At 44.4% G+C, this 72,089-nt stretch overlaps 1 protein-coding gene across 1 annotated transcript; it reads left to right on the forward strand.

Annotated features, from left to right (window-relative positions):
- Nucleotides 1–8,974: 8,974 nt before the first annotated feature.
- On the forward strand, nucleotides 8,975–49,340 carry LOC146798576 (uncharacterized). The gene is made up of 9 exons (XM_085627764.1): nucleotides 8,975–9,529; nucleotides 13,708–13,760; nucleotides 22,521–22,649; nucleotides 23,080–23,125; nucleotides 27,415–27,480; nucleotides 27,659–27,704; nucleotides 43,900–43,962; nucleotides 46,200–46,379; nucleotides 48,867–49,340. The coding sequence occupies exons 1-9, from the start codon at nucleotides 8,975–8,977 to the stop codon at nucleotides 49,085–49,087; spliced, it is 1,359 nt and encodes a 452-aa protein (XP_085483890.1). The 3' UTR covers nucleotides 49,088–49,340.
- The last annotated feature ends 22,749 nt before the right edge of the window (nucleotides 49,341–72,089 follow it).

Raw genomic sequence — 72,089 nt, forward strand, 5'->3', positions numbered from 1 at the left:
TTTTAAACGTGATAATGTATTTTTTGTATTTACTGTTAGTATTGCAAAGACTTTATATAATACATTGTGATGGGAATTGGGACTGACTGAGATTTGATAGCCTTTCTAGTGTTTTGTCGTTGACTCTGAATCAGAGCCTTTCTGCCGAGTCACTCTATTAAAATGAAGCTGTCACCCGCGTGAGTGAAACTGCAGTCCATGATGTCACTGGCACGAAGCGTGCACGTTCCACTGTGCAGTCTTGAGTCATGCTGTTACGTTTTTCTGGCTGATAACCAGAAGGGATGTTATTAGGACTACCAAGAGAATGTGAGAGCATCCGATAAGGAAACAGAAATGGGAGTGATATCTAAGCCTGCGAAACCAATTCCATTCACAAGGGTAGTATTCTGACTCAGCAGAAGAATATTCCAGACATGTTAGTATTTCTTTCTACATTTATAAGCAGTTTTTCATAGCGCTGACTAACCCCAGAGTGTGACAAAGCGCTTTGTACAAAGCCATATTACATTTACCGTTTACCAGAGTAATAACATACAATTTGATAGAGTAAATAAAGGCATAATGTTGGGAATTACAAAAGTTTAAAAAGGAGTGACATCAGGGCGCAGACACCATGCAAAACAGTTACGGTATAACCACTAAACAAAGCCATATGAAACAGTTAAAATAGGGTGGCATGTACACACAAGGGCAGAACTGAAAATGATGTAACTGTATGTCAGTTTTAGGGCCTGATATAGAGTTTGTCGTGCAGGATAATCCACCACAAACTGAGGGATTACTGTGTCTTCCAACCCCTCAATCCGCCTGCTCTGTTCTAAATCATGTGGGCCACTGGCTCTGCCATTGGAAAACATGAGCTTCATCAGCTTAAAGGCTGGTGCAGTTCCAGACTGAGGGAGGAGGGCAGCCCTTTCACATTCAGATTCAAGAGTTTGCGTCCGGGATAAAACCTTGCCAAATTCTTCGAAGGCTGGTGTTCTGTGTGTTTAGAAAGAGATTTGACAATGTTACCTTTTTCACATGTTTTCTCAATGTATGACAAGAACCATTTTCTGAGTGTAAATTTGTTTTCTGGAATGTGAGGAATATCTTTGGGTGCCAAAGGAGCGTGAGTATATCCAAAGAAGCCGTAGTTCTACTAAAGGATATCCAAAAATGAAAGAATTGTTTTACTTGAAGCATTTGTAAGCCGCATCTTTATGCCAAAGGGATTTAGCTGAGCTTATTCAGATAGTAAATGTACTTATATAGCGCGCGAATCACCCCTAGGGGTATCTCAGCGCTGTACTCATACCGCTGTAGGAACCCTTCCTGGCTATCCGTGTGAAGTGTCCACTCCTGGGCACCTCCATGGTGAGGCCAGGCATCCCAGTGCTGTTGGGGCCTTTGTGGAGATTAAGCAAGCTATTGCCCAGAGTTGCAGCGTGGGACCCATGATTAGAATAGGCACTGAGGCAAGAATATCAGGTCCAAGGAATTTATAGCCCGAGACCCTGCCGCGTCGGGAATCAAACCCTGGTCCCAGACCAGTGCTCTGCATCGAGGTCTGCCGCTCTAACCATTGAACCACACTTCTCCACTGGTCTAGGAATATAATTTATGCCTGAGGTAATGGTTTGTAAAAAAACTACATGGCATCCTAATATCCTCTGCGGAACATGGGTACATACAACAAACCATAAAGTGCAGTATTTATGTGCATTATATCAACAGGAAGCAAGGGCAGATAAACAAAACATATGGGGCTATTCACAAGGGTAAATTACACACGATTATGTCTACACCTGCAAGTTTACTCTTACTCTTTTGGAGTAATTTTACTACTTTTGGCTAACCACTATTTCCAAGTCTAAAGTTACTCAAAAGTGTAGATAGTCAACACTCCCTGAAACAATGGGTGGAGTCAATAAAAACGTCATCTATGACCCAAAGCTTTCTACGATTGATGAGTTTACAACCATTTTTTAAGTTCCACACACTTGGTGGATACCTCTGCAACTGGAGCAGAGATCTCAGTATGGTAAAGCCTATGGGAAAATAATGAAAGTTTTAAAAGTTTAAAACAAATATAGTTAAAATATTTTATGTTAAATATTAATGTTAATTAATGTTATATATTTCTTTTAAATTTAGTACAAATTAGAATTAACTCTGCAGCACTTTAAACTTAATTTTGAATGAATATTTAATTAGTCTAGGTATATTAAATACAATTAATATTATTTTTTCAAGATTGATTCAAAAACCCACACGAATAAAAATGTTTATATTTATCTATTAAGTTAATAAATGTTATGTATAAATGAATGTAATTATTGTCTAAAAAATAAATTAGCAATACAATAATCCAGTCAGAAAGGGACCAAAGCTTTCACTGTTCAATAGCAGTGAACCTCAGGGATGACATTTGGTATGCCCTTCAGCAGTCTAAGCAGGTGTAGAGAATCACTGGTTATGTTTTTCCCATGCACTTGAAGTTGAAACCTCTCGTACACCAATTTCAAATGTCTAATCAAGTAAAGAGGAAATAACAGTTTGCTTCCCCCATCTTGCATCTCGAAATATTACCGAGAACAGGAATTCTAGAATGTTCCGTCTGTTGGGGTGTTGAGTCATATTGTGTCTTCATTCACTGGATTACCCATTGGATTATTTTTAAATGATTTTCATTAAATATAAAATAAAACGCATTTTGAAAACATCTTTTTCAAAGAATGCACATTCCAGATAAATCGTAAACCTGTACAACTGAAAAAAGGGCACAACTCAACCCATTTCAGCGAACAATTTTTTACATGTGAGAAATGTCACCACAGTTATTCTCTTGAACTGCCTACTTTGATAGGGGAAGAAGAAGGGAACATGAATAACACTTGATCTTTTACGATCCAAAATTAAACACGTATGTCAGTTGTGAATAGTCTCTGTATCCAATAAAAAAGACAAACATTATCAGGCTGACGTGACACTTAAGGTGAGTGAAGCAAGCTTGTACCAATATAGTGTCATTAATATATCCCTATAAGCTGTTGAGACGCCCCCCTCCGTTCCACTCAAAATGTGGGATTTCAAAAACTCTCAGGATGCTGTCTGATGAGTGAACTAGAAGATCTCCTCCTCATCCTTTATCCGCAGATGTGATGGAACCACAGCGGTACCTTGTTGTCTTTAGAGATTATCTCTTTTTTGAGCACCTACAGGTCTTCTCTCCTCAATAAAATTATTATAAGTGATGAAGTACCCCCCCCCCCCCCGCTGTACCATATAAGGATATTGCAAGTCACCAAGGACTTCTATAACCATATAGAGGAATGAGGCCAATGGCTGAGATCCTTTATAAGGTTAAGGAAAAACAATATCCTTATCAGGTACACCGGGGGATACTTTATCCGTATAATAATACAGGGTCACACTATTACCTTTCACACAAACAACTTAAATTCTTGGTGCGTAACACTTTCATATGAAAGAGTGAGCGCATTTACAAAAATGAAGAATAAGAATTAACCTCTAGGTCAAAATTAAACAAATCAATAACGTGTTAGTTATTTATTGCAAAGATATATTAGAAATCTAGTTTAAAAATAAAAAGCAGCACTAGTTTGTAATGCGTAGAAACATGAAGAAAGATTCTAGTTTTTCTCTAATTATCTAAGGAGGGTAAAAAATAAACATGTTCTCTCTGCTTGTCATTGTAAGCTAAAGAGTAGAGAAGAAGGAAGAAAAGTAGTGTTCCGTTTTTGCTGCTTTGAACAGCTGCTTCAGTTATGCTCTGTGAACTGACCTACCTTTCACCTCGGCTGCTGACTTTAGTAGTAGGAATTGTGACCTCAGAACTCAACTGTAATTACCTCATAATAGTAATAACCTCGTAATAGTTGAGTTATGGCCTCTCTTTTTTATAATGGTGCATCACAAGTCACCAATTATAAAGAAATTACATCACGTTGATACAGGGATTACAGAATGCCATGTATTAAAAAGTTAATACATGCAATTTACTGACATTAAAATGGAGGCTGAGCTTCCTGAGTGCTGCTATCTTCGCCGTTTATCTCTGACTGGAGTTAGACAACCACAGTGAGCCCAACCTCACCATACTGCCTACCGGGCCCAGCTCAGGAAGCTTTGAGACCCTAAGTATTTCAATCCTGAATGCAGAGTCGGTCCCTAGCACCTCATTGTCGAAGAACTGTTATGTCTTGGAAGTCTTTGCCCTCTGTAGATTGAAGGGGAGCCAGTGTCCTCAAAATGAACCTTTCACCGTATTCTCCAGCATTTCGACTTTAGTCTGCCAATGAGTGATGGAGGGAATGGCACATCATTCAAAATGGCCCCTGTGATGTGATAGTGTTCTTCACCCTGCTCCTCTCTCTACTCCAAGATAAAAATGTATTTGTTGATGCACTTATTATCTTCCCTTATCCATAAGTAGATCTTCTATTCGGAAAGTTCTCCTTCATGGTGTCATTTTCTCCTCATTCTGCTTGCAGGACTTTCGGAGACACTGCAGCACTGGCCTCTTCCTGGAAAAGGTTGATCACATCAGCAGGCCTCCAATGGCCAGCGAGAGAAAACCATTTTGGCGCTCCAGAGAATCTAAGCCTTGCTCTGCCTCCACTAATCGTTAAATGTTTCAACAACATGAGAGGTTGAGAGGTGTATAAAATACATAGGGTGTGGCCTGTTATGGTCATGGACAAACTATCGTTTCACATGGTGTACATATGGTCAGCCATATATAACAATGGTTTAAACTTGTTTTTGACCTCACGTTTCACAGGCATGATGCTTGGCATACAGACATGTCAGTGGTCTGCACAAGTTAGGTAACGCATAGACTTGTTTACTAACAGGAGTGGTGTGTGACTTGCTGTTTAACCCAATCCAGACAAATTTTAGACTCAGACTTAGGGAGAAGTAGCTGGTTCTTTTCAAATGTTAATCTCTTTTCTAATTTACAGTATCAAAAGTATTTTATTTTATGAATAAAAACGCAGTTTGCAGCTTGGTGTACCTTGTACATTTTGAGAAACATCAGCCTATAAGCCTGATCGCTCAAAATAACAGTGTAAGAGTAGAAGCTACAAGGTAAAATTCAAAGTATGATGAAGTGTGAGATATTTTGAGGAAATGGATCCTCCAGAAAATGCTGATGTGACTCTGGTGCACCAGACTTCCCGTGGATGTGGGTCCTAAGCCCCTTAAGTGCCATACAAGAATGTGTGAGTGTTCACTCATTGCCGCATGTTAAATTAGACCCCAAATTAAGAGTAAAATATACTAATATTTGAGATAACATGTCTCCTGTCTGTCATCATTAAAAAATGTATCCAAGGAAGTGACCCAAATCAGTGAAATGCCCAAAGGCTATATTTCTTCATAAGGTCAGGAGACTATTTTGTGACTTTCCTTATCCTGAGTTTGTGGTGGACTTGACTTGTGGTGCACTTTACGAACATACTTGCATATCATGCCTGAAGTTCTTTCTCACAAGTTGGCAGGGTATGCCCAAGCATGGGTCCTTTGCTCACTTTGACACTGTATTCAAGCTAGCCTGGCTGATGGGGGGTGTTACCTTGAAATCGGTCTCAGGATCCTTGTTTCTGGTCTAGGGAAGACCGGGCATGACAGTTTGGGCTGGACTGTTCTCATGAGGCACAGGGTCAAGACTGATTTGCATATGGCTGGGTCTGAACTGGTGTGGCGAAGTGAGCTAAAGAATGATGATGGATTCAACCCAGATCTGTGCCTGGGGGTGAGTGTCTGAAAAGTTTAAGGGCTCCGTCCATCGTCTCCTTGTGTTTGCTTTGTTCCTCCTAGACGGCCACACACTATAGAGAGCTTAGAGGCGGCTGGATGGGCCATCACTGACAGGATGGGGGAGCGGAACAGGGTACAGCCCTACTTACACTTGAACAGGCTGTGACCTACCCCCACACAAAGGGCTGCATACCCCCTGCAGTTAGGCTGGCGCCAGGACAGGGAAGGCATGATGACTGGGAATTTCAAATGAAAACCTCTAGAAGCATCCCCCAATTCAAAGTAAGGCCAAGGTAAAAATAATGGACCTTAGATACCAACCCTTCAGTATATTTCTGGTGCTGTCAATACTTTGCTAGAAAGAAGGACTGCTGTGTTGCTGATAGTACTGCCACTCTGCTGGACCGCTGCTGTGAAGGACTGCTGCCCCGCTGTGCTGCCCTGTTGCCTTTGTGAGAAGGACTGGACCTGCATCTGTTGAAGCCAGGACTCCAAAGTGAATCCAAGGGCTATTTGGCTGGCCTCCTGACTAGAGCTTCAGGGACAAATGCTTCAACAACCTTGAACCCACTTGTGGACCCTTCAAAGTGGGCCTGAAGGTGCTCCCCCAGCACTACCTATGGAGTCAGCAGAACCGATGGATCTCCTCCGCGGCATGGCACAACACAAGCACACCCGGAGCATTGCCTTTGCTGTTTGACGCATCACTTTCGGAACTGATGCATCGCCTGTGCTTTGAGGGCTTTCCTGATACAAGGACTCCGTATCGATCCTGCAGCCTGCATCGGAACTGTCACTAGTTCGAACCTTTCCTAACACCTGCCCTTGCATCACAAACCCCTCGTCGACAGCAGCCTCGATGGCGACACAGGTTCTTGCATCTCAGCCTCATAGCTCTTCGGAACCCATACATCGCCTTCAATATTGTATCTTCCACACCGGACTTCTCCATTGCAAGCTCTTGCCAAGAGGATCCTCAACAATGATGCAGGACCTCACATCGCAGCTTCGCTTCTTGGAACCAATGCATCATCTTGCCTGAGCGATTCATCTTCTGAGCGGGACCTCGCTACACTCCGTAAAGCAGGATTTAAAATACTCTTTTTCAGTGGGCTTACCTGGGTCCTTGTAGCCGGTCCATCACGGTCAGCCTGAACATGTGGCTTTGTTCCAGTCTGGCGCGACCAGATATCCATAGTTGCCTCTTTGGGCTTTTTGGTGCTATTTTTACTGAAATATTTAAACTTGCATATCTCTAGTTCTACTGATTGGATTTTTGCCGGTTTGATCTTGATTTCTTAATTTCCCCATTTTTTTTATCTGTTGTGGCATCTTTTTTGTGTGGTGTTTTCCACTGTATTACTCTTTGAAGTGCTGCACAAATACTTTGCACATTGCCTTTAAGTCGGACTGCTCAATGCCAAGCTACTAGAGGGCTGAGCACAGATTATGTTGGGGTTTGGTTGTAACTTCACCTTGACAAGGATTGTGGTTTCAGCTTGAGGAGAGTTTCACTCCCCTCAATTAATCCCCCAATTTCTTACAGGCTGTTTTTAGATTAGTGAAAAAGGTAGTGTCAAATTTGCGGCCAATAGTTGTCATGCCGTTTTCTATTGTGCTAAAAAAAAGTCTCTGCTCATGCCAATTTGACGTCTGAAAATATGTATTAAATAAATGAAATAGTCTGTGAATCATAGAGCTGGGTTACAAGGGCATCCCCGGGAAACTGTAGCATAAAGCTAAAGCACACTAGTACAGAATGGAAATGTATATGTTTTCATACACAGGGATCTAATAGACATTGATTTGATTTGAAATATTACTTATTAAGCGCACGAATGCCGTGGTGTCTTGGCGCTGACTGTTACACATGGATAACTAGCGTGAGACTCTGAAGCTTTAAGTTTGAGAGAACAACCATCTTTTCAGCTCCTTCCTGAACATCATCTGGTTAGGTTGAAGTCGTAATGTGGATGGCATCTGATTCCAGAGTTTGGCCACACAGAATGACAACATACGACCCCTCCATCTTGCCTTGCGTATTTTTGGAATACAACCAAACGCCCTTCGTAGAGGATCTAAGAGATCTAGCTGGAGAGTACATTGTAAAAAGTTTCCGCACCTCCCCAGATATTCCTCCATAGAGGGTCTTGTGTACTATACAAAGAGCCTTAAAATTGGCTCTTTGCTGGACGGGAAGCCAATGTAAAGCTCTAATAGCCTCTGATGTGGGGCGTCCCTTGGGGATGTTCATGAGCAGTCTGGCAGCAGCGTTTTGCAGTGATTGCAACTTCCTCTCCTGTGCCTTATCAATTCCCACAAAGAGCGCGTTGCAGTAGTCAAGTTTGGATAGAAAAAGTGCCACTACAACGGTTTTTTGAAGTTTGTATGCAATAAACGGGAACATTTTCCCCAATATTTTTAGGAGAAAGAAACAAGAGGAAGTTAGCTGGTTAACTTGAGCTGACAGATTAAGCTGCTCATCCAGAATCACCCCCAAGTTCTTAACCTTGGTACCTGGACTAGGACAGACTTCCGCCTCCATAGGCCACCAGTTGTTATTCCATAGCAGAGGACATCATCTCATGCAACTGAAACAAAACCTGTGCAGATGCAGAAACTGAAAAATGAAAACCTTCAGAGCTGACCAAAGAATTCAAGGATTGTGTGGCTAATTCAAGCTGCTCTGCAGAAGGTGACGATTTGTTATTTTGAAGAAAATGAGGGATCAGTAGAATCGGCCTGGGTCTTATGGGAGGCCTTCAAGACTGTGGTTAGAAGCCAGGGGGTTTCTTTGATCACCAGACTCAAAAAAGAAAACCAGAAACTGTTGGAAGACAAAGAAGGAGAAATCCAAAAATTAGAGTCTGAACCGCTACTGCAGATCAAACGGATATACAACATAGGCTATGAATTAAAAAAAAGAATATAGAGATATTGCTGATATGCGGCAAAAGCCAAACACCTAGCGACCCTACATTGCTTGTACGAGGTGGGGGACAGAGCGGGCAAGATCCTGGCACATTTGAACAAGAGAGAAGAAGCTTTCCTATGGGTATTTGAGATCACTCTAGATGGGGGGGGGGGAGAAAGTGAGGGATTAGCAGGGAATAGCAGACGCCTTCGCAACTTACTATAGGCAACTATATACACCATCTGCTCGCTCACTCAAAATGAAGCGATTGAACTATTAGCAACTCTGGATATGCCCTCACTGGAGGCAGCGGTCAAGGATCATTTAGAATCAGACCTTACAGACTGTGAAGTAGTGCAGGCTAGCCGATCATTAAAAGCCAGGAAAGCAATGGGCCTGAGCAGCTTACCGATTGAACTATACAAATTGACAGAGTCCAAAACTGCCACATACTTAGTGAAGATGTACCAGGAAAGTCTTAAAATCTGGAAATTACCCGAAAACCAAAAGCTTGCAAATATAGTAGTGATACACAAGACCGGGAAACGACCGGTGAGTTGTGCGTCTTACAGACCAATATCCATGCTAAACGCAGAGGTCAATATTTTAGCGAAAGTGTTGGCAACCCAATTGGTTCCAATGCTACGCAAGTTAATCCACCCTGACCAATCAGGCTTTATGCCTGGTAGGAATTCCGCACTTAACTTGCAGCGTCTTCAGGAAGTACTGGGGAGAGCTGACAGCATTCGAGAAGAGGCGGTTGTGGTGTCCTTGGGTGCCAAGATGGTGTTTGATACGATAGAATGGCTCTTCCTGTTCACTGTCCTCGAGAGACTAGGGTTTGGGGTAAGTTCTGAGCATGGGTCCGACTGCTATATGCGGAACCTTTAGCACAAGTGATGGTAAATGGGAGGGCGTAAGGCTGTTGTTAAATTACAAAGAATGATGAGACATGGATGTCCCCTTTCTCCTTGATATTTGAGCTGGTCCTGGAGCCACTAGCGGTGTTGATACGGGGTGACCCGCTTATTAGGGGACTTAGATTGACTGCAGATTAGGAGAATCGGATCTCCCTTTATGCAGACGACATCCTTCTCTACTTGGCGAAACCCTACTCTACCCTACACAGGGTGCTCCATATCTTTATCCTGTATCAAAATTACTCTGGTTACACCATAAACTGGGATAAATTGATAATACGTCCTCTGTGGCCCAAGAATGAAACTTCCCAGAACGTGCACAGCAAGAGTTGCAACAGAAGGATTCCAATATCTGGGAATTTATGTCACCAGAGACCCCGTGGTCTTTTATGAACGCAACTCAGTCCTCCCATTAAGTCGGCTTTGGGAAGATGTACAAGATTGGACGTCTTTGTCCTTGTCGGTGATAGGCAGGGCCTCCTCATACAAAATGATTGCGCTTCCCCGCTTCTTATACATTTTGCAAAATACGCCCTACTTGGCCTCTCCGACATACTTTTGAGCAGCTGAAGTGGACTATGGACACTCCTGTGGGATGGAGGGACTCTACGAATAGCGTTAAAAAAATTGACTAAGCGATGGTACAATGGAGGGATTGCTCTGCCGGTGCTTCAATATTATTACTGGGCAGCGCAGCTTATAGTGATCAATCAGTGGGTACATACAGCACATGACGACCCAGCCTATAGGATGGATAAACACAATATGTGATCCGGGGGGGCAAAGGAGGAACATGAGTAGCAAACACCAACATTAAGCTCAATCATGATATGGCATATAGCGTCAGCGGCTCTAGGGTGGAGGGAGAAAATTACCCAAGCCACTCCCCTATCAGAGACGGCACAGTTGGGATTTCTAGCAAACCACCCTGGTTTTGATAAATGGGACCTTATTGGCCTCTCAAGGGTAGGTGATATGTGGGTGAACCTCCAAAGGGACTACGAGCTGGTGTCGTAAAAAACCTTCCAATATAGTCACATAAGGAATGATCTACAACTTGCCAATCCAAAGGGTACCGATCTCCCAGTCTCCTCCCCTCTAGAGGATAGGTTGCTAGATGACTATATGAAAAAAAAGCAATATCTTTAACCTATTGAAAAATACTAAACAATTCCCCTGACATCTTGGAGAAAGTGTGGGTCAAATGTGTGGAAGATCTGGGGGACCTGAGTGATGAGGAGTGGCTAGAGGCGCTTGCGTCCCCTTGGGAGGTGGCCATACGGTCACAATTCAGATTGGTCGGACTAAAGATCCCATACAGGACAAATTATACATGCACAACACTAGTAAAAATGGGCAAACTAGAGTCAACACAATGTCCTAGGAACTGCAGCCAGGAGGGCACATTTTTACACCTGTGGTTGAATTGCCCAATGATTCAGACGTGCTGGAAGGCGATTGTTACACGTTTGATGATATTGTGTGGGGAATAGGCAGAGGCTTCTCCTCAATGGTGTTTATTAAATATTTGGGAGACAACAAATCTAAGAGCCGGGCAACGACTGTGGGTCACATTAGGCCTCATGGTGGCCAAACGTAACATAGCTAGAAAATGACGATGGAGATGGGGCCCACATCCCGGGATTTGGAAACCAACATGGATTAGTGCATGCAGGTAGAGAAGGTGGTTTACGAAGGGAGAGGTTGCCCACACAAATGGACAAAAATTCGGGGGTGGGGGCCGCGGGAATGAAAGTAAAGGGATGTTCTGACAGCCCGTTGGAAGACCTCCCAGTTTGGAAGGGACTGAGGATTACGAACAATAGCAATATTGTTGAGATCTGAAAAGGGGGAAATGGGTGAGCAACGCATCAAAACTTGGAGATAAATGTCTTGATATTTATAAGACACGTAATTCTGATCTGACGCTGGGTGTGATAAACACTGCTGTCAAGTGTCCTTTTGTCCTTTTTATTTTTCCTCTTACAATAAAAAGATGCTAAGAAAAAGAATTGTGTGGCTAAGGTGCTAGACATGAGAGACAGGTTTACATGTCAGAGATGGGCAGAACTTAGAATCAGTTAGCAATGAATGAAACAATTAAAGCAGTTGTGCTAGGCAATATTTTCAGTTCTAAAATCGCAAAATCTAACCTTTGAACTTTAGGCATCCAAATGATGACACCTAAGCAGTAATGTTATATTCTGCTTGCATGTTGCATAAAATGTGCAGAGTAAAACCCCTGATTGCACACCCTCTGACAACAGATATTACTGAAGTGGAGACAAGAATTTGCACAGTAATACTGATCACGAGAGAGTCTAAAAGGTAGCCCCCATTCATGCCTTGGAAATAAGAGTGCTCTCCCATTTACGGAGCCGTACCCCATGAAAATGAGAGAATTCACTTTGCGCATGCTCATACTCCTAGTAAGGCAGCATTCAAATGTGAAAGGACGGCCGGAGGAGGAAATCTAGACACCAATTACCCATGGAGAATGACCTTCACAACGCGGTCGTTACACCGCGGTATGTTTACATTGCGGGCATCACAACGCAAGTCGTTACAACGACTTGCACTGGATGGCGCTCTAAGCTAAGGAATAGTATGAGTTACTATTCCAACACCTTCCCTACTGTAACGTAGGCTGGAGTTGGAATAGTAAATCATACTATTCCTAAGTCCAGCACCCTCCAGCGCAAGTCGTTGTAACAAATGCAATGTAAAATACCGCGTTGTGAATGTATGCGTTGTAACATCATACATTCATCACCCATACATCACCAACATCCTAGTGTGACTGTGGGCTGCCCTTCAAGACCCTCCCTTCACATGGGTGCAGTCGCATCCAATGGCTGACCACTCAGAGACGTTTTAAGGAATGGGCAAAGTGGGCAATTTCCCAGAGCCCTCACCTTCCATGGGGCCCACAGGGGAAGGAAATTTGATCTCTCTTTCTAGCTCACCTCTGTCTTTTTCTATATCTGAACCTCTCTTCTTCTCTCTGCCTACCTCTACCTCGGTCTCTTTGCTCAGTGTCATCTTAAGAATTTTTTGGGTCCCCAAAAAAGGAATACTTCAACTGTTTTTGTGCGAAACCCATTTCCAAAGGTTTGTTTGGCATCAAACAGGCTACAATTAGCACAAACGTAGGTAATAAAATTCAAAGTTTTTACAAACAGGGGCACCAAAATATATTTTTGACTCGGGCCCCAAAAATTCTTTAAGACAACACTGCTGGCCACAGGGGCACTGAGTCTGTGAGTACTTTTTAGACTGTGCACACAGTACATAGGCACCCACAGCTCAGTCTCTGAGGGAGCATGAGGGCCTCCAGAGAGTGAGGATCCGTCTAGGCCAGCACCCTCCCTAACCCTAAGTTACTCCTAAAACATAAGGACTTGGGTAAACATGGCGCTCTCCTGTATGATCATCTCCCATATCCCCCCTTTCAAAGGAGGCGATGCATTGGGAAGCACTCTGTCTATGGTTTTATTGACGACCACCATAACTGAGTAGGCACTCCATGACAATATCAGCATTAGTGGCGATACCACCTCTTGTCTGAACCAAGGACATTGTTTGTAGGTTTTAAATGGGAATTACAGTCTCCAGTGCACTACAGTGTAATAAATGGCATTACATGGGCACCTCAGAAGGAAGAAAATAGACCCCCAAGATCGACACGTCTATAGAACCCCTGATCACCCTGCTTCTTTGCTAAAAGCCTTCATGTCACAGCTGGTTCTATGTCACTCTCAAAGTGTCGACCAGAAAGTACAGAAATCGAATTTAGCCCTTGCTTGAGAGGTACGAATGTGCTGTTCATGCTTCACGTGTCGGTGGGTGATGTATTTAAGCATCCATTGTTTCTAGGATTTTTTTGTACCTAATCAATTTGCGGAATTTGTCCTGTTCGGGCTGATAGTATAAACGTGACTTTCCTCTTCAACATTCCTAATTCAGTAGCCAACATGTTTCATTGTTTCCTTGCAGGTGATGAATATTCATGAGCTTTCGTGTCGGGTGTGTGCCTTTAATTACATACTAGACAATGTGGCAGCGGTGCTATAAAACCTCTTTCGAGGCACACACATTTACCAGCACTTGGACAGCCCGGCACCTTCTCTGCCAACAATCCTCAGACTCACAGGAAGGTAAGTGCTTGAATGCGCGCTCTTTATTTGCGGAGGGTAGGGTGGCTGCCATGTTGGGATTTGAAGCTGCTGTAAAATAGCGACTGCTTTTAATTTTCAACAAACTACATTTGGAATGAGTACTATTGAATTTTCCTTAGAGTGTTAGTAAAGCGCCCTTTCTCTTATTGATCTGTAATATTTATAGATGCACGTGCTATTTAAGTGTTTGGGGGATATTCATATGAATTTTTATTCCAAGGTTTTTGAAACCCGGCGAAAGCAGTTCATATCAATCTCTCGGGTAGGATTAGTTCAGAGCTAGGAGTGTGTCTAGAAAAGTGACCAGTGAACTATATACTCAGTGTCCGTAAAGACATGCAGGGGAATCTAAGAAAGTCGTCAGGTTCTCAGTGTACCCTAGTGTCTCAACCCTGAAGCAGGAGTATACAGGCAATTATTTCCCACGGTTGGAGGTGGTTTGTATTCTAACTGAGTCAGTCATTTCATTTCATTTTAGTACTTTATTTCGGTCATAGACCATAAAAGTAACAATTCTTCAGTGGAAGTGCAAATACATCATACCATAAAAAGATAAAAACAATTCAGGATGTGTTACATACTCAGTAATAGCACTAGATTGATAAAAACAGTAAAACCAAACAGTACAATGTTATACTTTGATATCTAGAGTCAAAAAACAATTTATTTAAGATGGATGAATTATGAACTCAAAAACAGCACCAGTTAAGTAAAAGCAATAAAACCGCACCATACATTAAAGTACATTTGTGACTGACCAGTCAGAGGCCTAGGTACTGCCTACCAAGGGTCCGGCAGGTTGTCTGAAGTGGGACAGAGAGGATTTTGCTCCGAATGGGCCATATACTCTCGAGATACTTGCCTACAGTGAAACTTTAACAGAGGACGTATCTGCTCTACATATCCTCGAGGCTATCTTATGGTGGCGGGCTCCTAGATAACGACGTAGGGGAGCTATCCAGCTTTTCCTCTGTTTTTAGGTAGGGCAAAAGAACAGGAGATGGTCGGACGTTTCTTCACCCTAGCCACATAAGGGACACATTTTGGATCCACCTTGGTCAGGTTTCCATTTGAATGTGAGTGTAGCAAGACGGAGCGAACCTAGCCTGAACCTTAAATAAAGTGCTTTAGTTAATAGAGCATCTATCTCAGTCATGTAATTCTCAAACAGTGGTACTGGTTTGAACTCAAGGAAGCTTTCAGTCGGGTGCCCCAGGCCTATCTGGTTACATAGTTTAACCTCCTTGTTCTCCCAGTGGGCAAACATCAGCTTTTTATAGCGAGGGGAGTAATAGAACTTGGATCTAGTCAATGCTCATGCAAACCCCTGGAGCTGAAAAACTGCATCACAGAAGCCAACCACCGGATTTTTCGTCACGCCCTGTGATCTGTTCAAGACATAACTCAAACCGTCCCTGTAATGTTCAGATTCAGGAGTGGATCATACACAACACCTACAAAGGATTGGCTTTAGGCGGGTTACAGAAACTATAGGCCATAACCCTAAGTCTTGCTTAAAGGCTAATGGAGTACTTAGCGGTAATTTGAGTGCTGCTCTCAGGAAATTATTCTCGTCTTTTTTCATTCCATTTCGATTTCTTTGGCCCCAGAGCTCTGCCCCATATGTAGCAGCAGCTGCGGCTTGGGCCCTCCAGACAACAAGAAGAGTGGAGACTGGGTGCGAGTTGGTCTTAATTGCAAAATTTGTGCTTTTTACAAAGTAGTTGACCCAGGTGTTGCAGCTGGATAAGTGTATGCCAAGGTAGTCAAAGTCTGTCACTCACTCTAGTTCCACCCCCTCAAGGGATATATTCCCTATAAAGCCTCTATAGGGGTGGATGGCCATAAACTTAGCTTTGCTTTCATTGATTGCTAGGCCATCGTCTGAGTAAACTAAATTGAAGTTATTCAGGAGAGTCTCCAGGGTTTTGAGAGTCTTTAATGCCAACAACGTATCGTCTGAGAACAACAAAGCAGGTTTCTTGGTTTCTCCTTGTACCGGGGAATCATTGTCGCAGGCCAGTAGATAGTCAATACCCCATTAACAAACAGCAAAAGCAGCATGGGAGCAAGTATACAGCCTTGCCTTACCCCCTTATCTATCCCAAAAGCATCAGTGGCTTCCCCATTGGCTCCTCAACGGATTTGGGCAGAATTAACTTCAGTGGAGCTAAATAATTATATTAAGAAGGGGGCCAGGGAGTTCCAGGTCTCTGAGAATACACCATAGTTTATCTCTAGGGACCATATCGAATTCCGTCTTAAGGTCTACAAAAGCGATGTAAAGACTAGCCCCATTTAAGTCGACCTCCTTCTAACTTATTGGTTGGTACCTAAAAATCAGGTCGACCATACTAGTTTTGGTGTGGAATCTGGCTTGAAAGGATGTCAAAATCTTGGTTTCATTGATCCAGAGTAACAATCGGTGTAGTAATAGCTTATTTGTTTGAGTCAATGAGTCTAATTGGGAGATACTTTGCCGGATCTGTCTTTGGGCCTTTTTTAAGGTTAGAGATTCTTTCCGCACCTTTCCAAGATGTTGGGAGGTCTGCTCCTGCCATGATGGTATTATCGAGACGGGTAAGGTATGGTGAACAAATAGTGGATTCGGAGATGAACAGGCCCACTGGAATTCAAAGCTGTCAAGGGCTTTCCCCAAACTTCTGTGATTTGCGACACAGTGAAAAATTCTTCATTTCTGGAGGTGTGAGAGTTGTAGATAATGACACCGAGTGTTGTGGCTGGTAAGGGACCATAGTGATCTTGGGTCTCCGGATTGGGGTGGGAGGGGAAGAGGAGTATAGGGTTTTAAAGTGGGTTACCAGTTCTGGGGAGCAATGTTAGATTCAGGTTTCGCCCACACTGTCTTGGAGCCTTGTGAGATGACATGCCAGAAGGCTGCCTGATTCCCCGGGTACACAGCGTTCAACATTTCGGTCCAAATGGCCATATCCCAGTTTGATTTTGCACATTTTTTGACAGCTTAGCCGTCTGGATGTTGTTTGGCAGCCCACCCTAGATGGCACGGAGGAGGTGGCTCTTTGCTATTCTCCAATTTCTGTTAAACCGCGAGTGTGATGCAATCATAGTAGAGTTCTTATTTGAGTAGGGTTTGGTGAAAAAGCCTGATTCTTAACTCCGCGAACCAGTTAGCATGGACGTCCATTACCCTATCGGAAGGCAGCTCAGGATGAACTAATAGGAGCAAGATGTGGGGCAGGCCCTGGTGTATGTGGGCGTATGTATTCTCGTTATTCAATAAAGTCTCCCATCCTACCTTCCTTCAATCATTGCTAACTTATATATCACCACAGGGTAATCAAGGGTCCTTATTTGACCTGTCCATTTTGTCATGCAGTGTAAGAAACAGAGGAAAATGATCACTCTCCGTCCTATATAAACCTCCATATCTATAATGAGTTCCCAGAATCGGAGGTCCACAAGAAAATAATCAATACAACTCTGGCTGAAATGTTTTTTAAAGTTGGGCGCCTCTCTACATAGGATTTTACCCTGCCATTGCAGGCCCTCAGATGACAACATATACAGAGGTCCAGCAACTGCAGGTCTACCTTTGATGTGAACTTTAGACAAGGACCCGCAATCTGGGTAATACCCCAGTATTGATCTTCGTCACCGATTATTTCCCTTTGGAGGGTGGTAGGTTTGAAACGTGTTAAAACTCCCGGCTACAATTACTACTACCTCCCACTTGGATTTTGAGTTAGTAATATCACGCAGTTGGTCTAGAATGGAAGACTCTGCTTACTTGGGAATGCTCCTGCTATAATCATTAAAATAACAGTAGTGTTACATTTACCTAAAGGGCAACCTCGAGGCCAAGTAGATCCAGTGAATTGATTGGCGGTTGCTTAACGTGGTATCCCGGAGGGATCTTAATCCATGTGGATAAACCACCTGAAGTCTGACGGGTTTGGGTTTGCGAGCAGGTACATGAAATTTCTTATACCCTTTCCTATGGGTTGGGACAACCTCCCAGGACTCTTTAAACATAATAATATTGGCTGTGTATACAAAGGGCCCTGAGCCCCCCTGGGCAAACTTACTCCCCAGTCCCGCAAAGTTCCAAGAGATGATACAAAAATCACTGGACCTGCACGTCTAGAGAGTGGAAAAATTGTCCACTGTGCAAGATGCAAGAACTAGTTGGAGGAACCTACACTCGGGGCCGCTCTCGGTCATGACTGCCAATTGATGAAGGATTCACGGAACAATCCAGTCAATCCATACAAGAAAGAGAAGATGTGGTCTGAGGGTGCTCCTGTCTCTAAAGTCGGGGGACCCTTGTTTTGAACGGTATCTGGGAGTTATTGGGGGTAGAGGTTTGTGCCTGTAAAGACAATAGAACATTCACAAAAGCTTAATGTGAGAACTGTAAACTAATGTAGTCAAAGGAGTCAGAGTGTGAAATACGACTCGCTCTAATTATGTCAGAATGTATTACAGTGTAGCATTTAATCACGTCTCTAATCCAGTGCGTCACTTTATTTATCAGGGAAGCGTCATCTTCGACACACAAGGGCACCTTGGGATACCAGTCATATATAACATACAGCTGTGGGAAAAAGCGTTAGGGTTAGTATTAGACAATAGACAATTGGAAACTAGGGTGAGGCAGTATAGGTTTAGGAGTAAAATCAGGGTAAAGTAATGGAACCTGGTCATGTGAATCCTTGCAACCATCAACCTGGCTTGTCGATGAGTTTTCAAGGTGCTGGTATTTCGGCGAGGACTGTAACTCATCACATAGGTCCTTAATCTCAGCCCATGAAGAATTAGTAACTACCCATAGTTCTTTGATTGGGGCACAGGTATCATCCGCTACATCTGACCGTTGTGGGGGGACTAGCAAGCGCTCCGGAGTCATTTGGGGGTGTATTATTAGAGGCCAAAACAGAAAAATTATTAGATCATGTAACCACAGGTTCTAGTGGAATGTGGGATTTAGATGAATTAGAAGAAATACACAACGGAGAACTGCCGATAGTGGACTCCCCCGGGGCATTTCTTATTGAGCTAATTGTCATGAAAGAAGACCATTTGCCCTTCCCAACTTTTTTAAACAACTGGGCAACTTGTGTCTTTTTTGGCTTAGCACCAGAAGCATCAGGTTGAAGGATTTGATCTACCTCCTCTACAAGATGGTCTGTATCTTGTAGGGTACTGCTGTGGGATGGACAGACTACTGCCTTTTTCCCGGTTGGTTCACCAGTGAGTTTTTCGGTGCTTTTCCTTTTCCCCGACAGTCGACAGGTTAAATATCACTCTGCAATTATTTCAACTAAATAGTCATACTACAAATAACAGCCTTCCCTCCAAAAAACACAAACAATTGGCCAGGCTACAAGCTTATGTAGGAAAACCATGAGGGGTTACTATTATTTTAAATGCCTAATACCGCTTGCCTCAGTGGGGGAGACTGTTTGATGATGAGTCCTGGATCCGGTCTTTGACATATTTGGTCTCAGTCTGAAAGGACAGCCAAACAGGCACCACAAAAGTCAGTAGATATATGTTCGTAAGAGTTGACCTTATTTAGCATGGGGATTTGCAACTTGCCCACAAGGCCAAGGGGGGTGTCCTGCCCTCCATCTTCCTGTCGCTGACGGGCACAGGGCGGGGCTGCCATTGGCCCAGGCATGGCCCATGTGGCGCGACTGCTCACCACGCTTAATACCGCTTGGTAAATCAGGTGAGGGGGAAGACCAGGGACTGCCTCCTGGGGTCCTGGTGATGCTGGACTGTGTAGTGCCCTCTGAAATGCTGCCAATTTCACCCGTGGAGCCAGACTCCTCACCGTGCTTTATGGCGCTTGGTAGATCAGGTGAGGGGAAGACAAGGGACCTCCTCCTGTTGCCCTGGTGGTGTTGGACCATGTAGTCTCCTCTAAAATGCCACCAACTTCATCCGTGGAGTGGGACTCCTCGTCGCGCTTTATTGCATTTGGTAGATCACGTGAGGGGGAAGACCAGGGACTGCCTCCTGTGGCTCTGGTGATGCTGGACCATGTAGCCCTCTCTACAATGCCCCCAACTTCTGTCCTTTATTGTATGAATTCACCTACTTAGGCAAACTCCCACTCTCTGAAGTATCACGGATTTTCATGAATGAACGAGATGATGTGATTAAAGTACTAATTACGTTTAGACGGAACTGAGGGATTTGGTTCAGATAAGAACATGTACTCAGTAGTTATCAGCAAGCCTGGTCAACATTTCTAATACACCGGTGCAACATGCGTATTTTTATGAATTTTGCTTCACAATTGTTGTGTGAAATTCCCAAAACTAATCCCAGAGAGTACGGGAATAACACAAACGACCTGAATATAAGTAGCTTTTGTTCATGCCTCTTGCGTTTTCGCTCTATGTTTAAGCGCAAAATGCATCCTCACACCTAAAACGGACAGTTTCCACATTATTAAATCTGGCATATTATAATGGGTATGCGTGGAGTGGAAAAAACACATAAGAGAAAACAAGTGGGAGGCTTATAAATAATGAAAAATAGAGAAATGATCCCGAGAGAAAGGCTAGGAATAGACACAGTTAAATTACTTTTGGGCCAGATGTACGACCCTTTTTTGCGTCCGCAAACGGGAGATCCTCCCGTTTGTGGCCGCAAAAAAGTGTAATAGCATGTACAAATGCTATCTTGCGAGTCACTGACTCGCAAAATAGCATTTGCCACTCTCGCTGTTAGGAAGGGGCGTCCCTTCCTAATAGCGAATCAACATGCTATGTGCTAATGTTTTGCAGCCACATTTGCGGCAGCAAACCACTTGCCGTTTACCACCTACTTCAAGTAGGTGGTAAACCACTCGCAAAGGGGAAGGGGTCCCCCCCTTTGTGAGTATGTGGGGAAATATTTTTTAAGAGCAGGCAGTGGTCCCAGAGACCACTGCCTGCCCTTAAAAAAATTAAACTGAAAAGTTTCATTTTTCTTTTTTAAATGCATCCTGTTTTCCTTTAAGGAAAACGGACTGCATTAAAGAAAAAGAAAACTGCTTTATTAAAAAAGCAGTGACAGACATGGTGGCCTGCTGACCCCAGCAGGCCATCATCCCTGTGAATGCTAGCCATTCCTAAAGGGGTCGCAAATTGCGCCTGCCTCATTCATATTAAGGAGGCATGCAATTTGCGACCCCATTAGGAATCGCAAACAGTGTCTGAGACATTGTTGTGCATTCCAATGACCGAGTCACAAATGCGACGCAATTTGCGACTCGCTAATTGGCGGGTCGTACATCTGGCCCTTTGTCTAATATCAGATAGTGTTTTGGAAATTGAAACTGAAAGTCATGACGTCATTGGGCTTCTTAACCGTCATTGGTACACTCTTAACTGCCTAATAGAAATGGGGGAGGAGGATGGTGATGAAATATCAAGTGTAACTGTCACACTACAAAAATATCATATCAACAATACTGACAACCAAAATATCAGCTAGGTCAGTAATTGTTTGCTGTACTTATCACTACATATGTGTCTCTTGTCCAAAAATTGATTTTTAAAGTATGTAGATGTCAAGTTAAAATAGTAAATCTATACTTACCAATATACACGTAACCAGTGATGCAGTGAACCACCCCCTTAAGCAGCATATGCGGGGGTTGCTCATTGGGTGAACGAGCGGGGTAACTGGGTCCCCCAAAAACGTTAATTCGATGTGTATGGTGCTTTCCTGTCTGCAAACAAAATGCTAATAAATACGATTAGTTAAAAAATGGACATAGAGGTTTGGTAGGTGGGTTGACATTCATTGCAAAATAAACAGAGACATGATGAAATGTTTAAAATAGGGGAAATGCACAGAGAGGGTGAAATAAAAAAGTGAGCATGAGAAAGAATAGTAGGAAAGACCAAAATAAGGATGAGAGACATAAACATGGGTAGATGGAAAGAGAGAGGAAAGAGCTGGTGGTCAAAGGAAGGTTGCAAGAAATGAAGTACATGTCGAAAGATATAATGAAGAAAATGTGAAAAGTAGGATGGAAGGGTGAAAGAATGAATGGATAGAAGCATGAAAGATTGAGTAGGTGGAAGGACACAAGGATAGATGGAAGAGTGAAATGATCAACAGATAAAAGGGTGAATGGCAGGAAGAATGAAGAATGAGCAGATTGGTAAGATTGTAAGGAACGATGGTGAAAGGAAGAAAGGAAGGAAGGATGGATGGATGGATGGATGGATGGATGGATGGATGGATGGATGGATGGATGGATGGATGAATATATAAATGGGGAAAGCATAAATGTATGAATTGATGGAAGGAGGGTGAGAAGGTAAACAAAATTCTCCTAGGCGCAGGTTTGCTCACTTGGCATGCTGGGTGTGATCAGAGTTATGGTTAAAGTGAAGGTATTTTTATTTTCTTACTTCTCCCTGGAACCTACCTCCACAATATTTTGGCAGTAGATGTTTTTAGTTGCAACATTCTTGCAGCATGATAGTTCTTTGGTCGATATTCTGACATACAAGTGAAAAGATCAGTGAGCAAGAAAGGTAAGGCAAGCTAATGAGTGAAAGAAAGAGTCAGATTGCAGCATAAAACAGGGAAAGAAGCATTGACAACAAAGAAAAAGAGTTCAAGACAGTCAGGAGTGAAATGGCAAGGGAGACCAATAGAAAGAAAGAGTGGAGTTGAGAGGAACAAAATATATCAAACAAAGTTGTGCATTTGGGATTATCGAACTAACTAATCCTAAATTTTATGCAGGTCGGCCAACAAGAAAAACGCCCATCATTGGCTCATAAGAACATCCTTGGTGAGCCGTGGGACTGAATCCGAAGAAAACCGACAAGCAACAGAGTCATGGCCCAAGACAGAGTGCATCAGGACTGCCAGGTAAATAGACAGATGTAAAGAAACGTAGAAACATCAACAAATATCAGTATGGAATCAATAAGGGCTTCTACTATACTTGAAAGAGAAGATTGGAAGTGTGGTTCTCTTTCACTTCTAGAACATTCTTTGTTGGCTGTGGAAGGACAGATGTGATGCTCACAAATGCCACTATGAAACACAAAGAGGACCTATTGTACAGCATGGGCACACACACATATCTCAATGGAAAATTAATCTCGTTCTTTACTGACATTTTTAATTAGCATTTGTATAGCGCACCCTTATTGAGGCTTCGTAGCACATTTCATGGTTAAAGGCGGCATCAAGGCACGCCTGTCACAGCTCCCTGCTGGTACAAAGTAGACCCAAAGCTGCTCAATGCCCAACTTGATCTCAGTTCTAAAGCAATCACTGTCTTATGTCTCCACAGGACACATCAGTCAAGAGTTGCTGTTGCTGTGCCACTCAGTGTTTCAGTGAGTATTTGGTTATTTTACTTCATTTAAATTAACTAAGATTATCATTTTATTCAGGGACTTTCTTGGTGTTGGAGAGCTCTTGGTGTTTGATGGTTGAGTTTCCCTGGAAATGGAAATCATTTTATTCGGAAAAATAAGTTTCCAGTCACTGCTTTTCTCACAAATGCACATGAATTAGTTCCACCTTTGTGCCTAGTCACTGCTGAGCTTTTCCATGAATGGCTCACTGATGGAGTCTTCACCCTCATCTCCATTCATGCCTTGACATACCATCCGGCACAAACATCTGCACAGATGACAGGTCATTGCAGTCTCCAGGTCCCTGTGGTTTTGGGGACCTGGAGCCGTACTACACAGAAAACCTCAGGGGTGCAAAGGGCATGTGCGCCCGCTCTGTGCACCCCCGGGACACATTGGTATTACAGAATGGGCCTCAGAGGCTTCTACGGCCCACTCTGTGTTACAGATAGCTCTGGCGCACGTGGAACACCAGCGCTATCATCAGAGGGTATTTCCTCATTTGCACAGAGGCGTCAGCCCATGCACTTTGCCTCTGCGCCTGTGCCCTATTTTGGACGCAGACATGACTAAAGGCAGCCTTCTAGAGGGGAGAAAGGGGGTCCCATGGACCTCACAGACATCCCCTTGTGGGCGGGTGCAGTCACTCACTGCATCCACCTGCAAGGGGATTTCTCACCCCTCTTGAAAGTGCAAGTGGGTGCCACCTGCACAGTGAAACACGGAGCAGCTTTAAAGCAGCTGCGCCGTATTTATCTGGAATGCGCTGCCCCCAGGGCAGCACTGGTTCGCGGCTGCCCTAGGGGCAGAGCATTCATGTAATATTGCGCTCTTTCCCTGTTTGCGCACTGCACACCTATTTAATGGTGCACCATTGCACAAAGAGGGAAAGCCACCATATTTGTTACACGGCTCCAGATGTACTATGGGCTGAATCGCAATTCAGTTGGTGTTTGTACACACCGAACACCTTGTTACCATACCTTCCTTTTCGACTGTGATAGAGATATTACTCTTGAGCACAAAATGAACATTCAGTAGGATTTGCAGAATCCTGTCCTATTAACATCAATGATGCAGGTTTCTGTCTGCGAATGGTGCAGAATGGTAGGGACGGAGGACTGCAAGGGGCAGCGGACCTCATCCCTGCCTTTGCATTCTTAAACAACATTTTATTTTATCATTCCACTTCCTGTGCTTTATAGGAACAGGAACTCCAATAAAAAATAGAATACGCATTTGGCAAATGCCTCGCTGGGTGCATGCAGCAGTACCTTGGGACACTGGCGGGTCCCCATTCCCAATAGCCCACATTTGCAAAGTGGAAGCTGTCCCTCAGACGCTACTTTTTCTTATGAGAATGGATACCACAGCGTTGGGTGTTAGTATTCAATCAATGATTTACAGCAGTTATTTGTTGAGGCTGGGGCCTGGAAAGAAGGTTGTTTTCAGCTGGCTAGCTAGATTTGCTTGAATAGATCACCTACTAAATGATACAAAACGTTTTGAACTTAATGCATAATGGGGTTGGGAGCTCCAGAGGAGCCCTGAAGATAGAGATGATGTGGTCTTACTGAGGCTGGTGGTTGTATGGAGAATGCCCTTCTTTTGGGGTGATGGTGGAGTCAACTATGGGCCAGATGTACAAACATTGGGAAGAGTGATTTCCTAATTGCGATTTCCTGCAAATCGCAATTATTAAATCACTATTCCTAAGGTATGAAACTTGTTGAGTTTCAATTAGTGATTCCTAATGGGTCGTAAATTGACCTACCTCATAAATATTCATGAAATAGGTCGCAGTTTGCGACCCATTAGAAATCATAGCCATCACAGGGATGGTGGCCTGCTAGGGTCCACAGACCACCTTGTCTGTGATTGCTTTGGATTAAAGCAACGCTTTTTACTTTAAAATGCAGCCGTTTAACTTTCATGAAAAACTGAATGTTTAAAAAGAAAAAAATGAAATGCTTAAAAGTAAATTTTTAAGAGTAGGCAGTGATCTTTGGGACCACTGCCCGCACGTAAAAAATATTTGTGTTACATTCTCAAAGGGAAAGTGGTCCCATGGTATTCATTCCTATTTTGAATGGGTTACCACCAACTTTGAATTGGTGGTACAATATTTATGTTTTGTGAATGAAATTCGGTCCCAAAACATTAATACATACCACTGCGAATCGCTGTTTGGAAGGGATGCCCTAAACACTCCCCTTCCAAATACCGAATCGCAAACCAATCTTGCGATTCAGTAACAACTTAGAAGAGGGATCTGAGGTTTCCTTCAATATATTCTTAGAACGAAAGGCACATATTGAGTCGGATGCCAATACTTGCCTTCAGAGAGCACACAGGTAATGAAACCTAGAGTGAAACACGTGCTGGCAAAAAAGATTTTACATGAGTTCTTAACTTACAAAGTAGAGTAACAGTATGGCATGAACTTATTTTGCAATTGGAAATTATAATTCACTGCTTAAAATAGGTAAGAACAATAAATATGCAAAAAATATGTTTGAAATGAACTAAAAAAAAAAATCACTTGCTGTGTGCCTTGAAATATGTTTTGTTGAGAATTACAAGATGTAAAGGGCTGAGAATTATACAACAGGACGAGAAGAGAATTATAGAAATAAGTGGGGTCCGGATGGCCTTTAACCCCTTGGATGCTCATGACGGAGCGGTTCCGTCATGAGCATCAGTTGGGCTGTGCTCATGACGGAACCGCTCCGTCATGAGGACAGCCCCTGGGGGAAGCGCTGGCGCTCCCCCCCTGGGGCACCGATCGTGCCCCCACAGACGGGGATGGCAGCGGAAGAGTTTCCGCTGCCACCCCCGAGCCCCCCCACGCTTCCTGGTGACGTCAGCGCGCACAGCGCGCGCTGGCGTCATCAGGAAGTGCTCGGACGCCTGGAAGCCATTTGCTTCCAGGCGTCCATAGAGGAAGGTGAGTGGTGTTTGCTCCGGTGGGGTGGCGGGGGCCTTGTAGAGTGTATTGAGGCGTCGGGGGAGAGGAAAGAGTATTTCCTCTCCCCTGATGTCTCAATACAGGGCATTCCTGCTCCACGATCGCGCACAGCGTCGCGATCGTGGAGCAGGGATGCCCCACTAGACACCAGGGATGTGTTTTTTTTTATTTTGGAAGCGACCCCTTGGGTAAGGGTCGCTTCCTGGGGCCAATTATTATCTGTAGACTTTTCTGCCCCCTCTGGGGGCAGATCGGTGTTTTTTTTTCACCGTTTCTGCTCCCAGGGGGGGCAGAAAAGCCCACTAGACACCAGGGATATTAGTATTTATGTTGGAAGCGACCCCTTGGGTAAGGGTCGCTTCCTGGGGCCAATTATTATTCTGTAGACTTTTCTGCCCCCTCTGGGGGCAGATCGGTGTTTTTTTTTCGCCGTTTCTGCTCCCAGGGGGGGCAGAAAAGCCCACTAGACACCAGGGATATTAGTATTTATGTTGGAAGCGACCCCTTGGGTAAGGGTCGCTTCCTTGGGGCCAATTTATATCTGAAGACTTTTCTGCCCCCTCTGGGGGCAGATCGGTGTTTTTTTTTCGCCGTTTCTGCTCCCAGGGGGGGGCAGAAAAGCCCACTAGACACCAGGGATATTAGTATTTATGTAGGAAGCGACCCCTTGGGTAAGGGTCGCTTCCTTGGGGCCATTTATTATTTGAAGACTTTTCTGCCCCCTCTGGGGGCAGATCGGTGTTTTTTTTTCGCCGTTTCTGCTCCCAGGGGGGGGCAGAAAAGCCCACTAGACACTAGGGATATCAGTATTTATGAAGGAAGCGACCCCTTGGGCAAGGGTCGCTTCCTAGGGCCCCTAAATATTTGGAAGACTTTTCTGCCCCCTCTGGGGGCAGATCGGTGTTATTTTTTTGCCATTTCTGCTCCTGGGGGGGGGGGCAGAAAAGCCCACTAGACACCAGGGATATAAATATTATTGTAGGAAGCGACCCCTTGGGCAAGGGTCGCTTCCTTGGGCCCCTAAATTTTTTGAAGACTTTTCTGCCCGGGGGATCGATTTTATTTTTTCGCCGTTTCTGCTCCCACGGGGGGCAGAAAAGCCCACTAGACCCCAGGGAATTAGTTCAAATAAAAATAGAAGTGACCCCTCGCTTCCAGGGTGCAATTTGTTTTCTGCCCCACCTGGCACACAACCCGATTGACCATTTGGGTAGTGACATAGCATGTTAGAATGTTTATTGTTATATTTTTTGTGATTTCCAATTGTAATGTTTTTTTTTTGTTTACTTTTTTGTTCTAGGTGAAGGCTTTTCTTCTTTTCACGTTGCCGTTTTGTGGCTGGTGGTTCTGCTGTTTGTGTAGTTTGGTAAGAGACTTATTTTTGTACAATGTAAATGTGTTTGATTTCTCTGCCTGTTTTTTTTTTGCAAATGGTGTAATAATAGCAGTATGTTTGGTTTTTGAGTGTCAAAAACTTTTTGCATTGGTGCTCGATGTGTATTTTGTTGTCTTGTGAGTAATTTGTTTTTTTTTCTTCTTTCTAGTTTGATATCGTTGGTCTTTGCTGTGTCACTGCAGAGTTTATTTCTGGTGAGTGCAGCTGTCTCTTGTAATTGGATTGTATAGTTTTTGAGTACATTGATCTTTGTGATAAAGGTACACAATTCTTTACTTACTTGGTGTGCACATTGTTGGTTGTTGTTGACTTGTTTGTGCAGTCTTCCATCTTAGTAGGTATAATGGCTAGCCGCAGGATGACTGCTCAGCAGGTTGTTGGTTTGCTGTTTGAGTCTTCCTCTGATATTGGGTCAGAGACTGACTCTGCTTCTGAGGGAGAGGGGGCAGGGGAAGATTCTGGCAGTGAGTTTTCTCTCCGTATGGGGTCATCGGATGATGAAGATACTCTTAGTGCGGATGAAGTGCCTGTGTTAGAGGAGGAGACTGATGTGCCGATAGTGCGGCAAGAGGCATCTGGGCTGCAGCCTGCGGCTGCAAGGCTTCCCGTTGGTGTAGTGCGGCAAGAGACATCTGGGCTGCAGGCTGGGACTGCAAGGCTTCCCGTTGGTGTAGTGCGGCAAGAGACATCTGGGCTGCAGGCTGGGGCTGCAAGCCTTTCCGTTGGTGTAGTGCGGCAAGAGACATCTGGGCTGCAGGCTGGGGCTGCAAGTCTTCCCGTTGAAAGTGATGACCTCTGGGTTGCCCCTGGCATGGTGCAGCCGGAATTTCCTGAGTTTACTGGTGTTCCAGGGTCTAGAGTGAATACCGAGAACTTTTTGCCTGTAAATTTTTTTCAGTTGTTTATGGACGATGTGTTTTTGGCAGAGATTGTTGAGCAGACTAATTTGTATGCCGAACAGTTTTTGAGGGACAACAGTGCCAGTCTTAAGCCACACTCTAGAGCTACCCGGTGGACTCCCACAAATGTTGAAGAGATGAAGAAGTTCTTGGGTTTAACTTTTTTGATGGGCTTGCTAAGGAAGCCATCATTGGCTTCATATTGGTCTAGCAGTCCCTTGATGGCAACGTCTATTTTTCCGGCAGTCATGAGTCGTGACAGGTATTTGCTTCTGCTTCGGATGATGCACTTTGTAGATAATGGTTTAGCGTTGCCACGAGATCACCCTGATTGTGACCGTCTTTTTAAGATTAGGCCTGTCCTTGATCACTTTGTTGATCGATTTTCTGAGATTTATGCCCCTGGTAGAGAAATTGCAGTGGATGAGTCTTTGGTGTTGTTCAAGGGCCGCTTGGTTTTTAGGCAATACATTCCTAGTAAGAGGGCACGCTATGGAATAAAGCTGTATATGCTGTGTGACAGTAGGACTGGATATGTCTCCAATTTCAGGGTGTACACCGGTAAGGAATCTAGGTTTAACCTCCCTGGTTGTCCGTCCACTTTTGGAGTGACTGAGAAAATTGTTTGGGAACTTGGAAGAGGATTTTTTAACAAAGGCCACCATTTATATGTAGATAACTTCTACACTGGTGTACGGTTGTTCAGGGAATTGGCCAAAGTGGACACTTTTGCTTGTGGCACAGTCCGCTGTAACCGTAAAGGTTTTCCGAAAGAACTTGTTTGTCAAAAGCTTGTGCGGGGACAGTGCAGTGCGTTGCGTTGCCAGGAGCTTCTTGCTGTGAAGTTTACAGACAGGAGAGATGTCTACATGCTGACTTCCATCCATGATGAAAGCACTGCACCTGTGACTGTTTGGGGTCAGGTCGCTGAAGCGCGCAAACCTGTATGTGTTTTAGACTATAATAGGTACATGGGTGGTGTTGACAGAGTAGATCAGAGGTTGGAACCTTACACTGCTCTTCGTAAGGCTTACATTTGGTACAAGAAGTTGGCTATCCATCTTTTCCACTTGGCAATGTTTAATGCTTTTGTTGTGTTCCAGGATTCTTGCCCTGAGTCAACGATGACTTTTGTTAAGTTTCAGGAGTCTGTAATAGGCAGCCTTGTTGTAGTGGAACAGGCAAGTGTTCCTAGAGTTGGACTGGTGGAGGATGTTGCTAGATTGAAAGAACGCCACTTTCCAGATCACATTCCTCCCACACCCGCAAAAGATTTTCCCAGTAGGAGATGTAGAGTCTGTTGGCGAAGAGGTACGCGGAAGGAGTGTCGTATGTACTGCCCCGATTGTCCCTCTCATCCTGCACTGTGTCTCTCTGCTTGTTTTAGAGCGTACCACACGCGAAAAAATTTTTGGGAGGATTCTTGAGTGGTAAAGTGAACTGGCTGGTCTGTATTCTTTGGATAATTTGATTCTGTTTCAAGGTTGGTGTTAGTGCAATGTATTTAGTTGCTGATTTTCTGTTAGAAAATTTGTATCTATTTGCGATTTGTTTGTGTTTTTATTTTTTTCTAAAAAAATCCAAAATGTGATGGCGGTGTGTGTAGGCTTGCGCTTGGCTGTTGGTGTGTGTGGACTGGCACTTGGTTGGTGGTGTGCGTGGAATGGTGCTTGGCTGACGGTGTGCGTGGACTGGCGGTGTGCATGGACTGGCGGTGTGCGTGGACTGGTGCGTGGCTGGTGGTGTGCGTGGCTGGTGGTGTGCGTGGAATGGTGCTTGGCTGGCGGTGTGCGTGGAATGGTGCTTGGCTGGTGGTGTGCGTGGAATGGTGCTTGGCTGGCGCTGTGCGTGGACTGGTTCTTGGCTGGCAGTGTGTGTGGACTGGTGGTGTGTGCGGACTGGTGTTTGGCTGGTGGTGTCCGTGGACTGGAGCTTGGCTGGTGGTGTCCGTGGACTGGAGCTTGTCTGGTGGTGTGTGTGGACTGGAGCTTGGCTGGCGGTGTGTGTGGAATGGTGCTTGTCTGGTGGTGTCCGTGGACTGGAGCTTGGCTGGCGGTGTAGGTGGATTGGCGATTGGCTGCCGGTGTGCCTGGACTGGCGATTGGATGGTGGTGTGCCTGGACTGGCGCTTGGCTAGCGGTGTGCGTGGACTGGCGTTTGGCTAGCGGTGTGTGTCGACCGGTGCTTGGCTGGCTGTGTGTGAGTAGTGACTTTCTGCTGGTCACTACACACACTGCTAGCTGAGTGCCACTCCACGCAATCCTTCTGCCTGTGTAGTTGCTGTGTCTGGATTGTGGGCGTGTGAAAGTGATGGGCCCTTGAATGGCGCTGTGTGCCGGTGTGAGTTTTGTTATGTGATGGGCCCGCGGCTGGCGGTGTGAATGGTTTTGTATGTCTCACACGTATGAAAGGTGTATGAATGGCCTGTAAAGAGGTTGGTGCCTTGTCGTGGCTTTACAGCTCACGAGCTGTGAGTCAATGGTTCAGTTTCTTGCCCTTTCAATTATTACCAGTGCATTTCATTTTTTGTGAAATCACTTGGTAATACAATTTTATCTACTGAACCATCACTCACCCTCGTGCCAAATCCAACCAGTATGTGCGTGTGCTTGCGGGTTAGATGACTGTGCAGTAATATTTGTTTTTTTGAAGCAGGGTGTACCTTGTCCCTTTTTGGTGATTTTTGTACTGTGTTGCTTTTGTACCTGGTGGTGCGAATGGTCTTGTTTGTATCACGTATGAAAGGTGTGTGAATGGCCTGTAAAGCGGTTGGTGCCTTGACGTGGCTTTACAGCTCACGAGCTGCAAGTCATTGGTTTGGATTTTTGTAAATTTAATTATTGACAGTGCATTTCATATTTGTGAAATCTCTTGTTAATAAAATTTAATACACTGAACCATGACTTGCCCTCGTGCCAAATCCAACCAGTATGTGTGTGTGTTTGAGGAATAGATGGTTGTGCAGGAATCTTTTTTTTTTGTTTCTCTGCCAAGGTACACTTTCCATGTAAGAATAACCCACCAACTGTAGATATTGTCGAAAACCTTTGGGAGTTCATGGTGATGTCTCTCTAGTGATTTGAAAAATATTTTTTATCCCCATTGTCCTGTAAACCTCAAATTGTCTGCCACATTTTCTTTGCAGTATTATTCCTAAATTCTCACGCTGTAGTAACAATAGGTAATCTGGTTATGCAAGGGGGGTTACTTTTGTTTTTTGCCCAGGGCTCGGCGGCCATCTAGGGAAACCTACCAAACCCAGGCATTTTTGAAAACTAGACACCCGGCGGCTTCCAGGGAGGTATGGCTTGCGTGGATCCCCCAACGTTTCCTTACCCAGAATCCCCTGCAAACCTCAATTTTTGCCCAAAAAATCACTTTTTTCACACATTTTGGGGTGGGAAAGTAGTGGCATCACCGGGCTCACACAAATTTACCACCACCCAGCGTTCCCCCAGGTCTCCCGGTAAAAATGGTGCCTCACTTGTGTGGGAGGCCCAAGTACCCGCGGCAGGCAAGGGCCCCAAAGGTAGTGAGGCCACCTCAAGATGGCCTATCGCCAAACCACCTGGTTTTGCAAGGGGGGTCACTTTGGTTTTTGGCCCGGTGCGCGGCGGCCATCTAGGGAAACCTACCAAACCCAGGCATTTTTGAAAACTAGACACCCGGCGGCTTCCAGGGAGGTATGGCTTGCGTGGATCCCCCAACGTTTCCTTACCCAGAATCCCCTGCAAACCTCAATTTTTGCTCAAAAAATCACTTTTTTCACACATTTTGGGGTGGGAAAGTAGTGGCATCACCGGGCTCACACAAATTTACCACCACCCAGCGTTCCCCCAGGTCTCCCGGTAAAAATGGTGCCTCACTTGTGTGGGAGGCCCAAGTACCCGCGGCAGGCAAGGGCCCCAAACGTAGTGAGGCCACCTCAAGATGGCCTATCGCCAAACCACCTGGTTTTGCAAGGGGGGTCACTTTGGTTTTTGGCCCGGTGCGCGGCGGCCATCTAGGGAAACCTACCAAACCCAGGCATTTTTGAAAACTAGACACCCGGCGGCTTCCAGGGAGGTATGGCTTGCGTGGATCCCCCAACGTTTCCTTACCCAGAATCCCCTGCAAACCTCAATTTTTGCTCAAAAAATCACATTTTTAACACATTTGGGGGTGGGAAAGTAGTGGCATCACCGGGCTCACACAAATTTACCACCACCCAGCGTTCCCCCAGGTCTCCCGGTAAAAATGGTGCCTCACTTGTGTGGGAGGCCCAAGTACCCGCGGCAGGCAAGGGCCCCAAAGGTAGTGAGGCCACCTCAAGATGGCCTATCGCCAAACCACCTGGTTTTGCAAGGGGGGTCACTTTGGTTTTTGGCCCGGTGCGCGGCGGCCATCTAGGGAAACCTACCAAACCCAGGCATTTTTGAAAACTAGACACCCGGCGGCTTCCAGGGAGGTATGGCTTGCGTGGATCCCCCAACGTTTCCTTACCCAGAATCCCCTGCAAACCTCAATTTTTGCTCAAAAAATCACTTTTTTCACACATTTTGGGGTGGGAAAGTAGTGGCATCACCGGGCTCACACAAATTTACCACCACCCAGCGTTCCCCCAGGTCTCCCGGTAAAAATGGTGCCTCACTTGTGTGGGAGGCCCAAGTACCCGCGGCAGGCAAGGGCCCCAAAGGTAGTGAGGCCACCTCAAGATGGCCTATCGCCAAACCACCTGGTTTTGCAAGGGGGGTCACTTTGGTTTTTGGCCCGGTGCGCGGCGGCCATCTAGGGAAACCTACCAAACCCAGGCATTTTTGAAAACTAGACACCCGGCGGCTTCCAGGGAGGTATGGCTTGCGTGGATCCCCCAACGTTTCCTTACCCAGAATCCCCTGCAAACCTCAATTTTTGCTCAAAAAATCACTTTTTTCACACATTTTGGGGTGGGAAAGTAGTGGCATCACCGGGCTCACACAAATTTACCACCACCCAGCGTTCCCCCAGGTCTCCCGGTAAAAATGGTGCCTCACTTGTGTGGGAGGCCCAAGTACCCGCGGCAGGCAAGGGCCCCAAACGTAGTGAGGCCACCTCAAGATGGCCTATCGCCAAACCACCTGGTTTTGCAAGGGGGGTCACTTTGGTTTTTGGCCCGGTGCGCGGCGGCCATCTAGGGAAACCTACCAAACCCAGGCATTTTTGAAAACTAGACACCCGGCGGCTTCCAGGGAGGTATGGCTTGCGTGGATCCCCCAACGTTTCCTTACCCAGAATCCCCTGCAAACCTCAATTTTTGCTCAAAAAATCACTTTTTTCACACATTTTGGGGTGGGAAAGTAGTGGCATCACCGGGCTCACACAAATTTACCACCACCCAGCGTTCCCCCAGGTCTCCCGGTAAAAATGGTGCCTCACTTGTGTGGGAGGCCCAAGTACCCGCGGCAGGCAAGGGCCCCAAACGTAGTGAGGCCACCTCAAGATGGCCTATCGCCAAACCACCTGGTTTTGCAAGGGGGGTCACTTTGGTTTTTGGCCCGGTGCGCGGCGGCCATCTAGGGAAACCTACCAAACCCAGGCATTTTTGAAAACTAGACACCCGGCGGCTTCCAGGGAGGTATGGCTTGCGTGGATCCCCCAACGTTTCCTTACCCAGAATCCCCTGCAAACCTCAATTTTTGCTCAAAAAATCACTTTTTTCACACATTTTGGGGTGGGAAAGTAGTGGCATCACCGGGCTCACACAAATTTACCACCACCCAGCGTTCCCCCAGGTCTCCCGGTAAAAATGGTGCCTCACTTGTGTGGGAGGCCCAAGTACCCGCGGCAGGCAAGGGCCCCAAACGTAGTGAGGCCACCTCAAGATGGCCTATCGCCAAACCACCTGGTTTTGCAAGGGGGGTCACTTTGGTTTTTGGCCCGGTGCGCGGCGGCCATCTAGGGAAACCTACCAAACCCAGGCATTTTTGAAAACTAGACACCCGGCGGCTTCCAGGGAGGTATGGCTTGCGTGGATCCCCCAACGTTTCCTTACCCAGAATCCCCTGCAAACCTCAATTTTTGCTCAAAAAATCACTTTTTTCACACATTTTGGGGTGGGAAAGTAGTGGCATCACCGGGCTCACACAAATTTACCACCACCCAGCGTTCCCCCAGGTCTCCCGGTAAAAATGGTGCCTCACTTGTGTGGGAGGCCCAAGTACCCGCGGCAGGCAAGGGCCCCAAACGTAGTGAGGCGACCTTTGGGATAGGCAATGTTGATGTTGCCTCACTACGTTTGGGGCCCTTGCCTGCCGCGGGTACTTGGGCCTCCCACACAAGTGAGGCACCATTTTTACCGGGAGACCTGGGGGAACGCTGGGTGGTGGTAAATTTGTGTGAGCCCGGTGATGCCACTACTTTCCCACCCCCAAATGTGTTAAAAATGTGATTTTTTGAGCAAAAATTGAGGTTTGCAGGGGATTCTGGGTAAGGAAACGTTGGGGGATCCACGCAAGCCATACCTCCCTGGAAGCCGCCGGGTGTCTAGTTTTCAAAAATGCCTGGGTTTGGTAGGTTTCCCTAGATGGCCGCCGCGCACCGGGCCAAAAACCAAAGTGACCCCCCTTGCAAAACCAGGTGGTTTGGCGATAGGCCATCTTGAGGTGGCCTCACTACGTTTGGGGCCCTTGCCTGCCGCGGGTACTTGGGCCTCCCACACAAGTGAGGCACCATTTTTACCGGGAGACCTGGGGGAACGCTGGGTGGTGGTAAATTTGTGTGAGCCCGGTGATGCCACTACTTTCCCACCCCAAAATGTGTGAAAAAAGTGATTTTTTGAGCAAAAATTGAGGTTTGCAGGGGATTCTGGGTAAGGAAACGTTGGGGGATCCACGCAAGCCATACCTCCCTGGAAGCCGCCGGGTGTCTAGTTTTCAAAAATGCCTGGGTTTGGTAGGTTTCCCTAGATGGCCGCCGCGCACCGGGCCAAAAACCAAAGTGACCCCCCTTGCAAAACCAGGTGGTTTGGCGATAGGCCATCTTGAGGTGGCCTCACTACGTTTGGGGCCCTTGCCTGCCGCGGGTACTTGGGCCTCCCACACAAGTGAGGCACCATTTTTACCGGGAGACCTGGGGGAACGCTGGGTGGTGGTAAATTTGTGTGAGCCCGGTGATGCCACTACTTTCCCACCCCAAAATGTGTGAAAAAAGTGATTTTTTGAGCAAAAATTGAGGTTTGCAGGGGATTCTGGGTAAGGAAACGTTGGGGGATCCACGCAAGCCATACCTCCCTGGAAGCCGCCGGGTGTCTAGTTTTCAAAAATGCCTGGGTTTGGTAGGTTTCCCTAGATGGCCGCCGCGCACCGGGCCAAAAACCAAAGTGACCCCCCTTGCAAAACCAGGTGGTTTGGCGATAGGCCATCTTGAGGTGGCCTCACTACGTTTGGGGCCCTTGCCTGCCGCGGGTACTTGGGCCTCCCACACAAGTGAGGCACCATTTTTACCGGGAGACCTGGGGAAACGCTGGGTGGTGGTAAATTTGTGTGAGCCCGGTGATGCCACTACTTTCCCACCCCAAAATGTGTGAAAAAAGTGATTTTTTGAGCAAAAATTGAGGTTTGCAGGGGATTCTGGGTAAGGAAACGTTGGGGGATCCACGCAAGCCATACCTCCCTGGAAGCCGCCGGGTGTCTAGTTTTCAAAAATGCCTGGGTTTGGTAGGTTTCCCTAGATGGCCGCCGCGCACCGGGCCAAAAACCAAAGTGACCCCCCTTGCAAAACCAGGTGGTTTGGCGATAGGCCATCTTGAGGTGGCCTCACTACGTTTGGGGCCCTTGCCTGCCGCGGGTACTTGGGCCTCCCACACAAGTGAGGCACCATTTTTACCGGGAGACCTGGGGGAACGCTGGGTGGTGGTAAATTTGTGTGAGCCCGGTGATGCCACTACTTTCCCACCCCAAAATGTGTGAAAAAAGTGATTTTTTGAGCAAAAATTGAGGTTTGCAGGGGATTCTGGGTAAGGAAACGTTGGGGGATCCACGCAAGCCATACCTCCCTGGAAGCCGCCGGGTGTCTAGTTTTCAAAAATGCCTGGGTTTGGTAGGTTTCCCTAGATGGCCGCCGCGCACCGGGCCAAAAACCAAAGTGACCCCCCTTGCAAAACCAGGTGGTTTGGCGATAGGCCATCTTGAGGTCGCCTCACTACGTTTGGGGCCCTTGCCTGCCGCGGGTACTTGGGCCTCCCACACAAGTGAGGCACCATTTTTACCGGGAGACCTGGGGGAACGCTGGGTGGTGGTAAATTTGTGTGAGCCCGGTGATGCCACTACTTTCCCACCCCAAAATGTGTGAAAAAAGTGATTTTTTGAGCAAAAATTGAGGTTTGCAGGGGATTCTGGGTAAGGAAACGTTGGGGGATCCACGCAAGCCATACCTCCCTGGAAGCCGCCGGGTGTCTAGTTTTCAAAAATGCCTGGGTTTGGTAGGTTTCCCTAGATGGCCGCCGCGCACCGGGCCAAAAACCAAAGTGACCCCCCTTGCAAAACCAGGTGGTTTGGCGATAGGCCATCTTGAGGTGGCCTCACTACGTTTGGGGCCCTTGCCTGCCGCGGGTACTTGGGCCTCCCACACAAGTGAGGCACCATTTTTACCGGGAGACCTGGGGGAACGCTGGGTGGTGGTAAATTTGTGTGAGCCCGGTGATGCCACTACTTTCCCACCCCAAAATGTGTGAAAAAAGTGATTTTTTGAGCAAAAATTGAGGTTTGCAGGGGATTCTGGGTAAGGAAACGTTGGGGGATCCACGCAAGCCATACCTCCCTGGAAGCCGCCGGGTGTCTAGTTTTCAAAAATGCCTGGGTTTGGTAGGTTTCCCTAGATGGCCGCCGCGCACCGGGCCAAAAACCAAAGTGACCCCCCTTGCAAAACCAGGTGGTTTGGCGATAGGCCATCTTGAGGTGGCCTCACTACCTTTGGGGCCCTTGCCTGCCGCGGGTACTTGGGCCTCCCACACAAGTGAGGCACCATTTTTACCGGGAGACCTGGGGGAACGCTGGGTGGTGGTAAATTTGTGTGAGCCCGGTGATGCCACTACTTTCCCACCCCAAAATGTGTTAAAAAAGTGATTTTTTGAGCAAAAATTGAGGTTTGCAGGGGATTCTGGGTAAGGAAACGTTGGGGGATCCACGCAAGCCATACCTCCCTGGAAACCGCCGGGTGTCTAGTTTTCAGAAATGTATAGGTTTGGTAGGTTTCCCTAGGTGCCGGCAGGGCTAGGGTACAAAATCTACAGCTAGTCACTTTGCCAAAAAAAGGGTCATTTTTCACTCCAAAACCACGTTGCGTTTTGCGCCGTTTCCTGTCGCGGGCACTAGGCCGACCCGCACAAGTGAGGTACCATTTTTCTCGTAGGACTTTGGGGAACGCGGGGTGGGTGGAAATTTGTGGATCCACGCAGATTCCAGAACTTTCCATCACAGAAATGTGGGGAAAATGTGTTTTTTTTGTCAATTTTTTACGTTTGCAAGGGATTCTGGGTAACAGACCATGGTGGGAGGCAGTCAAGTCACCCCATCCTGGATTCCCCTGGGTGTCTAGTTTTCAGAAATGTATAGGTTTGCTAGGTTTCCCTAGGTGCCGGCAGGGCTAGGGTACAAAATCTACAGCTAGTCACTTTGCCAAAAAAAAGGGTCATTTTTCACTCCAAAACCACGTTGCGTTTTGCGCCGTTTCCTGTCGCGGGCACTAGGCCGACCCGCACAAGTGAGGTACCATTTTTCTCGTAGGACTTTGGGGAACGCGGGGTGGGTGGAAATTTGTGGATCCACGCAGATTCCAGAACTTTCCATCACAGAAATGTGGGGAAAATGTGTTTTTTTTGTCAATTTTTTACGTTTGCAAGGGATTCTGGGTAACAGACCATGGTGGGAGGCAGTCAAGTCACCCCATCCTGGATTCCCCTGGGTGTCTAGTTTTCAGAAATGTATAGGTTTGCTAGGTTTCCCTAGGTGCCGGCAGGGCTAGGGTACAAAATCTACAGCTAGTCACTTTGCCAAAAAAAGGGTCATTTTTCACTCCAAAACCACGTTGCGTTTTGCGCCGTTTCCTGTCGCGGGCACTAGGCCGACCCGCACAAGTGAGGTACCATTTTTCTCGTAGGACTTTGGGGAACGCGGGGTGGGTGGAAATTTGTGGATCCACGCAGATTCCAGAACTTTCCATCACAGAAATGTGGGGAAAATGTGTTTTTTTTGTCAATTTTTTACGTTTGCAAGGGATTCTGGGTAACAGACCATGGTGGGAGGCAGTCAAGTCACCCCATCCTGGATTCCCCTGGGTGTCTAGTTTTCAGAAATGTATAGGTTTGCTAGGTTTCCCTAGGTGCCGGCAGGGCTAGGGTACAAAATCTACAGCTAGTCACTTTGCCAAAAAAAGGGTCATTTTTCACTCCAAAACCACGTTGCGTTTTGCGCCGTTTCCTGTCGCGGGCACTAGGCCGACCCGCACAAGTGAGGTACCATTTTTCTCGTAGGACTTTGGGGAACGCGGGGTGGGTGGAAATTTGTGGATCCACGCAGATTCCAGAACTTTCCATCACAGAAATGTGGGGAAAATGTGTTTTTTTTGTCAATTTTTTACGTTTGCAAGGGATTCTGGGTAACAGACCATGGTGGGAGGCAGTCAAGTCACCCCATCCTGGATTCCCCTGGGTGTCTAGTTTTCAGAAATGTATAGGTTTGCTAGGTTTCCCTAGGTGCCGGCAGGGCTAGGGTACAAAATCTACAGCTAGTCACTTTGCCAAAAAAAGGGTCATTTTTCACTCCAAAACCACGTTGCGTTTTGCGCCGTTTCCTGTCGCGGGCACTAGGCCGACCCGCACAAGTGAGGTACCATTTTTCTCGTAGGACTTTGGGGAACGCGGGGTGGGTGGAAATTTGTGGATCCACGCAGATTCCAGAACTTTCCATCACAGAAATGTGGGGAAAATGTGTTTTTTTTGTCAATTTTTTACGTTTGCAAGGGATTCTGGGTAACAGACCATGGTGGGAGGCAGTCAAGTCACCCCATCCTGGATTCCCCTGGGTGTCTAGTTTTCAGAAATGTATAGGTTTGCTAGGTTTCCCTAGGTGCCGGCAGGGCTAGGGTACAAAATCTACAGCTAGTCACTTTGCCAAAAAAAGGGTCATTTTTCACTCCAAAACCATGTTGCGTTTTGCGCCGTTTCCTGTCGCGGGCACTAGGCCGACCCGCACAAGTGAGGTACCATTTTTCTCGTAGGACTTTGGGGAACGCGGGGTGGGTGGAAATTTGTGGATCCACGCAGATTCCAGAACTTTCCATCACAGAAATGTGGGGAAAATGTGTTTTTTTTGTCAATTTTTTATGTTTGCAAGGGATTCTGGGTAACAGACCATGGTGGGAGGCAGTCAAGTCACCCCATCCTGGATTCCCCTGGGTGTCTAGTTTTCAGAAATGTATAGGTTTGCTAGGTTTCCCTAGGTGCCGGCAGGGCTAGGGTACAAAATCTACAGCTAGTCACTTTGCCAAAAAAAGGGTCATTTTTCACTCCAAAACCATGTTGCGTTTTGCGCCGTTTCCTGTCGCGGGCACTAGGCCGACCCGCACAAGTGAGGTACCATTTTTCTCGTAGGACTTTGGGGAACGCGGGGTGGGTGGAAATTTGTGGATCCACGCAGATTCCAGAACTTTCCATCACAGAAATGTGGGGAAAATGTGTTTTTTTTGTCAATTTTTTACGTTTGCAAGGGATTCTGGGTAACAGACCATGGTGGGAGGCAGTCAAGTCACCCCATCCTGGATTCCCCTGGGTGTCTAGTTTTCAGAAATGTATAGGTTTGCTAGGTTTCCCTAGGTGCCGGCAGGGCTAGGGTACAAAATCTACAGCTAGTCACTTTGCCAAAAAAAGGGTCATTTTTCACTCCAAAACCACGTTGCGTTTTGCGCCGTTTCCTGTCGCGGGCACTAGGCCGACCCGCACAAGTGAGGTACCATTTTTCTCGTAGGACTTTGGGGAACGCGGGGTGGGTGGAAATTTGTGGATCCACGCAGATTCCAGAACTTTCCATCACAGAAATGTGGGGAAAATGTGTTTTTTTTGTCAATTTTTTACGTTTGCAAGGGATTCTGGGTAACAGACCATGGTGGGAGGCAGTCAAGTCACCCCATCCTGGATTCCCCTGGGTGTCTAGTTTTCAGAAATGTATAGGTTTGCTAGGTTTCCCTAGGTGCCGGCAGGGCTAGGGTACAAAATCTACAGCTAGTCACTTTGCCAAAAAAAGGGTCATTTTTCACTCCAAAACCATGTTGCGTTTTGCGCCGTTTCCTGTCGCGGGCACTAGGCCGACCCGCACAAGTGAGGTACCATTTTTCTCGTAGGACTTTGGGGAACGCGGGGTGGGTGGAAATTTGTGGATCCACACAGATTCCAGAACTTTCCATCACAGAAATGTGGGGAAAATGTGTTTTTTTTGTCAATTTTTTACGTTTGCAAGGGATTCTGGGTAACAGACCATGGTGGGAGGCAGTCAAGTCACCCCATCCTGGATTCCCCTGGGTGTCTAGTTTTCAGAAATGTATAGGTTTGCTAGGTTTCCCTAGGTGCCGGCAGGGCTAGGGTACAAAATCTACAGCTAGTCACTTTGCCAAAAAAAGGGTCATTTTTCACTCCAAAACCATGTTGCGTTTTGCGCCGTTTCCTGTCGCGGGCACTAGGCCGACCCGCACAAGTGAGGTACCATTTTTCTCGTAGGACTTTGGGGAACGCGGGGTGGGTGGAAATTTGTGGATCCACGCAGATTCCAGAACTTTCCATCACAGAAATGTGGGGAAAATGTGTTTTTTTTGTCAATTTTTTACGTTTGCAAGGGATTCTGGGTAACAGACCATGGTGGGAGGCAGTCAAGTCACCCCATCCTGGATTCCCCTGGGTGTCTAGTTTTCAGAAATGTATAGGTTTGCTAGGTTTCCCTAGGTGCCGGCAGGGCTAGGGTACAAAATCTACAGCTAGTCACTTTGCCAAAAAAAGGGTCATTTTTCACTCCAAAACCACGTTGCGTTTTGCGCCGTTTCCTGTCGCGGGCACTAGGCCGACCCGCACAAGTGAGGTACCATTTTTCTCGTAGGACTTTGGGGAACGCGGGGTGGGTGGAAATTTGTGGATCCACGCAGATTCCAGAACTTTGCATCACAGAAATGTGGGGAAAATGTGGTTTTTTTTTCAATTTTTTACGTTTGCAAGGGATTCTGGGTAACAGACCATGGTGGGAGGCAGTCAAGTCACCCCATCCTGGATTCCCCTGGGTGTCTAGTTTTCAGAAATGTATAGGTTTGCTAGGTTTCCCTAGGTGCCGGCAGGGCTAGGGTACAAAATCTACAGCTAGTCACTTTGCCAAAAAAAGGGTCATTTTTCACTCCAAAACCACGTTGCGTTTTGCGCCGTTTCCTGTCGCGGGCACTAGGCCGACCCGCACAAGTGAGGTACCATTTTTCTCGTAGGACTTTGGGGAACGCGGGGTGGGTGGAAATTTGTGGATCCACGCAGATTCCAGAACTTTGCATCACAGAAATGTGGGGAAAATGTGGTTTTTTTTTCAATTTTTTACGTTTGCAAGGGATTCTGGGTAACAGACCATGGTGGGAGGCAGTCAAGTCACCCCATCCTGGATTCCCCTGGGTGTCTAGTTTTCAGAAATGTATAGGTTTGCTAGGTTTCCCTAGGTGCCGGCAGGGCTAGGGTACAAAATCTACAGCTAGTCACTTTGCCAAAAAAAGGGTCATTTTTCACTCCAAAACCACGTTGCGTTTTGCGCCGTTTCCTGTCGCGGGCACTAGGCCGACCCGCACAAGTGAGGTACCATTTTTCTCGTAGGACTTTGGGGAACGCGGGGTGGGTGGAAATTTGTGGATCCACGCAGATTCCAGAACTTTGCATCACAGAAATGTGGGGAAAATGTGGTTTTTTTTTCAATTTTTTACGTTTGCAAGGGATTCTGGGTAACAGACCATGGTGGGAGGCAGTCAAGTCACCCCATCCTGGATTCCCCTGGGTGTCTAGTTTTCAAAAATGTATAGGTTTGCTAGGTTTCCCTAGGTGCCGGCAGGGCTAGGGTTCAAAAACTACAGCTAGACTCTTTGCAAAAAAAGTGTAAATTTTCAGTGTGAAAATGTGGTGTGTTCACCTTAGGTTTTGAGCCACTTCCTGTCGTGGGCACTATGCCTACCCACATAAGTGAGGTACCATTTTTCTCGGGAGACTTAGGGTAGTTCAAATTTGTAAAGCTACTGTTATTACCTGTTGATTTTTGATGCATTTCTCCCTTCCAAATGAAAGACATTGTGTAAAAAAAAAGTCATTTTGAAAAATGACCAATAATTGTCATGCAAATATGAGTATTCCCAATTTCGAAAATGTGCAAATATGCACTGTTTCTGAACTCTGTAATTTGTTCCCATTTCAGAAATACATAGGTGACTTTCATACCGATTTTTCCAAGTATACATTTTCCCACAATAATTGCTATATACCCGGACCAAAAAAAAAAAACATTACAAAATGCTGCTCATTTTTCTACTCTGGGTTCGTTGGGCTCTTGATGAACCTACAAGTCCTATATGTCCACACAACCAGGAAGGTCTACCGGATGTAACGGTACATTGCTTTCAAAGAGATGTCATAATTCGAAGAAGTTACAGGTAAAAACGTTGACTCAAGAGGCTGCTTTTTTCAACAAATTTTTAATTTCTCATATATTTGCCTGTAAATTTCTATAAAGAAACCTTGATGGATCTACGCAAATGACCCCTTGCTGAATTCAGAATTTTGTCTACTTTTCAAAAATGTATAGCTTTCCAGGATCCATTATTGTTTTGTTACCCTTTTCTACCGTTAACTGGAAGGAGGTTGAAAGCACAAAAAATAGCAAAAATAGGGTATGTCCCAGAAAAATGCCAAAACTGTGTAAAAAATGTTGGTTTTCTAACAAAAGTCTGTCATTCCCTAAAAGCTGGAGAAATTGTGATTTCAGCCCCACAAACCCTTTTTTGATACCATTTGCAGAGAAAAACCCAGAAGCTTTCATTTGCAGCCCATTTTTCACATTTTTCACAAAAAAAAAAAAAATTGCTGTATTTTGACTAATTTCTGGGAACCCTCTAGGAGAATCCACAAACCCTGGGTACCTTTAGAATCCCCAAGATGTTGGAAGAAAAGGACGCAAATTTGGCGTGGATACCTAATGTGGTCAAAAAGTTACAGGGGCCTAAGCGCGCACTACCTCAAATAGCCCAAAAAGGGCTTAGCACAGGAGGGGAAAAGGCCTAGCAGCGAAGGGGTTAAATCAGCTCTGTTTTCGATGTTAACCTGTTGCTGGCGAGAAGGTGAGGTGGTTAGGGACTGAACGTTTAATTTGAAAGTTGTTTTTTGTTTATTTAACCTTTCTAAATTGTTTCTACCTTTACTATCACAGATGAGTAGCAGTAGGCATTTCAGAAATTGATATGTTTTCTTTTTTTTCAGAATGGCTTCTTGGTCTAATGTCACTTGTTTGGATAGCACTGAGCATCGCTGAGATTGTCATTGGTAAGATCAAAGGATCTCATTGCCTCTTTGTACTCTTTCTTCTCCTCTCCACCCTGACATATGCATCCCTTTTTCTATCCTCTTTTCATCCCTTTTTCCAGTTCACCTCATGAGATTAGGAGATACCATCCCTGGAACGTTTTTTTAATGCTGAATGGATACATACTTATAACCTGTTGACTAGTAATGCCTTATTTGGTGTACGACATGCGATTTGGTATCTACCTCATTAACGAGGACGTCGTCGATCTTTGTCCATCTCTTTTAAGAAAGATTTTGTTAGTACTCGAGCAGAACTTCTGTGACACTTTGGTTTGTGGTAGATCATTAAGCCCATACTACACCTCACCAAGGGGCTGTCTCCGGCGACAGGCCCACCCCCACCTCTCCACTCAACTAAGGCATCCTTAATTTCACCCTATAAAGGAGCTTTCTCTGGACTGTTGGCCATTTGCAATGTTTTGAAACTCAATAAATACATGTAAAGTAGTCTCTGTTGGAAACAGTTCCAAACAACATCTCTGGATAGTTCTTTTTTAAATACATATTTTGGCCAAAACCCTAATGCTACTCACTCTTCAGCACTTTTTTTTTCTTTTGGAAGAACAGAACTGCAAGCACCAAAATGCACTGAGACAAATGTCTGAGTAGCCGTGAGGGACTCAAATGTTTCCCTAAAGAGAGCTGTCAGAGTAAATTAATTGAGTGCCTCTTAAAAATAGTTCTCACCTCCCCGACTGTAATCCAAGGGCAAGAGGTTGAGGGAACCTCTGCCAATATTCAGGATGTGACTCACCTCACTTCTTGAAATTATTGCAGGTAACTCATCCGAAGGGAATTTCTGTGTTTAGATTCAACCAACCTAAGCATACACTCTACAATTTTCATAGGATAGGATTTCATTAACATTCTTGCTATGACACTGCTCATAAGCATGATCTCTTTTGTCTCACATTTTTGTGAGAGCTCTGAGGTGTGACTGCGGGTGTTATATAATGCCTCACAACTTACAATTGAGTTAGTAGTGTAAGTCATGGATTGTCATGTGATCCCAAAATGATCCGATGAGCTATAAAAAAAGCATGTAAAATACAATTAAAATAATAGATTGAAAGAATTAGCTAGAACATGAAACTGACCGGTAGGAAGAGAGAGTGAGAATGTGAGTGAGAGAGTGAGAGACAGAGAGAGAAAGAAAGAGAAAGAGAGGGTCCTATAAAAATGATTGATTGGAAGATGGCTAGAATTAGAGCAAAAGAACAAAGCAAAGGAGGAGATGAGGATTGGAGAAAGGGAGGAGAAAAGAATGAGAAAAAGAAGTTGACAAGGCACAGGTGGTTTAAAAAGAAAACCAGAGTCCAGTCAGGCGGTGTGTTAATTCATATGTTTTTAAGCTAAACTGCTTTAGGCCCCCATTTCAAGTTCAGGGCTAAATGCTGATCTCTGTGTAAACTAAGGGATGGGGATTCTGAGTTGTTTGATAAACATACCCTCACAGTTTTCCCTGATGGAATAAATTAAGGTAAAGGCCATTAGGAATGCCATAATATGTGGAACTTGGTGTGTATACAAAACAGTGAGGGATGGAATGCTTGAATTAATCTAAGACACTGGTAATCACTCAGGCCACATCCCAATCCATCATTATTTGGCACACAATGCCGACTCATTTTGGACCCAGCTTTATGCAAATCAACCTTGACCCTGCTCCAAAAGGAATAGTCCAGCCCGAACTGCCAAGCCAGGACCTTCCTGAACCGAAAAACACACAAACCAGAATTTGGTGTGCTACCTTAATAATTGTACATGTTATGTCTCAGTTGCAAGATGAAAACTAGGAAGAGGAGGCATTTACCATAACTGGGGTGGTAAATACCTCATTCTGTGGTAATGGTATTACCAAGTGTGGTAAAAGCCTTCACTGACCTAACTTGGAATGAGGTCCATTGTCTTTCAACAACAAACCACACAACTGCATATCCCAACATGGTTTTGTCTAGGAATGTGCTTAGTGGCCTGGAGATTTGAGGCCATACTGTCTGCATTCTATACATTTTAATAAGACTAGTTCCTCCTATCAGGTGAGTCTGGAGTATCTGGCAACGTGTTATTTCCTGGTAGAAGATAAAACTAAATATCAGCCACCCTACTGAAGATTTCTTTGGCAACATTTCATTGCTCTGTAATGCAACACCTAATGTAATTATTTCACTGGTCTGTTGTTTTCATACTTACAGGTTCTGTTTATCTGCATGAATGCCCAGCACAACGCTTCATCCCTATCTACCTCATCGTCAATGGCGTCACCGTCATCATCATGTCCCTCCTCTCTATTGTGGCTGGACTGAGGCCAAATAAGCTCGTCTATGGCATCCTTGCGCTGTTGAGCCTCTTTTGGTTTGCTTGGCTTATCACAGGTAATACCTTTACTTATGTCGTACAGTTCTAGGGAAAGTTATCATCAACGATTGGAAGCTATCAATCACGAGATAACTAATGAAATTAGCAGTCCATTTGCAACATAATTTATAAACACAAAGTGCCATCCATAGGATGGTGGATGAAGAAAGGGCTTTAAAATGAGACAACAAGCCATTTACAAGATAGTGAATGAGCATGAAGTGGTGGGTATATTGATTATCATTATCAATATACTTACAGATAAAGTGATCAGATATGCTCCTTTTTCTGAATGACTAGTTGTACAATTTATTAACATCACAACAGAAAATACCCACCACAATGTACATTTTTGGGCAAGGTAAGACAAGTGATACATTCTATTTCTTAGTAAAATACTAAGATTCTTTGTGTATTTTTGTATTTAAGAGCACTTATAGTGGTTGCTAAAATTGGTCTGAATGTAATTTTTGAAGCATCATTTAAAATATGATATATTTGTCCCAAGTCAAATTTCCCGCGGCAGCTTGTTCCATAGATTGATTCCAAATACCTATATTTTCCTGCCTCCAGATCTCTTATTTGTTGCATTTTATTGGCGATATTTATATTGGGTTGATGTAGCCCCAGAGGTTATCACAGTGCTTTACATCGGCAGATATTTTGTACTGACAGATGCAGCTTAAAAAAAATGTCTGGTCAACTTACAAACTGGGTGTGGCCAGGTAAAATTCATATAAGAACAATCATTGACATCTGCATAAATTGATAGGAGGTGCTGTGGATTGGCCAAGAGGGGACATTGGGTAGGGAGAGAAGTAAACGGAGAAGGTGAAATGTTTCAGTTCTTTCGTGGAGATACGGGCAGGGGAGTTTGGCACCTGTCTGTTTCTCAAATCTTGACACCCTCATTCAATTATTATTCAATGGTCTGTAAAGGGAGACAGGTACATATTTATTTACGCCTTGACTAGAATGGAGGAACCCAGCATCAATCACAACTCAAACATAAGCACAAGACATGTAGTTCCTCCGCAGGCCCTGCCTGTGAGCAGGCCAGAGTTTGCGCAGGGGTCGGAATTCCATGTTGTATGGAGTTTACAGCACCCACTAATTACCAGGGGCAATATAGTCCACACCGTTCATAAAATTTGGGCAACCCAGAATTGCCAGATTTGACAGTTGAAAAGTACATTGTTTATCATGAGATGCAGATTGTGGTGTGTTAAGCAATAAGGCCTACCTGATCTACTGGGCTAGAGTGGGTTTATGAGTTTGAGTTTGAGTTTAAAAATTCTTGTATAGCGCTCTTACACCAGCGGTTTCATGGTGCTGTAACTGGCAGATCTCCTCAATAGGCAAGGAAGGGAGGTCGGGTAACAGAGGATTAAATGAAAATTTTGCTGAAGAAGTAGGCTTTGAGTTTCTTTCGAAACTGGGAATATGGGGTTAGGGATCTGAGATCAAGGGGTAATGAGTTCCAAAGGGTTGGGGCAAGGGTCGCAAATTTTGAGCCCCCCCACTTTTTCCGGCGAAACCGGGGAACTATCAGGAGGGATTGGGAAGAAGATCGGAGCTCCCTAGTTGGCAAGTAGGGGATAATCTCCGAAGAAATGAATGCAGGGGCCGTACCCAATCGAGCCTGGTATTTTCTTAAAACAATTGGACCAGGTCTTTACCATCTTGGTTGAAGCTTCCAAGCAGCTTTTCCAGCACAGAAATGAAAATTATATTCTAAGTGGTAAACTGGATTTTACCATCAGTTGTAGGCTGAGCTCTATGATAAAGGGAAAAAATATATATCCCACTCAAAAAGTATTTCAAACAGAGCCTTACCTTACTCACCACTGATAGAAAGCCATTTTAACATAAAAAATAACCTTAAAGTTTCAAACTTTTATCAGTGGGGGTCAGAGATTGCCCCAGTGAGTGAAAACACCTGAAGTAGGGACTTCGGAGAGATTTTCCTTAATCTGCGACACATCTCACTTAGTACCGCTAAGGTCCACCCAGTTTTACTGTAGCCCCCCAATGACTGCTTCCTGATTGCAAATAATTTCTTCTCCAAAAAGGTTACGCTATCTAAATGCATCTCTGTTATTTCCATGGTAAATATTTAAAGGGAAATTTTACACTTATCTTTTGTGATATTTAATGTTATTAGTCCTCTAATCCCCCCCTCATGCGTTAGAGAGCTTTGGCCGAATTGTTTAATATAAATCGAATATACAGTGTCTTTAAGCTTATATTATAGAACTGTTTAACTGAAAGATTCATAGTTTTATCATTGGTATCAATGTACCTTCTGGAGATTACATCTTATGCCAGGAAAAGGGAGTTATACGTATAAGTAGAGTTTTAAGTGACACATGGTGGCTGTTGCACTCATGGGTTTTGTAGAAATGTGGGTGAGTCAAAAATGTAGGATTATTTTAAAGGTGGTCCGGCAAGGATCTGAGATCAGTTCTGGGGATATGATAAACCTCTGTTTTTTCACCCAACAGGGAGCGTCTGGACTTTCCCGCTGTACCCCAACTACACGAACTGCAACAGAACCGTCTACCTATTTACGTTCTCCATCTTGATCATCCAGTGGATCGTCCTGGCGCTGTCCCTCCCCGCGATCATTGTCAAACTTTTCTCCTCTTTCCTCGCTTGTTCTTCTTGTTCCTCATGTTGTCTTTGTTCTCAGTGCTCCTCTTGCGTTTCCTGTGTTACTAAATGATGAACTTAAGGCTCCAAAATCCTTACATTGTGTTAGAAAACTTGCAGTTCCATGGACTATTTGCACAACGGTGCCTCAAGAAAGAAATTGGTTATTTTGTAAATTCATAATTGCTAATGGATGGTTTTGTTGCACAGACAAATAGGGACCACCTTTCCTCCTGACTGACACATCATCTACACACCAGGATGATGGCCCAACCCTATTATTATTAGGCACGTCGTTTAACAATAAAGACCACATGATAACCAAAGGTGTAGTGTATCCTGATTTTGCACAAAGGCAGAACACATGTCGGGACCAAAGGTAAAACTTGGCTATGAGAGAGGGTCACTGACAAGTGGCCCATGTATAGCGCCAATGGAAAACATGGCATGAACTCAGCCGCGGCTGGTGTAGGTAAGACCAGTGGGGCATCGGGGTCGAGTGGGGGAGAAGGGGTATTTTGAAAGATGAAGACGATGAGATGTCGAATCCCCCCCTACTTGGCCCACCACACTGCATAGGCTGCAGCTGCATGAACTGTTTTTCTACTTAAGTAATTAACTGTATTTTGAACATCCTAGTGACACAGAACTAATAGATTTACTGGGTCTGCTGTTGTTCCTTTTAGAGGGTATGTATTTCAGCAATTCGGACAGCATTCTTCCTATTGAAGGAGGGTTAATATTGATTTATAGAAGGTTGCTCGCTGTCAAAAAAAAAAGTAACAGGTGCTGCGATTCGAGTTATTTTACAGGCTTCAAAATCAGTAAACTCTTAACCAAGATTTGCACAGGAAATCATTTTTTCTAGAATAGTTTTGTTAATTGCCTGGTACAGCGCACAACAATGAGCATAATTTGGTGCACCAGCGAACTATCATGGTAAATAATAAAAGATTTCCACCTACGGCTCACAACAAAGGTTTTTTTCAGATCATTATGATGACCCTAGACAGCCAACATTTCTGGGAATTGAAAACAGTGAGCCACACTGTTGAAATAGTGTAAGATGAAAGGGTTTGTTGGAAAGAGAAGGCGGCCGAGGTTTACTAAGGCTTCATGCCTGTGCAAGCATCCACAAAGTGGAGCATGCTATTCACTATTAACAGCACAATCTATGTTCCAATGGGAAGGTGAACGTTACAGATCACACAAACTGTTGCTTGAAGGTGGCATTACTAGGGTGGATCAACGCAAGCATGCACAGGTTCTGACGCAAAGCCGGCTCTATGAAGCATAGCAAGACCAGGCCTTGCCTAGTAGAAGAAGGCTCAAGAAAAGTAAATTTTTTTTTAAATCATTTCATTCCATATGCTAGACAGTGAACACTCACAGATGTACCATGATGTGACGCTGTGCGTGGCGCAAGGCAGCCAGCCCCTTTGAGATTTATCAGATGGAGCAACACCAGTTTAAGGTCAATCTTGGTAGATTCGAAAATAATGTGGGTGCCATGCTGCGCTGGGTGAAAACTGTGTACATCTGGGCCTGCATGTGTATTTCAAATAAGAAAGGTATACATATAGACCTAATTTGAAAAGAATGTTTCCTTGTGTAATGTAACTGGTGCTCGTGTAAAGCGCTCCGATACCTGATACCGTCGGGTCAAGCTCGCGCTATATAAAACTAAAAAAAGAAAAAGTGATAAAGTACCTCTAAGGCGAATCGCTGAATGCCATAAGTTATACATTTCTATATTTAAAACAATAGTAGTTATTTTATGTGAGTGATTATTTGGTGCTTCTCCTTTCAGTATTTTATCTTAATGTGACAAGTCAAAATTAAAAACATTTGGGGGTCATGGAATCACAGGTGTCTAACGCCTTTGCAACAGGGTAATGACTGACATACAACTTTAGAGGTAGAAAAATGCATAGCGAATAGTTTTTTCCAGTACACCACTACTTCTTACTAATGAAGAAAATGTGACTGTTAACACATTCAAAATCATGTATGAATATATGATTATTATTTATTGTCGTTGTTATTGTGCTTCAATAAATTAATTTGTTTGGAATCCTGGAATCCTTTAAATAATTCACACCTAGATATGAATGGGATGTACAAATACAATTAAAAGATTGTGTTTTACAGACACTGTCGCATTTTTGTTCTTGAATGTTCTTTTGTGTTCTTCGGCATTTTCCTTCCTGAGCAGAACACTTGCTAATGTACCAGATATGCCATTGCATTTTTCAGTTCAGTTCAGTTCATAATCTTTATTTCGATCACTGAGACCACAAAAGACAATCACAACAATACACACAACATTTCCATTAGGGGATAGGTACACCCTATTATCATAGTAGTTTGTATGTATACAAAATTATTTAACATTGCTATTCAAGGATTTCAGAACCGTATAAAAGTTAAGAAGTTCACTAAAAGCGTAAGACCATTGTATTCATTAATAAACCGCACATATTGTTCTAAAATGCTTGAAAATGTTGATTTCCATAAAAATATCATAAAAGTGAACAATTGATACGAAAAAAATATATATACATCCTCGAATGGCCGTAAAGAGATCAACATAAGAACTGTCAATGATGCGTCAGTATATGAAACACTAATATGAGCATAAAATTCTATGCCCATGATTGGAGCTATGCCAAACAGAAGTTTGCATTAGACGTTACTCGTCGGGCTGCCAGAGTAATGTTATCCTAACCGTTTGTACGTCGGCTTACTCAGTTTGCTAATCACTAGGTTGGATGGGCTTGGGACCCTTAGTCATTTTTTCACTTATCAACCACTTCCAGCTTAGGAATTTAGCAGTTGCTTTTATACTAGATTTGATTGTATTGGTCAGCTGTATTCTCATTCAACGGAGCTACACCTGGTACCCATGTTTCTACATAAGGCTTTCAACCATTTGCTCCGGGGTGCCTTATGTATATATGATTATTATTCGTTGTCGTTGTTATTGTGGTTCAATAAATTAATTTGTTTCGAAAACTGGCATCGTTTAAATAATTCACACCTGGACATGAATGGGATGAACAAATACAATCAAAATATTCTGTTTTACATACACTGTCGCATTTTTGTTCTTGAATGTTCTTTTGTGCTCTGGGACGTTTTACTTCCTGAGCAGAACACTTGCTAATGTACCAGATATGTCATTGCATTTTTGCAAGACGATCATTTCTACAAACCATTAATGCATATTGTTTTAGGTAAACAGACTATATAAATGTACTCTCTGCTTTATAATATCACCATTTCTTACATAACCCCACTGGCCTTCAAGTGATGGAATTACACAAAATTTGATCAGCTTCTTAACCCATTCAGTGCCCATGACGAGATGGTCTCGTCATGGAGCGCGGTTGCGCTGTGCCCATGACGAGACTATCTCGTCATGAACCCCGCCCGCTAATGCAACGCCCGGCACAGGGCGGGGAAAGGGCGGGGCACTGAAGAGGTTAAGAACCATGGTTAATCGTATGTAAATAAGGAAGCAGTATTCTTTATTACATTTACATTTGAAGTTGAAAGACTAGTTGATGATCATGCAGAGTTGCATCATGCTCGACTTGTAGGTTTGGTGCTGGTCTGGATAATTGTTACAGTCTGAAGTGCGCCTGAGTGTAGCTGGTTTTGCCTTCTGAACCTTCGTCAGTGATTTAACCAGTGCAACAAGAAAGAGAAACATGGTTGCAATGTCAAGGAAATATACTATGTTTGTGTGTGCACCTGTTTGAATGAGCATAATTGATGCGGTGCCATTCTTTACAGGTTAAACAGAGAGCGGAGAAAACCCTATGAGCTGTTGCAGGAGACCGGATGTGATGTCTGCTGCATTAGGGGATTCCACCACTCACACCCGTCAGTACAAAGGGAAAATAAATGTTGCCACAGTCCTGCAGACAACAGCAATAGAGTGAGGCCAGGATGCCAGTGTCCTTTGAATTTATTAATACTGCAGGACACAATTCATATCTGGTACTGATGGAAGTGCCAGACCTTATATGATCACAAATTAATACGCAGAAAGACGTTGACAACTGTATATTGTCAGAGATTAGTCGGACCACTTGTATACAAAGAGGCAGCCCTTTCTTAGCAGTGAACATCTAGTGCTACACCCCCCAACTCCCAATGTTCAGGACTTTTTACAGGTTTTCCACATACACTCAGGAGCATAGCTTAGTCAGTGAGATTCGGAGAGGAATGAATCGTCAAGTCTCTCCGACCTGATTGAGGGACTCCAATATCAGAAGGGGGAGCCCTAGGAGCCAGAACCCCAGGATCTTCATCATCCCCAATAATTTGGAGAGGAGTTGGGTCTGGTGTAACCTTGTCTGAGCCACTGTATAATGGTCAATCGGATTGTATTTCTTCTGCCATGTACGAGGAGTGCAAGGATTCGACCGCTGGGCCCAGGAGAAGGACTAATGATGATGATGATGATAAGCATGTTAAGCATGAACAAACTAAAAACACCAATTCCCTGGGAAATGTTTCTGATTTTGCCCAACAATTGTCAATGTGGAATCTCCTTTGCCTAATGCAAACAACCTTTCAGGGAAGGTTAAAGGCACTGGTTTTGAGCATTACTCGAAATGTTAAGCTTATCCACCTACTCAAAAGTATTAGTAAATCACTAAAGGATGGTTCATGGGAGGACATTTTAGAAGGAGGTTTAAATGGTGTTATCACTGATCCTAGTTCTCCTCTCCTATAGAGGGGGTCCCTTCATCTACTCGCACCATAAATTATGAGATATATGTTTCTAGATGTCCCTTCCTTATTTAAAAAAAAAAGGGTAGTGTATTTGGGAAACAAAGGGTCTTATCTAAGTGTAGCCTCACTATGTTTTTTTGAGACTTGGGGTGAGAAGGAGAGCTCAGGAAGGGAGGGTAGGTAGAAAGCATAGGAGCTGTTTAAGGCTACATGGAATGGAGTCCCTGAGTCAGACTCCTAGATCCTCCCAAGCTGCCAGCTCCAAGTGTTACCCCTAAGATGTGTAAACAACTAACCACTAAGGGCAAGCCGGGCAGAAAAAGGCACAGTGAGGTTAGGAAAACTTCCAGAGAAAGGGAGTGGGAAAATTTAGGAAATCAAGGAAAGTTGAAAGGTGGCAAAAAAGGTTTCTGGGGACAAAAATAAGAAAATACACAACAAAATACTCAAAGTATTAAAATTTGGAAGGAGCGATCGTTCCCTAACCCTTATGTTGGAGTAGTGATTTGACCAAAGAAAATCCTGTCTTGATACAAACAATTTCTCCCTATTTCAGGCAGGAGGTGCTTGTAAGCAATTGGCACCGCCATTGATATTCCCAATTATGCAATCTAAAAGGAAAATGCAGCATTCAGTTTGTCACCCTCTAGATAGATCCAGGCTGCTAAGTGACTTTTGCCAATATTAAAAGATTTAGGAAGATCTCCTCAAAGGACTTGTCCCTGGTTGGTTTAAGGAAGGTTGCAGGGGAAGTACTGACCAGAGTACTGTTTGTTTCAGAGGAGACAGGGAACATAGTGGTGTCCTCAGGCTCAGTCTTGGTGAGAAATTGCATTAGTCTCTGTGATGGAAGTGAGGCTATATGTGCACCCTCTGGCAAATCAGGGGAGGGCTCTTATACTGAATTTCCCACATTTCTAAATGAACATGGAGGGCTAAAATGTAACCAGGTTTTTCTTTGCGTCCCACGGGTGCAGGCCAGAGAATAGGCGCTAGAAGGAGTCGGTGGGTGCGACACCGTTCGTAAGACAGAATAGTTACAATAAAGTTCCATAATGATAGAGCCTTCATTGTAAAGAGTCAAAGGTGATCCCATCGTCCTCACCACTCTCAGTTAGATCAACATAGGAGGGAAAGAGGATAGGGTGGCCATTGGTTTATCCCCCATAGAACAGAGATGCACCTCCTCAAAAACTTCGAGGATCACTTCATTTCTGCTTGGAGTGGGGTGGCTGATGAAATTGATTGGTAAGGGTCAGGGCATCCGCTGCCGGGACGTGTCCTGGTTTGGAACATTCATGGGTTTAAATCGTTTTATAGAAATGGAAAAGCACAGAGAGGTCTTAACAAATTACCCTATATTGTTCCTCCAGGATACCTGGTTGTTGGGGTGCCCAGCAGTGGAGGGGTTTGTTGCCTTAGGTCAAAATGCCAAGGTCTCGAAAAGAGGGAGAGCAGTGGGTTGACTGCTCATATTGGTATTTGTCCGCTGTGGGAAGAAGGTAATGAAACTCTAAACTACTTGCATATGCCCCACACTTGTTAAATTGATTCATTCACCAATGACGAGGGGTTAAATAAATGATTTGTCTAGAAGTGTATGTTCCTCCAATTCATCCCCTGCCACAGCGTGAATTGCTGAATCTGGTTAATGATATGGGAAAATTGATATGTGATTATCCAGATGCATTGTTGGTGGTTGGGGGGATTTCAATGAAAGCTCAACTTTTAAGGAGCAGGATGTGGCTATGAAAGAGATATGATTAGCATTACACATTCCAGAAAGCACTTTTCCTGAAATTCCTAGAGAAGGAGACGCAGAGGTTCTGTCTCGTTTATTGAACTTGATAATTGTTAATGGTCGGTGTAATGACGATACTCCTGCTATGAGAACTTTCAAACATGGTACTAGTAATCTGGCCATTGAATATGTGCTGGTTCCAGTGCACCAGTCCCATTAGGTAAAAGATGTCAAAGTTTTTGACGTAGGGCCCAGCGATCATATTGTCCTTGGTCTGGAGTACAGAGAAGATTATTTTGCGCTGTCCAAGTACCAACTCATCTCTTGACATAGTTTACTATATGAGAATACGAGTTTTCATTTCCGAGATATATTGCAGGCTTTTTCCACAATTGAATTTGAGCATTTGACCTGGAAAAAGGTCAAGATGTGTTGGATTGGTATTCCGGGTTAACAAAGCAATTGTTAGCCCAGTTCAAACTGGTAAAGGGGGGCCCTCATTCAGCTAGTAGTATAAGAAGTAAAGGAAACAGTTGGTTTGATGATGATTGGAGGGAGGGTAGAAGTGTGGCAAATAGTAGTAGTTGTCACTTCAAGTCAAATCCTAGTGATTTTAGCTAAAAAACCGCAACGGTGGCTTTGCAAATCGCCTATCACAAGGTATGTGCCCACAAAAGGAGAGAGTTTTGTAGGTTAAATTGGGAGTCAATGCTATCTGCCATTCTTGATAAACATAGTAAGTGCTTTTGGCGGCTAGTGAATTCAGTAACCCATTTATCGCAGTCCTTTCTTGAGGCTCTGATAAGTGAGGATGATTGGTACACTTTTATATATTCACTATATAGTGGTGAAAACCTTGTAAAATATTTTGTGTTCCAGGCTAGTTCTTTAGTGGAAGTGATTGCAAGTACTCAGACGGCAGTAATGCTTTCCGACATAATCAGTAATGTGAATGCCTCTAGGGCTGGTGGTCTGGATGGGCTTCCATTTGTGATATTTAGAAATGGGGACTATTATTGAGTGGCTTCATCTGATAGGTAACACTAAAAGACTTCATCCCAGACTCCTGAAAGGGAGCAATAGTGAAGCCCACTCACAAAAAGGCAAACGGGATCAGCCTGCTAATTATCGTTTGATTTATTTTCCCGATAATCCGTTCAAACTTTATGATCAAACTTCATTAGAACACCTAACTACATGGGCTTTTGACTCTGGACTTAAGAGCTAACTTAGGAGTGACTTATAAGTGTCAAAAAGGAAGGCTTAAACCTGGTAAAAGATTAATTTTGACAAGTAGTAATGGTAGTTTAAAACTGCACACCAAGAATGCTGTGGCAGGTCTGGAGACATGATTTACAGTGCTACTGTAGAGGGTGGCATGATAAGTGCTGCAGCCCACCAGTAGTATTTAATTTGCAGGCCCTGGGTACAGATGATACCTTATACTATGGACTTACAGTATATTATATGTGCCAATCAGAAGTCTACCCATTTTACTACATTCAACAGGGAGAGCATAGGCACTTTAGTTGGAGTAAAGTACACAGAGTTCTATAGCCAACAAACATAGGGCTTAATAAAAAAGGCAAAAAATCCCAGTTGACCCAACAGGAAGCACAGATTTTCTACATATACATTTCAACTTTTTTCTCCTCCAAGGTGCCTACCAAAAAAATTTGTTTTTCCAGCTTTAAAAATCATAATTTTACTTTAAGCAGTGGTAATCTTGATTTAACTTTGATTGTGGTATTTGTGAAGTACAGTCAATGCATACTGTAAATCTTTGGGAAATAAACATAAGAGTTTGATATCGTCTTAGTACATTAGTGTATGGAGACAACGCCCTCCTACTGTAGGGATGACAGAAAACGTAGTATCTATGGGCCATATTATCAAGGAACGTCGATAACAATATCGCCGCTTTAGCGGCAGGAAACTGCCGCTAAAGCGGTGATAATGGGCTTGATAATATGCCCTTGTGAATTCCCATAGAAGCCCAGGTTCACACCAGAACCTTGGCTTCTATGGGAATTTAAAAGGGCATATTATCAAGCCCATTATCGCAGCTTTAGCGACAGTTTCCTGCCGCTAAAGCGGCGATAATGTTATCGCCGTTCCTTGATAATATGGCCCTGTGTTTTTTGGAAGCTTGTATAAGTATAAAGAAAATCGGAGAGGGTAAGAGGCGCCCTTGCTTGAAACCATTCTCAGTTGGAATATGGGGAGGAAGGACTCTTTCAGGCCCCTCTGGATCCTAATCTAAGCCGCAGTTGGTTGTTCATTTACCAGAGTTAGATTGCGATCAGGAATATTAAGGGCTGCTAATTTCCTCCATAGTGTGGGTCTGTCTACGTGGTCAAATAACTAGAAAAATCAAAAAAGCCAACATAGATTGTCTGATTTCTTATTTTAACGTATTTTTATAATATTGGATTCAATACAGCAATGTTGTCTAAATAGGAATAATTAGTTTGAAAACCTGTTTGTTTGATGGGAATGATGCCCTTTTCTGCAACCCATGTTTCTGAATGCTCTAATAATAATAATACATTCCCGGCATTATCAAGGAAAGCAATTTGTCGAGAATTGAGGGGATCTTTTTGCAAACCTTTTTTATTGACGGCAGGATCATGCTACCCTTTCAACTGCATGCAATTGTTCCTGAAAGATGGAATTCATCAAGTACTGGCTTCAAGATATCCCCCTGAGCTCATAGTCTTTTTTCTTTATAGCTATAGGGACTTGAACTGGACCTAGTTCATTGGATAATAAGGCTGAATAAATATACTTAACAATTTGATCAGCCAAAGGGGCTGAACAATTGAGTGTAAATGTGTGTTTGTGAGAAAACTATTCAGAGATTTTGTATATTGAGTATAGATTTCAGATACATATTGAAACTATACATTTTCGGGGATAGTGATTGGATTAGGAGAGCACCAAGCCCCTAAGGAAAGAGCAATAAAATGCCAGTATTTTCTTGAATAACTTTCTGGTGCTGCTTTTTTAAATAAATGGTGCCCTGCACATCCTCAGAGAGTAATGAAATAGTTATTACAGAGTTTTCACAATTTTTTCTTTCGGGATCTTATACGTTTCACTCTTATTCTGAAGTATGACTCACATTGTAGGGAAGGGCGTTAATTGCATAATGTGCTATATTATAATTATGCGGAATTACTGCTAAATTACTCAAGGCGGGTAGCCCTGCATTTAGTACTATTTTCTCTGCATTTTCTTAGGAGCCCACATCCAAAATTAACAATCTCGCACTAAGAGAATAGTGCTAAATGCAACAGAACAGGAACTGCAGCAGAGAGTCATCAGCTGCTCACTCTCTGTTCCTGTGCTCTTGAGATTGCGTAATTTTATGTAATTTTGCATCACAAGAGTAATGCAAGTTTACCAAATTACTATGATTGTTTTGGCGAAATTAAAATTTTGCCTAGGCTTAATATATTGCCTACGAATTAAATTGTTTGGACTATAACATAACATTTGCTTAGTTACTTCTCGTTTTGTAGTGCATCTCCTAGTAGGCTTATCATTTTTCATCTAAATTTGAATGACTAAAAGGTCCATTGCTCATTCGTATAGTGATGTCCTCTGTAATAATATCTGAAACAAGCATTTGCAATGCAATCGGTTTCGCCTTTGGGACCTTATATGTATTTAGCTATGCAGCACATTAGCCTGGGTGCTGAAACATCTACTGTTCTGTAACATGGAGGGAAAGTAAGCATCAAACTGCGTGACACGCCAGGTATGGGAACACATGGAGAGAAATATTGCCTTTCAGCAGGAAATGGTATAGTCCAAAGCTCTGTTTTTGATATAAATTCAGGGCCTTCGGTGGTCATATCACTGAAAATACAAGATTTGAAAAAAATATTATTGTCTACGGGTGCTCGTGGAAGACAGTTTCTATGGACTGGAATCTAGGGAATGCTAAAGTGATTCTGGTATTTTACTGACCTCTGCTGGTCGTTTTCTATCAAGACAGTTAAATAGCGGCAGTTGAACAGGAAAAAAAAGTCCCTAAGTGGAAGCAGACAAGTCCTAGGGATGATCTCCAGAGCCCACAAAGTACATACACATATAAGTATATACTAAAGTATATACAAGAGGTCTCGAATGCTCAACCTAAAAAAGGGTTGTGGGGAAGTTTAACCAATCCCAGACCAGATCAAACAGAGTAAAGCAGCAATAGATGGAGGATATTGGTCTAGACAAGTATGTAATTTATTTCTAGTTTGGCACCTAGTAAATTCCTGGAGGGACTGGCAGAGGTGGTAAAGTCAAGAGTTTAATGGAAAAAATAATTGTCACTATGTTCATAAATATCCACTTTAAAATCATTAACGAAACAAAATGTTTTGTACGTTACAATTGTATAATCTATTATTGAATAATAGGTGCGAATCTTTTAAAGTTATACATCTCATTTCTCTTAATGTATCTACAAGAGTATATCCAGTGTCTCTTTAAACTTGTTGGGAAAAAAGCTTTGGGAATATTTCAAATCAGCTCCATCTCGGGAGACTGAGATAGCTCCAACTTTTTGTATGATACTTTTGTATTTACATCCCTGTAATAATGAAACAATCTGCTTCCTCGTTTACAATTACTGACATAGCATACAAAACTTGCAACAAATCATTATTAAATTTCCATTCTGGGGCAATGTAAATGTTAAAGAGAAACATAGAGATTATATGTAAATAATGAGACAGAAACAGTGTTTTACCCAACTAGTGCAGAGACATAGAAGAAAGTGTATTTCAGCAACAAGCTACTTTTGTAAGAGTAAAATAGTTAATCCACCACTGGCATGGTCGTGAGATGATCTTTTGCAGCTTTACTAATCACATTATAATCATTGAATTCAAAGGAATGACAAATCTGTGTTTCCTGAAAATACTAAATAGAATTTGAAAACAGGTCAATGATGTTCCAGAAAACTAAACTTAAAGGTGCTCCCTGTCAGTATGTGCATTAGACCACTTCTGGGAACAGATGCATGTAAACAGTCTGGGCGAGGAGAGAACACTGGTTCAGATTGGAGCAGATTGGTGCGGAGGCAGTTGCAGCCGACACAGTGGCGCAGAGCAGAGCGGGACCGAGAACTAAGAGCGGTGTGGCCGAGTGACCAAACGGAGTGCCAGTGCTGGTGAGTCGCAGCACGTGCGAAGTGCGGGGATCGGGAGAAGGAAAGGGGGGTCCCGGTCATCAGAGCCAGGAGTAAGACCGGCCCGTATTACCCTCCCCATGATCAACTATCAGCTGCACCATCCTCATCACCAGTTCCCTCCACCACCGTCACCGCAGAACGCGGCACTGCCACGGCCACTATCAGCCATCAAACCCCCAGGCAGTGAAGGGGTAGTGGAGGAGGACGAAGGATCGCGGCAGACAGTGGGCTAGGCCTGAGACGACGCCCCATCGCGGATGGAAGTGGCCTGCACTAGGCTGGTGCGACTTGTCCATGGGCAGGCAGGTTCTCGTCTGTCAGCTGTTTCTCCCCCACACACCACCGCAAGACCTCCGCAAGACCCGGGTTCTACAGCTGGACCTCATCACAATTGCTGCCCCGGCAAGCCTCTGGGTACTGCATGGCCCTTGCACACACACGGCCAGCACACAGTAAGCAGCAAGATTCACAAGGCTCTCGGAGGCTGTCAGGAGGTCCCAATAGGCCCTTCACCAAATGCAACAAAGCTCTAAGGGTCAGAGGCAGTTGGTAGGAGCTAGGAGTCAGGAGGCCCAGAAAGATCAAGGCGAATTAAGGAGGTAACCAGGATGTAATTGGAATTGGAATTGGAATTTGTGAAGCGCATTATCACCATGCGGTCTCTAAGCGCTGTGAGAGGGTGCTGCCTTAGCCCAGGTGCGGGATGGCACAAGTTACTGCGTGCCCCATGCCTCCTGAAAGAGAACTGTCTAGAGCTTTTTCCTGAACGGGAGCAAGGAATGTTCCTTTCGTACATTCTCAGGCAACTTGTTCCAGATTTGGGGGATGCAAGAGGAAAACGCCCTTCTTCCAATGGAGGACAAGCAAAAGCAAGGATAGACCAAGAGACTGGCCTCTGATGACCGTAACGTTCTACTTGGATTGTATTTGGCTAGACTGTCTTTGATGTATCTTGGGGCTTGGCCATAAATAGCTTTGTGTGCAATGCAGAGGCCTTTAAATGTAATCCTCTTTCTGATTGGGAGCCAGTGCAGCTGGCGCAAGAGAGGCGTGGCATGCGTTTGTCTGGGTACCTTAAAGATCAGTCTAGCGGCATCATTCAAAACTATCTGCAATCTTGCCACAAGTTTTCCTGGAAGACCGAGGTAGAGGGAGTTGCCATAATCTAGTCTTGATATAATTAGGGCTGATACCGCTAATCTAAGGGTGTCAGAGGTAAGAAGGGGGGCCAATTTGCATAGCTGTCTCAGTAAGCCTGTGCAAGTGCCCACTATTGCCGACACCTGTTGGGTCATGGATAGCTTGGCATAGATATTCAAGCCCAGGCTTTTTACAGCCTGTGCCGGCTCAGGGTATTTGCCTAGTTCTTGAGGCCTGAAGAGATTGCTCCAGGATTTGGCATCAGTGGCGATGACTAGCACCTCTGTTTTATCTGGATTGATCTTTAGAGAGTTGGCCGTCATCCAGTTGACAGTGAATTTGAGGATGTTCTGAACTCTAGCCTGGGCGATTGGAGAATTATCAATCTGAATGATAATTTGGGTGTTGTCGGCGTAGTTGTAAATCTGGCACTCCATTTGATTCAGTGCGGCTATCAGAGGTTGGAGATAGACATTGAACAGAAGGGGTGACAGTGCAGACCCCTGTGGAACCCCACAGGGAAGTGTGCCTACATTGGATACAGCGTCAGTCAGTTGTGTTCTCTGCGAACGGACATCCAGAAAGGACGTGAGCCATGTTAGTGCCTTGCCCTGAACTCCTAGATCAGATATCCGCGACAGATAGATCCAGCAGAATCAGGGCGCATGGTTTTTTGGTGTCTGCCCTCAGTCTCAATCCATCCAACACTGAGAGTATAACCTATTCCGTGCTGTGGTGGGCCAGAAAGCCCGCCTGGTTAGTTTGCAGGAGATGATTGACTTCCAGGTGATGTGACAGTGTGACAAGTACATGCTGTTCTAGAACCTTTGAAAGGAAAGGGAGTTGAGAGATCAGCCGAAAATTCTTCAGGTTCCTAGTATCGGCCCCCGCTTTTTTTAAGAGCGGAATCACACGTGCCTCCTTGAAATCCTTAGGGACTTGTCCTGTCTCCAGGGATGTGTTGAGAAGTGAAAGGATCTCGGCCTTGATCCCAGGGAAGGCCATCCTGGAAATCCTAGGGGGGCAGGGGTCTGTGGGTGAACCTGATTTCACACGTCCTATAAGTAAAGCCAGAGAGTCAGGCGTGAGCACAGGGAAGGAGGTGAGGGGTTTGTCAAATAAGGGGGCCTGGGGTACAGGTTCTAAAAGGCAGGGGAGCGTAGGGGTACGCTGGATTTCGGTCAGAAGATCCTCTATTTTAGAGGTGAAGAAGGCTTGAAATAAATTGCTGTTTTCCCTACAAAAGGAAGGCTTCTGTTCCTTCACTTGTCTAAGTTCTTTCAGGATCTTGAAAGTCTCTTTTTGTACATTGTTAGCGAACGCGATCTTGAGTTGATAGAAATCTGATTTTCTTGTTAGTATAGCTTTTTTGTATGCAGTGAATTTAGCATGGTATTTTAATCGAGCTTCGGGCTCATAAGCTTTCCGTCAGGCTCTTTCAGATTGGCGAAGTTCTTGTTTCAAACTTCGTAAGGTATCATCGAACCAGGGAGCCCCTTTCCCTTTGTCCCTTATTTTTTCCCTACATGCAGGTGCGAAAGTGCGAATAGCACTGTTCAGCCTTTGTATCACGGCGGTACTTTGTGCATCGGGATCACCTGGAGTGGGACTTCGGGGACTGGATTTTTTTAGGGTTGAGACCAGGTCCTCTGCTCTGATCTTATTCCAGCTCCTAAGGACTTTCCATTCAGGGGGTGGAAGGGTTTTATGCTCCAAAGGTGGGAGCCGGCCACTAATGATATAGTGATCGGACCAGGAGCAGGGCCTAATGACCGGAGGGTCAGAATGTGGCTGGGAGGTCCAAACCAAGTCAAGTGTGTGGCCTTTCTCATGGGTGGGACCTATCACAATTTGGTGGAAATCCAATGCGGTCAGAGCCTCGTCCCTTAATAAAGCTTGGCTCTCTTTGGGAGATTGCTCCCAGTGGAAATTGAAGTCTCCCATGATTACTATATATTGGTACCGTGAGCGCATATCGTGGGTCAGTTCCATCAGGTATTCGACGAACCTGGGCGATGTTCTCGGGGGGCGGTATACAATCAGGGCGACAACGCAAGCTGTCTGAAAATAGAATTTTGCCCCTAGTACATCCGCCCCTTCAATGCTTTCTGCAAAGAGCATCTCAGCCTTGAGGAGATGCTTGTAGAAAAAGTGGACCCCGCCCCCTCTGCTGCTGCCTGGTCTATTATGATAGAGGGCTGCGTAGTTAGGGGTCATAGTGGCTACCAGGTCTGGGTTGAGGATTCCTCAAGCCAGGTCTCGTTGACACCTAATATATCTGTGGTGTCGTCTTGCAGTAGGGAGAAAACCTCTAGGTTATGTTTTTGCAAGGACCGAGTGTTCAAGGTCGCAAAACTGAGTCCCGGAGGGTTAGTGTGCCAAAGTGGACTTGGAGAAAGATCTGCGTGATTGCGGTGGACCGTAGATTTACGTGGCCTTAGTAGCCCTTCTGATTGGAGTGTTGCTATTATTAAGTTGTCAGGCGGTGCTATGTTATTATTTAGGTGGTGGAGTTCTGCCAGTGAGTAAACATGGCCCGGGCCAGGGGTTCTGGCCCCTGGGCCGGGTCGGGCGCTGACGGGCCCAGACGGGTTTGCCTTAGGCGCGCCCGCTGCGCGCGCCCGCTGAGCGCTTGCTCCAGCTCAATAAAAATACCCTGAGGCTCCGCCCACCCACCACTCAGCCCTGCTGTGCAGCGGCTGTCTAATCTATGCACTAGACTGGGAACCAACCGGAAGTGCTTGGGCCGGAAGTGGGGACACGCTGAGGAGCGAGCAAGTGCAGGATGCAATTAGGTAAAAGACACAGATTAAAAAGAACTGTTATAAAAAGATTCCATTTCTTTAAAAATTAAGTTGAACAACGTGCAAAGTAGCAATGGTACAAAAGAATTGCAGGAGAAAGGTTGCAAGCGCGACAGCGTTGCAAGAGACCCACCTTTGACCTGGGCAGGACTGAGAAGGTTGCTGCCCTCCTCCTGTGAAGCTCCCTCTACAACAGCCCCCATCTGAAAAGACCAGCTGGAAGCAAGGAAAGCCCAGGGGCTATACCGAAAAGAAAATTATTGCCCCAGAAAAAGGGCACCACTCTTCGAGCTGCAACTTCACTGGTTCCACCCGCGGGCCAATCCTCGCAACATCAGGGGGCTAAACAGCCCAACCAACGCAGTGGTTGATCAGTGAATACTTTAGTAAGGCAATGACTCAGCCTCAGACTCGCACTCTTTGTGTAATACGGCCCCAGTTGTAAACACAGTTGCCTTGTTGTATCAAACCATATTACTGGTGATTAAAGATAGTCCAGTTTTTCAAATTAGAAGCGTGCCAAATATCTGGGAAATGTATTTTAATTAAGTGAATCAAGATTGTACCAACGGGAGGGGAGGGTGTGTAGGAGATATGCAAATGTTAATTTATTTAGTGGAGGTATTTGCAAAACTATTGCTTTCCCTATGATTTTGTCAGTTAGGCGTGTCTTAAATTGTTTGTTTTAGGGTTTAATAACATAGATTGGTAATATTCTAGATATTGTTCATATTGTAATTATTTCAAACGTGATAATGTATTTTTTGTATTCACTCTTGGTATTGCAAAGACTTTATATAATACATTGTGATGGGAATTGGGACTGACTGAGATTTGATAGCCTTTCTAGTGTTGTGTCGTTGACTCTCTGAATCAGAGCCTTTCTGCCGAGTCACTCTATTAAAATGAAGCTGTCACCCTCGTGAGTGAAACTGCAGTCCATGATGTCACTGGCACGAAGCGTGCACGTTCCACTGTGCAGTCGTAAGTCATGCTGTTACGTTTTTCTGGCTGATAACCAGATGGGATGTTATTAGGACTACCAAGAGAATGTGAGAGCATCCGATAAGGAAACAGAAATGGGAGTGATATCTAAGCCTGCGAAACCAAGTCCATTCACAAGGGTAGTATTCTGACTCAGCAGCAGAATATTTGAGACATGTTAGTATTTCTTTCTACATTTATAAGCAGTTTTTCATAGCGCTGACTAACCCCAGAGTGTGACAAAGCGCTTTGTACAAAGCCATATTACATTTACCGTTTACAAGAGGAATAACATACAATTTGATAGAGTAAATAAAGGCATAATGTTGGGAATTACAAAAGTTTAAAAAGGAGTGACATCAGGGCGCAGACACCATGCAAAGCAGTTACGTTATAACCACTAAACAAAGCCATATGAAACAGTTAAAATAGGGTGGCATGTACACACAAGGGCAGAACTGAAAATGATGTAACTGTATGTCAGTCTTAGGGCCTGATTTAGAGTTTGTCGTGCAGGGTAATCCCTCACAAACTGAGGGATTACTGTGTCTTCCAACCCCTCAATCCGCCTGCTCTGTTCTAAATCATGTGGGCCACTAGCTCTGCCATTGGAAAACTAACTCCAATAATCTGACACAGCAGGAGACAAATACTTTTTTTCTCTCTGTTCCCAGAGAATATTCTTTTTCTGTTTACCAGGTGAAAGCCACGTGGTGCCCCACAAAACTTTTGGACCCGGGCTCCACAAAAGATTACAGCAAGGACAACCTTTGTAATGTCTTTTGGAGCAGAAATCCCCAGAAATGAGCGTCATCAGCTTAAAGGCTGGAAGCAGTTCCAGACTGAGGGGGGAGGGCAGCCCTTTCACATACAGATTCAAGAGCTTGATAAAACCTTGCCAAATTCTTCGAAGGCTGGTGTTCTGTGTGTTTAGAAAGAGATTTGACAATGTTACCTTTTTCACATGTTTTCTCAATGTATGACAAGAACCATTTTCTGAGTGTAAATTCGTTTTCTGGAATGTGAGGAATATCTTTGGGTGCCAAAGGAGCGTGAGTATATCCAAACAAGCCATAGTTCTACTAAAGGATATCCAAAAATGAAAGAATTGTTTTACTTGAAGCATTTGTAAGCCGCATCTTCATGCCAAAGGGATCTAGCTGAGCTTATTCAGATAGTAGACACTGGTCTAGGAATGAGTAAGATACTGTTCTGGAGGCCACTCGCCTTGTGACTGTGGTCTAAGGCAAGTGTTACCACACACGGCAAGACATTTTGCCCTAATATTGCAGTGGGTGAAATGCACCAAGTTCAGAGTATTGCTCTCTTTGCTCGAGCCCTTCTTGGTACTATGTGTTTGTCCCCAGCCACCTGAGGGCAGTGACTCTGCGCTATAATACTTAGAAATAGAATTTATGCCTGAGGTAATGGTTTGTAAAAAAACTACATGGCATCCTAATATCCTCTGGGGAACATGGGTACATACAACAAACCATAAAGTGCAGTATTTATGTGCATTATATCAACAGGAAGCAAGGGCAGATAAACAAAACATATGGGGCTATTCACAAAGGTAAACCTACACATGAGTATGTTTACACCTGCAAGTTTACTCTTACTCTTTTGGAGTAATTTTACTACTTTTGGCTAACCACTATTTCCAAGTCTAAAGTTACTCAAAAGTGTAGATAGTCAACACTCCCTGAAACAATGGGTGGAGTCAATAAAAACGTCATCTATGACCCAAAGCTTTCTACGATTGATGAGTTTACAACCGTTTTATAAGTTTCGCACACTTGGTGGATACCTCTGCAACTGGAGCAGAGATCTCAGTATGGTAAAGTCTAGGGAAAATAATGAAAGTTTAAAAAATTTAAATCTAATATAGTTAAAATATTTTATGTTAAATATTAATGTTAATTAATGTTATATATTTCTTTTAAAGGTAGTACAAATTGGAATTAACTCTGCAGCACTTTAAAACTTAATTTTGAATGAAATTTAATTAGTCTAGGTATATTAAATGCAATTAATATTATTTTTTCAAGATTGATTCAAAAACCCACATGAATACAAATGTTTATATTTATCTATTAAGTTAATAAATGTTATGTATAAATTAAGTTTAAATAATGTAATTATTGTCTAAAAAATAAATTAGCAATATAATAATCCAGTCAGAAAGGGACCAAAGCATTCACTGTTCAATAGCAGTGAACCTCACGGATGACATTTGGTATGCCCTTCAGCAGTCTAAGCAGGTGTAGAGAATCACTGGTTATGTTTTTCCCATGCACTCGAAGTTGAAACCTCTCGTACACCAATTTCAAATGTCTAATCCAGTAAAGAGAAAATAACAGTTTGCTTCCCCCATCCTGCATCTCGAAATTTTACCGAGAACAGGAATTCTAGAATGTTCCGTCTGTTGGGGTGATAAGTCATATTGTATCTTCATTCACTGGATTACCCATTGGATTATTTTTAAATGATTTTCATTAAATATAAAATAAAACACATTTTGAAAACATCTTTTTCAAAGAATACACATTCCAGATAAATCGTAAACCTGTACAACTGAAAAAAGGGCACAACTCAACCCATTTCAGCGAACAATTTTTTACATGTGAGAAATGTCACCACAGTTATTCTCTTGAACTGCCTACTTTGATAGGGGAAGAAGAAGGGAACATGAATAACACTTGATCTTTTATGATCCAAAACTAAACACGTATGTCAGTTGTGAATAGTCTCTGTATCCAGTAAAAAAGACAAACATTATCAGGCTGACGTGACACTTAAGGTGCGCGAAGCTAGCTTGCACCAATATAGTGTAATGAATATATCCCTATAAGCTGTTGAGACGCCCCCTCCGTTCCACTCAAAATGTGGGATTTCAAAAACTCTCAGGATGCTGCCTGATGAGGGAACTAGAAGATCTCCTCCTCATCCTTTATCCGCAGATGTGATGTCACCACAGCGGTACCTTGTTGTCTTTAGAGATCATCTCTTTTTTGAGCACCTACAGGTCTTCTCTCCTCAATAAAATTATTATAAGTGATGAAGTACCCCCCCCCCGCTGTACCATATAAGGATATTGCAAGTCACCAAGGACTTCTATAACCATATAGAGGAATGAGGCCAATGGCTGAGATCCTTTATAAGGTTAAGGAACTCCAATATCCTTATCAGGTACACCAGGGGGTACTTTATCCCTATAATAATACAGGGTCACACTATTACCTTTCACACAAACAACTTAAAATCTTGGGGGCAGATTTACAAGCCCCTTGCGCCACTTTTGCGTCACTTTTAACATGGGAAAAGTGACGCAAAAGTGGCGCAAGGGGCTCATAAATCTGCCCCTTGGTGCGTAACTCTTTCATATGAAAGAGTGAGCGCATTTACAAAAATGAAGAAGAAGAATTAACCTCTAGGTCAAAATTAAATAAATCAATAACGTGTTAGTTATTTATTGCAAAGATTTATTAGAAATCTAGTTTAAAAATAAAAAGCAGCACTAGTTTGGAATGCGTAGAAACATGAAGAAAGATTCTAGTTTTTCTCTAATTATCTAAGGAGGGTAAAAAATAAACATGTTCTCTCTGCTTGTCATTGTAAGCTACAGAGTAGAGAAGAAGGAAGAAAAGTAGCGTTCCGTTTTTGTTGCTTTGAACAGCTGCTTCAGTTATGCTCTGTGAACTGACCTACCTTTCACCTCGGCTGCTGGCTTTAGAAGTAGGAATTGTGACCTCAGAACTCAACTGTAATTACCTCGTAATAGTAATAACCTCGTAATAGTTGAGTTACGGCCTCTATTTTTTATAATGGTGCATCACAAGTCACCGATTATAAAGAAATTACATCACATTGATACAGGGAATACAGAATGCCATGTATTAAAAAGTTAAGACATGCAATTTACTGACATTAAAATGGAGGTTGAGCTTCCGGAGTCCTGCTATCTTCGCTGTTTATCTCTGACTGGAGTTAGACAACCCCAGTGAGCCCAACCTCACCATACTGCCTACCGGGCCCAGCTCAGGAAGCTTTGCGACCCTGAGTATTTCAATCCCGAATGCCGAGTCGGTCCCTAGCACCTCGTTGTCGAAGAACTGTTATGTCTTGGAAGTCTTCGCCCTCTGTAGATTGAAGGGGAGCCAGTGTCCTCAAAATGAACCTTTCACCATATTCTCCAGCATTTCTACTTTAGTCTGCCAATGAATGATGGAGGGAATGGCACATCATTCAAAATGGCCCCTGTGATGTGATAGTGTTCTTCACCCTGCTCCTCTCTCTACTCCAAGATAAAAATGTATTTGTTGATGCACTTATTATCTTCCCTTATCCATAAGTAGATCTTCTATTCAGAAAGTTCTCCTTAATGGTGTCATTTTCTCCTCATTCTGCTTGCAGGACTTTCAGAGACACTGCTGCACTGGCCTCTTCCTGGAAAAGGTTGATCACATCAGCAGGCCTCCAAAGGCCATTTTGACGCTTCAGAGAATCTAAGCCTTCTCAGTGTCCTGATTGCTCTGCCTCCACTAATCGTTAAATGTTTCAACAACATGAGAGGTGTATAAAATACATAGGGTGTGGCCTGTTATGGTCATGGACAAACTATTGTTCCACATGGTGTACATATGGTCAGCCATATATAACAATGGTTTGAACTTGTTTTTGACCTCACGTTTCACAGGCGTGATTCTTGGCTTACAGACATGTCAGTGATCTGCAAAAGTTAGGTAACGCATAGATTTGTTTACTAACAGGAGTGGTGTGTGACTTGCTGATTAACCCAATCCAGACAAATTTTAGACTCAGACATAGGGAGAAGTAGCATCTCATTCAGAGAAGACCGGGGACAAAGTCGAAAAGTATGTTTTGCAACTGGTTCTTTTCAACTGTTACTCTCTTTTCTAATTTACAGTATCAAAAGTATTTTATTTTATAAATATAAACGCAGTTTGCAGCTTGGTGTACCTTGTACATTTTGAGAAACATCAGCCTACAAGCCTGATCGCTCAAAATAACAGTGTAAGAGTAGAAGCTATAAGGTAAAATTCAAAGTATGATGAAGTGTGAGATATTTTGAGGAAATGGATCCTCCAGAAAATGCTGATGTGACTCTGGTGCACCAGACTTCCCGTGGATGTGGGTCCTAAGCCCCTTAAGTGCCATACAAGAATGTGTGAGTGTTCACTCATCGCCGCATGTTAAATTAGACCCCAAATTAAGAATAAAATATACTAATATTTGAGATAACATGTCTCCTGTCTGTCATCATTAAAAAATGTATCCAGGGGGAGGAGCTTAGCGCGTGATCAAGATGGCCGCGTGAGCCTAGAGCTCCCGAGACCCTCGCTCCCTCCGGCATCTATCCTGTCTATTATCCTGTACTTGATGCCCGGGCTATTGGAGAGGATCTGCTGCTGAGGCGGGAACCGTTGTCCGGGTTGAAATCGCCCACCGGAGACCGAAGTTATACTGCCTGGAGGTTTGGGGCCTAATCCCCGCACGGTGCCCGGGACTTGCGTTGGCACAGTGCCCGTGCCCTAATTGAACAACAGCGGCCTGGTCGGGGAGGAGTCGTCGGAGGTGGAGGGGATTTCACTTTCACTTTCGATTTCGCCTTCCAGTCTCCAGGGCGCCCGTGACGGGGCGTGCGCGGCGCCAGCCACTGGTTGCATGCCCATTTACCCTGTACGGGCCAGGAGATTGTCTACACGGCAGATTGAGATGTCGACCAGGTCGGACGCCGAAAAGCAGAAGCCCAAGAACCCCAGGCGGGGCACCTCCACCCAGACTAATACCATGGACCGCTATGCCCATCAGAGGGGGTCCCCGGGCGAATCGGGCCCGACGTCGGAAGCCTCGAAGGACGCGGCGTCCCCCTCCACAGAATTAACCCTGCAGGACATCATGGGGGCCATCGAAGGGATGAAGTCCTCGATTGGGCAGCAATTTGAGACCCTGGCACAAAAAGTAGATGCCATATCGATAGATGTCAACCTGGTTCGGGCCGACCTCGGCAAAACTAATGAGCGGGTTCAGTCCTTGGACCTCAAGACTGCCGGCCTCCTGGGCGATGTCTCCGGCCTCCAGCAGGAAGTCCGTACTCTCCGGGCAGCAAATGATCACTTCGCCCGCCGGTTGGAGGACTTCGAAGGCCGTGCTAGGCGCAACAACGTCCGCATCATTGGGGTCCCGGAAAATTCGGAGGAGCAGTCGGTGGACCTGTTCGTGGAGGACCTGGTGGTGAACCATCTGGCACCCAAAGGCCTTAGCAAGTTCTTTACCGTCGAACGGGCCCATAGAGTTCCTGGCGGGAGGCCCAAGGTGGGGGCCCCACCAAGGCCGATTGTCGCCCGGATCTTTAATTTCAGGGATCGAGATGCCATACTACAAGCATCGCGGATGGCCGGCCCGCTGCCATTCCAGAACACTACTGTAAGCTTTTATCCGGACTTCA

Source organism: Triturus cristatus, chromosome 9 (genome assembly GCF_964204655.1).
Source record: "Triturus cristatus chromosome 9, aTriCri1.1, whole genome shotgun sequence".
NCBI lineage: Eukaryota > Metazoa > Chordata > Amphibia > Caudata > Salamandridae > Triturus > Triturus cristatus.

Bases quoted from the DNA above. Each gene is read 5' to 3' on its own strand.
- LOC146798576 (XM_085627764.1), top strand. From the start codon at position 8,975: ATGCCCTCACTGGAGGCAGCGGTCAAGGATCATTTAGAATCAGACCTT. The intron at 13,761-22,520 runs GTAAGTGCTTGA...AATTTTATGCAG, and splicing joins ATCCTCAGACTCACAGGAAG to GTCGGCCAACAAGAAAAACG. The intron at 46,380-48,866 runs GTAATACCTTTA...TTCACCCAACAG, and splicing joins GTTTGCTTGGCTTATCACAG to GGAGCGTCTGGACTTTCCCG.